Genomic DNA, 58434 nt, shown 5'->3' with positions numbered 1-58434 from the left:
ACCCAAGATTGAGCTGGCGACCAGCAAGGAGGATGTCCCGTGGATGAGGCCTAGGAGATACCAAGCGACAAGAGGACGACCCAGCGACCGCTACCAGCCGGATGGACAGCCCATTTGCCGCCGTTGCAAGGAGCCAGGTCACTTTGCCCGTGAATGTGCTTTAAATGGGGATCCCCTGGGGAGGCGGGCCGCTCCTCAGGAATGAACTCTCAAGGTCCCTCACCCTGGCACGACAAGTATGTGGCGGGACGTCCAGTCATCCCCATCGTGCTGGATGGCATTCCGCTCAATGCCTTGCTGGACACTGGTCCCCAAATAACATCAATTCCGCATGTCCTTTATAAAAGGTACTGGGCTGATTAAGACGTTAGCAGTGGTCCATCTAATGTTGCATTGAATATATGGGCTAGCAATGGTGAATTAGTACCACAGGTTGGTTTCAGAGAAATGACCATTAAGATTGGGAGAGTAGAATTGCAGAATCAGGGTATTGTCATTGTTGATGTTGACCGGCGAGAACGTGAACCAACTATGCTGCTAGGAATGAATGTAATTGAAAATTGTTTTGCAGAGGTAATTACTGTCTTGCAGCAGATCGCCGAGACTGCCAAACCTGGGCAACAGAGACTCCTGCAGAAGGAAATTAAAGCCTTGATGCTGAAGCAGCAGGTGGAAATGTCAGGAGGTGAAATTGGCAGTGCAAGGGTAAGTGACCCAATACCTATTGTAATTCCTCCCAAAACTGAAATGCTGGTCTTGTGTAGAGCTGCAATAGGCATCAGAGGGCGAGACTATCAGGCCCTGGTAGAACCCGTGTACTCAGACAGTAGGCCCACTGTGCTGACGGCCAGAGGAATAGTTGAGGTACACAGGGGAAGAGTGCCAATACGCCTTCTAAATTGTGGGGAAGAGGAGGTCACCCTACCAAAGTATGTTACCATGGCTAAGCTATATACGGTTGATAACAACGCCATCACCACCGTTGAGCCCTTGAAGCCGTCAAGTCAGGCGGAAGACAATGGCTCAGAGGGAAAGCTGGAGGATTGGTGCCAAAAGCTACATGTAGGTGCCGATTCTACACCCTCCCATCAAAAGCATGGACTATACAGGGTAGTGAAAGAATATGAACAAATATTCAGCAAACACCCATTAGACTTTGGGCAGATCAAAGGGGTAGAGCACACTATACCCACAGGTAACCATCCACCCATAAAGGAGAGGTATAGACCAGTACCACCGGCTCACTACCAATGCGCCAAAGACATGCTCAAAGAAATGAAAGAAGCAGGGGTAATAAGAGACAGTTGTAGCCCCTGGGCAGCCCCACTAGTGCTAGTTAAGAAAAAAGATGGGACCATGAGGATGTGCGTAGACTACAGACGGATCAACCGCATTACACACAAGGATGCATACCCATTACCTAGGATAGAAGAGTCATTGGCTGCATTAAAATCCGCTACTTACTTTTCCACCCTAGATCTGACTAGTGGGTATTGGCAAGTTCCTGTGGCAGAGGCTGATAAGGAGAAGACAGCATTCACCACACTGATGGGCCTCTGTGAGTTCAATTGTATGCCGTTTGGACTCTGCAACGCACCTGGAACCTTCCAGCTTTCGAATCACAGATCTTCCAAGAATTCTGCAACATGTATGGCTGTAAAAAGATCCGCACAACAGCATACCATCCCCAAACAAATGGCTTATGTGAGAAGATGAACCATATTGTGATTGACCTGTTGAAGACCTTACCAGAGTCATAAAGAAATCAATGGCCAGAGAAATTGCCAGACTTGGTGGACTTGTACAATCATGTCCCGGTGAGTTCTACAAACTGTACCCCGCTTACCTCATGCGTGCAAGGCCCGGTAAACTGCCAATTGATTTAGATATGGGAATTCTGAAGCCAGATGCGGAAGTTCAAGAATCCTATTGGGATACCCTACGTCAGCAGCAGTATCGCCAAGTACAAGAGTGCGTAGAGAAAAGTCTCCAACAAGCTAGGGGAAGACAGGAGAGAACCTTCAACCAGCATGCTCTAGCAACCCCATTGCAACCTGGTGACCAAGTTCTCAAGAGGAAACGACGCACAAACAAATTGGATAATTAGTGGGAAACCACCCCATATACAGTCTTACCATCCAGTATGGATAATCCCAAAGTGTGTCTCACCAGTAAGGATGAAGGAAGGACATCAGTTGTCGTGTCAAGAGATCAACTCAAACCGTGTCCTGAAACCCTGAAGACACCAGAAGTCACCTTACCCGTACAGGTACAACCTGTCAAAAAGGAAGAAGCTGTATTCCATACAGTCTTAGGAGATTTCCCAAAAACATGGTCAAATTACTATGGAGCAGTAGTAGTCCCAATGATCGCCTTCCCTCAAGTGGTGGAACCACAATCAGAACCCATACCACAAGAAGTCTCAAGACAAGAAGAACTGGAAGTTGAAACCGTAGAGGAAGAACAGATTCCTGGTCCCAGTGAGCTTGCCAGTCCTACAGTCAGTCCACCATCCTCACAAGTACCAGAAACACCAAATAGGTACACTTCCACCCACACCATTATGCTAAGTACACCCAGTACACCAGCAGTACGCAGGTCACAGCGTAGTACTCAGGGTCAGATACCAGCAAGATATAAAGACTAATGTGGAATTGCATATAAAATGTACATATGTTATAATGTTTATATGAAAAACCGTAACAGTTTAGTGTACAGAAAAGGTGAGAGAAGAGTGGTGTAAGGTGGCAGCACGGAGAGTTACAACTTGATCACATTGTTGGTGGCCCGAGGGCCGTGAGGCCTACTGCACTTATGACCAGAGTAGAGACACCTTTAAGAAGCGTTTGGTTATTGAAATAAATTATATAATTGCAACGTTAAGACCAATAAGCCCAGTACCTACAGAGACTATACTGTATGAACACTTATATATTTTTGAACATTTTGGACTCTTTTTGAGCTTTAAGGTTTTTGTATTTTTTCCTTTTGAGCCTCTGTATATATATAATTGTTGTGATAACTTGTTTGTTTGTTTCACAGTCCCGGAGTACTGTTCTTCACTAAGGGGGAATGTGGCACCCCAGGGTTGCCACAGTAACAACACAAAGGGTTAACTCCCCACACACAACACCAAGACCTCCTGGCCAGAAGGGGGAGATCAAGCTGCTTCCCTGTATATTCTGGTGGGAAGGGGAAATGGTCAGTAGTTTTCAGTTTGTTTGTTTGTGCAGAGAGTGCAGTTCAGTGGAGCTGCAGCTCGGTTCAGTGCAGAGAACTGAGGAGAAAGGATCTACAGGTTGGAAGCTGGCTTTAGCTCACCTCAGGATCCACTGACCAATTCCAGGCCTAGCTGAGGGTCTGAGGGAAGGAGACAGAGTACACAGAGGAACATTCCTGGGAGGCAGAGCATTGCAGAGCTCACCCCAGTGAAGCACACAGAACGGATGCTGGATCCGAGACTGCAGGTTACATACTGTACAGTTAACACCAGAGAAGTGAGGATTCCACATTCTCTATCTGTACCACAGACACAGCAACAAGCGCAGAGTTCAAGAACATACTAGGAAGGACTCGAGTTGCCTGTCAGGTCGGTACCTAGGAGCAGAGCAGAGCCGGCTGCCTAGTTCACACAGCAGCAGGGCCACAGACACACAGTGCAGGCAAGGAAGCCAAAACGGCCCGGCTGGGTGGGAGAAACCCTGAACCCTTCACAGACTCCGTGGACAGTACTCTGCTGAATACCATCATCAGTAAAAGACAAAGAAACTGCAAAACCGTGAGTCTGCCTGTTTATTGTGCTCGTGTCCTGCATTCCCCCCATAAACTAACACACTGCCCCGGGGAAAAGGCTCTACCCGTGGGGAGCCGTCCCATTTCAAGCTGCCTTCCATCACCCCCGGAGGTTCTGCAGCAGCGGTGGTCATCTCTGATCACATTCCACGGGTGGCGTCACGAACATAACCCCCCCTTTTTATTGTGGAACCAGGGAGCACAGACCGGGTCACGACACCGTGATCCCCTTTCCAGAAGCGACCCCTTGGCCCGGTTCTGGGTATCCCCTTAACCCCTGGCGACACACTGTCCCACCCAAAGTCCCTCATAGAAGACAACAGCCCACTAATTCGGGATAGGAGGTCACCGCCAAAGCCCATAGATCCCACGGGCCAGCGTCTGCGGGCACGGCTTTTTAGGCCACATCCAATCGGGAGCGGACTCCCACGTTCTACACTGGGAAGTCTTTCTCTAAGTAAACAGTGCAGGAAAAGGATAGAGACCACCAGCTGGGTGGGGGACCCTGAGTGCAGTCGACCGTGGCACCGGCCACCACCACCTTGGTTTACCAGAGACTCGTGTGTTTATTTCCAACAGTGAGTACACCAGTACCCCCGGCGGTCACTATTCCCTGCACCAACTCACCAGGTCCCGGGGCCACCATCCCTGCCAATGGAGGGGTTAACAGCTTGCTACACAACATCTCCCCCGGGTGCCCCGCAACAGCAGCAGTGGTGTCCCACTTTACCACACACCGTGGGTGGCGTCACGAACTTACAACGTACATATACGTTTGTGACGCCCTGGACTAGCCAGGTAGTCACAGGTAGGCCCTTGCACAAACACCCGTCCACTAAAAAGGTGTGATCAGCCACCCTTAAAACTCTAGTCACCTCCCTCAGGGTTTGATGTTCACACCAGGGGGCGGAGCCAGGCGGTTGGACACGCCCAGCGAGGAGTTCACAGGCCCTGAGGCAGGAAACAACAGTTAGATTAGTTTGAGGAGAGGAGGAGAGTAGATCAGTTTGGAGTGCAGAGGAATGAAGTTCAAGTGCAGCGGCAGACCTGTGCCCAGGTCTGCCCCAGTCTAACAACGGTGTCTGGGTTGGAGCCAAGTCACCTCTGGCTAGGAGGCAAACGGTGGCCTCAGCCTGCAGGAGCCGGGAAGATGGCTCGGTGGAACCATAAGGGACCGGGGCAGGATAGTGGCCCGCCGGTACCAAACCGGGTAACCGACTGGAAACCGGAGCACAAAGGGGGGTACTCAGACCCTGAAACGTGGTCCCGAAACTACCGGACCCCGTTAATTAACTGATTGAGGTCTGGACTTTAGGTCCTTTCCCACCCAAGTCCCAACTGAAGGCAACAGCCCACCGAGGGGGATAAAAAGCCACTGCTCAGGCAAAGAGATCCCACGGGCCAGCGTCTGTGGGCAAACGGGCTCTCCCGACACACAACGCCGGGGAGCGGACTCCCGTTGCTGAAGCACGGGCTGTCCACAGCTACACAGAAGGTGCAGGACAAAGGCGGTGACCACCAACCCGAGTGGGGGACCAGACGCAGCCAGCTGCGGGCACCGACCACCATCTTCCTGGTTTACCAGAGACTCTTGTGCATCTGTAATAGTGAGTACAACTGTGCCCTCGGGCTATGCATCGCCCTGTACCACCAAGCACCGACATATCACACCAACCAGGTCCCGGGGCCATCACCCCTGCCCACGGAGGGGTTAACACCTTTGCTGCGCAACACCTCCCCTGAGTGCCTAGTAAACAGCAGCGGTGGTGTCCACATTCACCACAACCCGTGGGTGGCATCACGAACTCTAACAAAAACCACGGCCTCGGCCGTAACCCTAATCCCCCTTCAAAGCGCCAGCCCCTTTCAGAGCGAAGTGACCCCCGGTCCGGAGGCGCTCGAGCCACCGACAAAAGAGCCCGGATCCGAGCGGCTCGGCTGCAGCCGAGCGTGGGGCGGTACACGTCCATTCCCCTTTTCACTCAACGTGTCTGCGAGGCCCCCGGGTCCAGAGTCCCTCGAGCCACGACCCCTGAAGGTCTGGACTCGAGCAGTTTCGGCTGCTGGCACGGGGTGGCACACAGACATACAGAGAGAGACAAACAAAGACAGATATACAGAGAGAGAGAGAGAGAGAGACAGTCATACAGAGGGAGACAGACAGAGACAGACATACAGAGAGAGACAAACAGAGAGAGAGAGAGAGAAACAGAGAGAGGCAGACAGGCAGACTGGGGGAGAGACAGAGATGCAGAGACAGACAAAGAGAGAGACAGAGAAACAGTTACTCTCCTGGGCAATGCCGGGTACTACAGCTAGTAATCACATAAAGTAGAAAATTCGTCAAGAGCGTCGGAGAAAAGGGTGGAAAAAGTATAGGTAAGGTGAGGTAAAGTGGTCACGATCAATAATTGGTTACAAAAAAGTCCCAAAACTATAAATAAATAAAAATAAAGTTTTTAAATGATACCACAATTGATAGATGGCAATATGATGGAGGATACAATCTGCAGCAGCAAAATGGCTTATACCAGAATGTAGAAAACCTTTAAGCGTAAATGCTGCTTGATTAAAATATGATTTTCTCGTTAACATCAGTTGATGCCGTATCCTCTTGCTAACACTAGGTGGTGATATAAAGCAAAAATTGCAAACAATTCATAAAATTACCGTAAAATAATCAACTCTTAAAAGGATCCTGTTACCGGTAGTTGATTCACGGGCAGTATAAATCAGTCTGATTGTAAATGGCACCAAGTTGTTTTTCTGTGAAACACTCCGATGTTTTAGAGGAAAAATAGTTTAAAGCTCTGGCTATTGACCATAGTAATTGACGCAACTAGTTTTAGAGAAAGACATACCTGGCTGTAATTGTAGAGCCAAGCACAGCTTCATGTTGCACGTGATTTCGGCAGCATCAACCGACTGACTAAACCACCTAACGACATATGATGTACTATGTAAAATGGCGACACAAGTTAATTTATTTTTAATTTTTTTTTTTACAAATTTATCAAATTGTTTTTGCCACTGAAATAAAACAGAAACTATGCATGGTATCTCGGTGATTGTGCTCACTTGAAAAATCATATAACCGAGTCATTTTTAGAGTAAAATGAACTCTATAAATACATATTTTAAAAAACATGTCTGAATTGCACTTTTTTTGCTATTTCACCACATTTGGAATTTTTTCACACTTTGCAGTACATCATATGATAACGTGGATGGTGTCATTCAAAGGTATAACTCGTCCTGCAAAAATCAAGCAATCACACGGCTAAATCGGTGAAAAAATAAAAAAAGTTATGAATCTTGGAATGAGGGGGAAAAAAATGAAAAATCATCTAATGCTGAAGGGGTTAAAGCAGCAACCTATGAAGGTAACAACAGAAAATGCAAGGCAAAAATTACCCCCTTGACTAGTCAATGGAGCGTTAGTTCCCCAGACTGGTCAGCCCAACTAGCATGTTACTATACATGACTGTTATGCCCCCCCGGAGTCCGCTCCAGTCACTTCTACTTTGATCACCAGGCGATGCCGTGTTCCTGCCATGGATAGTGCTGGGGATGGAAGAGGAGTTGATGCCAGCGGCGCCGGTGGGCGCAGGCTCCGCTCATCCACTGGGCTGGGTTTCCATGGGATCCGCAGTACCACTGGCTGACTGTAGGTGGCGTGTGTCTTCCAGCTGAAGTTACCATCATTCAGCTAGAACCAATGGGAAGACACCACACCCTTCTTATTTCCCCTACTGTCTGCTGACCACTGTAGGGACTCATCTCAAATCAACATTCACTTCTCAACCTTTTTTCAGGGATAGCTTCATTTTTGGACAAATTTAGGAGAATAACAGATAAATTAATCTATTTTTATTATAAAAAAAATTAACAAGTTATTAAGCCAAAAAAATATGAATGTAAATAAATACAATTATTTAAATTATTAATTAAATATATAATATATAATATAATAAATAGGGAATCAATAAATATTGAGGAATAATGCAACTCCTTAATTTTGAGGTCCTATGTTGAGGCTTTCTTGCAGATGATTGTAGCAGCCTCTTATTTTGACCATCATAGATCGTCCTCATCAGTTCTTGACAATAAGCATCAATCTTGGGAGAATCGGATGGAAATTATCAGTGACTTTCATGGGAGATTTTCCACCACTTGCACCATATCCTCTAGATTTGGAATTTCTATAGACCTTCTTTGTAATTATTTCCCATGAGCCCAACATCCAACGTCTTCTATCATTAACGGGATAAGACTGAGTAACACGGCTTCCTGGAGACATTGTGAAGATTCCTACAAAATAATATGTTATGTGATTATTATGTCTATTGTGGGTCCAGCATTATCTACAAATTCTCCCAGTCCACACGTCATGGTCTTCTTTCTTTCTTTTATATAATGTCATCCTATCTAGTCAACAGTAGACCCTCATGAGCAAAACTTGTCCAGGGTTATTGATCTACTCGACCATGGAGGACAGGATGCTATTAGCGCTTGTTACATCTTTAAGTAAGTATAAAACACATACCACTTTCACAAAGTGCTCGAAATGGTTTAGCCATGGCTTCAGCTCCTCAGAAGGTGGTTTACCATGTCCTGATAATTCTCTTTAAATACAAGATATGCAAGACAATGATAAGTTATGGGTCAATATGTCTGGTATTTGCACCGAAACATTAAAGCTTGAAACATGCAAGTAGTAAACATAAGGACTACGAGTATGGGAACTTACACAAATTAGAAGATCATCTCTGATTTTGAGGAACATCATGAGTGTCTGTGACACCAGGTCAGGAACAGCAGATGTGGAAAGATCTGCCAGAGCTTCTGTAGTTATTGTAACTCTCTCTAAGGTCAGACTCAGACGGTCACTGGCCTGTAGAATGGAAGAAGATTAAAATATTGGATATATGAATATGTGAGGAGGTAACAGGAGCTTTATTTTGGAGAACTATTTTGTAAAATAGTGGACAGCATTAGGAGAAAGTGCCCAATAGGTACTTACCATTAGGTCACATACAGACGGCTTGTGTCTCATCATTCTTCTGTAGCATTTGATTGCACTTATGGACATGGTCTTCTCCTGTGGACAGATGGAACAGGATTGGTTGTAGAAGTACATGCCATATTGCATATTATACATGACTTCTTCCAGAATAGAATTCCATACAGTGAGCTTACTGATGTCTATCATACAGACCAAGTAAATAGTTAGGAAGCAACTAAAGATACATCAACTTGTCATGTACCCAACCAAAAACTAATCGCCAAATGAAATCTACAATTCCACCACTGTGAAGGCCATAAAGTAAAACATAATAGAAAGGGTGAGATTAATGGTCTTTCAGTTGAGATGTGATTCCTCACTTTTGACAAAACATATAAAAATGTGAATCAGGTATTAGATTATCCAGATTTCCCTCAGTATAACACAATCCCCTTCCTTACATGTTCGTTCTGCAGTTGTCTGATCACCCTGATGTCAGTGGAAGATAGTGATTGATATCTGGCTATCAAGCAGCGTCTCCGGTATGGATGTCCGGTCACTGCCACAAGAACAATACTGAAGACTTCCAGTCTGACGACATCCATGGCTGGAATATTGTTGCCTATCTGAAGACTTTCTTCTCTTCCTATGAACCTGTGTATAACATATTAATACATGGAACTTAGTTATTGTACTTAGATCTATCATGTAAATGTCCACAATGCGGATATCCTGGATATACACCAAGTAGAAGATGCTCACCGGTTGCTTTGTATCTCTTTGTTGGTTGTATCATTGCCTCGTGTCTTCCCATGTTTCTCCTTTTATACTTCAGATTTAAGGAGAGAAGCCTCTTCATTTTCAGAATGTGGAGAAAATCTTAATACAATCAGAATTCAAGTGACGAGAGATGAGTGACAGCAGCCGTGGGAAAATTCTTACAACTTTCAGTTTCCTTAGTGTACAGGTAGGAAGGTAATGTCAAGTAACTGGGAGGAGACTCCTCCACTACTACAGGTGACAGGAGGAATCCCAGCTATTTATCTGACGTTATCTTCCTACCTACATACTACGGAAACTGAAAGTTGTAAAGATTTCCTAAGGCTGCTGTACCTACATTCTCATCGTAGAGAAAAGTTTACTCCACATCATGAAAATCAAGAAATTTTTCTTCTGGAGACTAAAATATAAAAGGAGAAACATGGAAAGACAAGAGACAGAGCTGAGAGCAGCAGAGAGACGCAAGACAACCGAGCAGGTGAGCATCTTCTACTGGGTGTATGTACAGAATATCAGAGCTGTGGACATTTATTTGATGGATTTATGTGCAATAAATCATATTCTATGCCTAATTGTTGGACAGATTCAAAAAAAGTCTCCAGATTTTCATCGAAACTCCAACCATGGACATCAGACTGGTGGTCTTCAGTATTGTGCTTGTGGCAGTGACTGGACATCCCCACCGGAGACGCTGCCCGATGTCCCGACATCAATCAGTATCTTCCTCTGACATCAGGGTGATCAGACAACTGCAGAATGGACATGTAAGAGGGGAGATTGTGTTTTATTGAGAATAGTTACATTTATTAGGATAATCATATGTCAGAAACCAATTCAAGTCTTTAAAATATTTGATCTCCTCTTTTCCATTGTGTAAAAATTAGGTAATTTTTAGATCCATTGTCAAGTAGTACATAATAAGATGGAGAATGTATCTGTGGTTCCTGGCTTGATTCACTCTGTGTAATAGACATTAATAGACGCTCTATAAGGTTAGAGATTCTGGAAGTATAATGTAGGTTATGTGATGTAAAGCTTCAACCAAGCCTGCTTTATCCGTCTACAGGAGAAGAACATGTCCACCAGTGCAATCAAATGCTACAAGAGAATGATGAGACACAAGCCGTCCGTATGTGACCTCATGGTTAGTACATACCTGGCACTTTCTTATATTCTTATAAAGCATTTTTCTCACATCAACATCCTTCTCCACATACTCAGGGAATCATATTTAGATATAAATATACGTTGTTGTTTTTTAACTTTTTACCTTCTACAGGCCAGTGATCGTCTGATTCTGACCCTGGAGCGAGTTACAATAACTACAGAAGTTCTGGCAAATCTGTCCACATTTGCTGTTCCTGACCTGGCCTCACAGTCACTTATGAGGTTCCACAAAATCAGAGATGATCTTCTGATCTGTGTAAGTCCATGTGATATTCCTGTTCTTTATTTACATGGTTAATACTTTGGTGCTGATATTGGACATAACTTATTTTTTGTTATATTTCTCATATTCAGAGAGGATCACCGGGACACAGTAAAACACCTTCTGAGGAGCTGAAGCCATGGCTGCACCATCTCAAGCACTTTGTAGAAGAGGCAAGTGTCCAACACTGACTTACAGATATAACAATCAACAATAGCATCCTGTCCTCCATGGTGGAGCAGATAAATTCCCCTGGACCTATTTACGACACGAGGGTCTACTGTTGACTAGATAGGATGACATTGATCTACAGATGTAATATGTTCCATTAGCATCCTGTCTTCATGGTGGAGAAGATAAATGACCCTAGATATTTGTAGTAATTGAGTGTCTTCTGCTGTTGAGCAGAGGGTTCACAAAATAGGATGGCCCGAATGATATAGAAAGGATGGAATAAATAAAGACTGTGAGTGGCAGGTAGAGAAGAAGACAATAGACTCATTTTTACGTAAAGGGGTTTTCCAATGCAAATCCATCTTTTTCCTGTGGCTTCTGTCTAAAAAAACCCCCCCCCAAAAAAAAACGTTTTCTTAGATATCTGTTGATTCAAAGTGCCACCATTTTCATGACTTCTGGGCCACTCACTTGAGGTCCCTGCTAGTATTTTTGAGCCTCCCTGTGCTGTCCCGTGCTCAAAATGTCTGCCTTCCCTTTTAGCCTTTTCAATGTCCAGGGCATATACTCTGAAGCAAAAAAGGCCTGAGAAAGGGATCTGACTTCTTGGTGCATGCGCAGGGTCATTGTTCTACTGCCCTTGTGTGTCACTGTGAACCAGCAAGACCCAAAAACTAATCAAGGAGGTGGAGCTAGCTGGGCTTTGTGGTTTTTATAGGAATGGAGCACACAGTAGTACGTTAAAAAATTGTCCCAAAAAAGGAGCAAAAGCTAAAAATGAAAGTTATTGAAGGTAGATTATTTAAACAACCACTCAGGTAGGGGGTTTCACCATCGGATAGTTATCAGTAATGCATACTCCTTGTGTATAATGAAATACTTCCCGGTGGCTTTCTTCACCTGTTTTCAGTGCCCCCATGATCCCTTTCCGCCATCTTGTACCCGAAGCTCTGACTGGCTAGAAATCACTATATCACTATTAACACTTACCACCTTGTTCTTTGTCTCATACAATTACGTTGAGAAGTGACTTCTATTCCACCCGGCAAACACTGGAGTGATTTGGCTAGTTACGACTACGGTCACAAAGTGCAGAAAAAAAAATGGGGCATTGCTGGGAATAGAAAAAGACGACAATTGAAAAATATTACACTAACCACCCAGGCAACATTTATTACGTTTCCTTTTCCGATAAATAAATGACAATAAAATAAATCATATGGTACTTTAAGCGACATAAAACCAGAGAAACAGATTATAAAAATAGAAAATAAGGTAGGTGAATAATAATAAAAAAATACTAAACACTTTTTCTTTTATTCTGTAGGCATCTCCACAATGTCTCCAGGAAGCCGTGTTACTCAGCCTCATCCCGTTATTGGTGGAAGATGTTGGGTGTTGGGCTCTTGGCAAATAACTACGAAGAAGACTCAACGATAATCCAGGAGGATGTTTTTGTTTATTTCTGACTTAAGAATTCAGAATTTTGGAGACTTCCCTATTAACATCTTCAAGTTTATATTCTTCGTACGTATACCTGCAGATCGCACTGTATTTCCAATCCGATGGGTTGTCTTTCATCAGCCATAGGAGAATCTCATCTAGATCTTAAGGAAAGTTTCCTGGACCCTATTAGAAAATATTTTTTTACTTGAACTTTTCCAAAGAAAGGATTATGTTCTTTAATTTATTTAAAAAAAATAATTTATATTGTCTGTATTTAAATAATATATTAATATATTTATTTTATTATATATTTGCATAATAATTTATATTGTTATATTGTATGCATTCTATTTCTTTTTTATATGAATTGTAGAGAAATAATGAAATAAAACTGTCCACCACTTATACTGATTTTCTTATGTTGATTATTATTGGGATTATTTAATTCCATTTTATATATCTTCACATTCCGGTATATTTCTAATTGGATCCAGCCATCATTATGATGTTCAATATTTTTTTTTTAGTTCCTCAAAATAAAATGTTCTTTTTCATGGTTTTATAAGATCAATTTTTCTTCTTCATTGGACTGTGTTGTTTTCTAAGATCAAACAAGATACATTTATAGGACTGAACCGATCTTTAAAAATTGAATTTCACGAGATTTGCCATAAAAAATTCTCTTAGTGGTAAATCAAACGTACTAAAAATTCTCCAAATGTCCTGACACTTTGATGCCAGCTAGAACCATATCCAACCACTTTAGAGCTTTTTAATTTAAGAACAGACTTAGTAATGGGAATGATGTCCTCAACATATGCTGATTTTGCGAAAGTAACCGGTAGTAGCCGAGAGCCTGTTCCTCACACATTAATCTACATTGTTGTGCTGTTGCACACTATCTGTACAGTTTGTTCAGTGTTTCAATGATTTCTCTTCCTATATCTATGGTTAAGCTGTGAGTTGCGACGTCTTCTCACTATCCAGATTCACCACACAATGGTTGCTCTACTTTTTTACAGCCTATTCTTGTTCCTCTTGATTGTCTGTGCTATATGATGCCGCAACCGAGCTCATGTGAGCCTTCTGTGGTTGAGGAAATCTTCTGCAATAGGTAAAATGATGGCATCCAAATCACAGAAAGCACATACAAAAATTCAGATTCACTGGATTCAGTGAATTCCAAAAGATTTGACCCGAATTTGATTCCCATCAAGTCAATTTCCTCTTTTATGGTAATTTGTCAATGATGCGTTTTCTGACAGTTATCTACAGAAATCGAAGAAGTTTTCTCAGACACAATCTGTGACTATTTCAATCCATTTCTTTGCCTTCTTCTTTAGAGTCTTCAAGAAAAGTGGAATATTTGTTTCTATCATATACTTTTATCTGAAACATTGAAAACCTGTTAATAGCTGATTAATGGAGGTAAAAAAAAAAGACAGAACCAATTAAATAAACACTTTAAACACCATTCCAGCATTCTTTGAGGGGTTTCTTAAAGAACTGGAGTGGCTCTATAAATATAAGTCCCCAATCCCTAGCATTATAGTTACCCATCGGTGTTTTGATGCCATTTCAGCACCACTCCAGTCCCAAAGAGCAATCTTGTGACCGTATCTTCTGACTGGCCGGAAGTCAGAAGTTACGTCACAAGCTCTCAATACAAGTCTATGAGAGCAAGAACGAGACCAGAATAAAGGTTGCTTTACATGCAGCGACTTCACTAGTGATGTCGCTCGTGAAAGCACCCGCCCCCGTTGATTGTGCGTCATGGGCAAATCACTTCCCGTGGTGCACAATATTGCTAGGACCCGTCACACATACTTACCTGCCTAGCGACATCGCTGTGGCCGGCAAACTGCCTCTTTTCTAAGGGGGCGGTTCGTGCGGCATCACACAGCAGGCGTCCAATAGAAGCGGAGGGGCGGAGAGCAGCCAAAGGAAAGTCACGCCCACCTCGTTGCCAGAGGACGCAGGTACGGTGTTGTTCGTCGTTCCTGGGGTGTCACACGTAGCAATGTGTGCTGCCTCAGGAACGACGAACAACCTGCGTCCAGCACCATCAACGATATTTGGGATTTGAACGACGTGTCAGCGATCAACGATTAGGTGAGTATTTTTGATCGTTAGTGGTCGCTCGTACATTTCACACATAAGAGAGCAGCAGAGAGACACAAGACAACGAGGCTGGATGTGCGTCACGAATTCCGTGACCCCAATGACATCTCGTTAGCGATGTCGTTGCGTGTAAAGCCCCCTTAAGTCTTTCATAGACTTGTATTAAGAGTTTTGACATCTGGCTCCAGGAACTAAAAGACTAAAGTGGAAAGATCCACTGGGAAAAGACCATAGTGGCAAGTGATTAGCACATGAGGTTGTCTTTTAGGACCAATAACTGTATTTCAGGCTAAATAAACAAGAAAATCCCTGGCATTCTGGTGAGCCAGTATTACCTTTGCAATAGCAACACTAATCAATTACTAACTTGATCCGGCAGTGAACGCTTGCTCCTTTACCCACATTAACTCCCCATGAGTCTTGTTAGGTATATTTCTGGTTACTTCCTACAACTTTATAGAGTTCATTCCAAATCAACATCCACTTCACAACTTCTTTTCCAGGAGAGTTTCATTTTTGGACAAATTTAGGAGAATAACATGTAAATTCATCTATTTTTATTATAAAAATATTAACAAGATATCAAGTCCCAAAAAAACAGAATGTAAATAAATACAATTAATAAATTATTAATGAAATATATAATAAATATTAAATCAATAAATATTGAGGAATAATGCGACTCCTTAATTTTGAGGTCCTATCTTGAGGCTTTCTTGCAGATGATTGTAGGAGCCTCTTATTGTGACCATTATAGATCGTCCTCATCAGTTCTTCAAAATGAGCGTCGATCTTGGGAGAGTCTGAAGGAATTAGCAGTGACTTTCATGGGAGATTTTCCACCACTTGCACCACATCCTCTAGATTTGTGGAATTTCTATAGACTTTCTATATAATTATTTCTCATGAGCCCAACATGCAACGTCTTCTATCATTAATGGGATAATCAGTATGAGTAACATGGCTTCTTGGAGACATTGTGACGATTCCTACAAAATAATATGATATGTTATTATTATGTCTGTTGTGGATTCAGCATTATTTACAAATTCTTCTAATTCACATGTCATTCCATCACTGGAGGGAAAATGGAAATATAGACGCGGTACCAAGAATGCAGAATAATGTTGATTAATTTTTGTAATTTATTTCAACAGGTTGACGTGTTTCTGGGAACAAGTCCCGTTCCTCAGGACCACATAAATCAACAATAGTAATCCGTATTTCTTTCTTTCTTTCTTTCTTTCTTTCTTTCTTTCTTTCTTTCTTTCTTTCTTTCTTTCTTTCTTTCTTTCTTTCTTTCTTTCTTTCACTGCAGTACAAAACATGTCCAGGGTTATTTATATGCCCCATCATGTTGGACAGGATACTATTGGTGCTTGTTACATCTGTACGTTAGTGTAGGACAATTACCTGCTCTACAAAGTGCTGGAGATGGTGCAGCCATGGCTTCAGCTCCTCAGAAGGTGGTTTACTATGTCCTGATAATTCTCTCTAAATAAAAGATATGCAAGATATGGATAAGTTATGAGTCATTATGTCTAGTATCTGCTCCGAAACATCAAAGCTCGAACCATGCAAATAGTAAACATAAGGACTATGTGCACTTACACAAATTAGAAGATCATCTCTGATTTTGAGGAACATCATGAGTGTCTGTGACACCAGGTCAGGAACAGCAGATGTGGACAGATTTGTCAGAACTTCTGTAGTTGTTGTGATGTAAGGGGTGGACGGACCCCTAGAACGAAGAAGCAGTTTCCCCCCTGAAGATGCCTCACGTTGGGGTAGCCAGAGATGTTAAAGATGTTGATGTGATGTTATTTGTGTTTTACAGCAATAACGGGTTTCCCCACTAGGTGTCAGGGTGGAACAGTGGTCCCCATGGGAGCAGTATAGGAGAAAGGAGGAGCAGGACAGCCTAGGGGGAGGGTTAGAGGGCTCTGTAGCAGAGTGAGAGTTGTAGTGAGAGAGTCTGTTGGTGCAGAGAGAGGAAGCAACGGGGCAGAGTGTGGGAGCGACCGTGGCAGATAGCCAAAGAGAGAAAGAGAAATGTGCCTTGATCAAGAACCAGCAGTGTACGGGTAAGACCCGCAGAAGCATAGACAGAGAAGCAGAAGTTTATGGGCAAAGCCTGTAGTAGCCGGAGTACGAGCATAGTTGAAGAGAAACAAGAGTAGCCGGGTAACGCCCACTGAAGAGAAACAGGAGCAGTCCCCCGGCAAGAATTGTGATTTGGAAGCTGGAAGATTTGTGTACCGAAACTGTATAGAAGTTATGTGCAATAAAATGCCTTTTGGTTCACCAGATGCCTGTCTGCGGTGTTTACCTGAGTCTGGCGAAATGCCCCTGCCATCCACACTCTGCCCCACAAACAACACCCCTGTTCTAACAGTGACGGCCGGGCCGGGGGTCAGTCTGATGCATAAAGCGGCCATTACAGCAACCCCCCAGGCACCCCCGGCACACCGTTACAGTAACGCGCTCCAAGGTCAGAATCAGACGGTCACTGGCCTGTGGAATGGAAGAAGATTAAAAGATTGGATATATGAATATGTGAGGAGGTAAGGTGAGCTTTATTTTAGAGAACTATTTTGTAAAATAGTGGACAGCATTAGGAGAAAGTGCCGATAGGTACTTGCCATTAGGTCACATACAGACGGCTTGTGTCTCATCATTCTTCTGTAGCATTTGATTGCACTTATGGACATGGTCTTCTCCTGTGGACAGATGGAACAGGATTTGTTGTAGAAGTACATGCCATTTTGCATATTATACATAACTTCTTCCAGAATAGAATTCCATACAGTGAGATTATTGATGTCTATCATACAGACCAAGTAAATAGTAAGGAAGCAACTAAAGATACATCAACTTGTCATGTACCCAACCAAAAACTAATCGCCAAATGAAATCTACAATTCCACCACTGGGAAGGCCATAAAGTAAAACATAATAGAAAGGGTGAGATTAATGGTCTTTTAGTTGAGATGTGATTCCTCACTTTTGACAAAACATATAAAAATGTGAATCAGGTATTAGATTATCCAGATTTCCCTCAGTATAACACAATCCCCTTCCTTACATGTTCATTCTGCAGTTGTCTGATCACCCTGATGTCAGTGGAAGATAGTGATTGATATCTGGCCATCGAGCAGCATCTCCGGTATGGATGTCCGGTCACTGCCACAAGAACAATACTGAAGACTACCAGTCTGACGACATCCATGGCTGGAATAATGGTGACAATCAGAAGATTTAACTCTCTTCCTATAAACCTGTGTATAAGATATTAATACATGGAACCTAATTATTTTACATAGATCCATCATGTAGATGTCCACAGTGCGGATATTTAAGATATACACAAGTAGAAGATGCTTACCTGGTCGGTTGCTTTGTGTCTCTTTGTTGGTTGAATCATTGCCTTCTGTCTTCCCATGTTTCTCCTTTTATACTTCAGATTAAATCAGAGAAACTTCTTCATTTTCAGAATGTGGAGAAAATCTCAATACAATCAGGATTCAAGTGACAAGAGACGAGTAACAGCAGCCGTGGGAAAGTTCTTACAACTTTCAGTTTCTATAGTGTACAGGTAGGAAGGAGACATCAAGTAACTGGGAGGAGATTCCTCCACTACAGGTGACAGGAGGAATCCCAGCTACCAGCTACTTATCTGACGTTACCTTCCTACCTACATACTAAGGAAACTGAAAGTTGTAAGGATTTCCTAAGGCTGCTGTACTTACATTCTCATCGTAGAGAAAAGTTTACTCCACATCATGAAAATCAAGAAATTTTTCTTCTGGAGACTAAAATATAAAAGGAAAAACATGGAAAGACAAGAGACAGAGCTGAGAGCAGCAGAGAGACGCAAGACAACCGAGCAGGTGAGCATCTTCTACTGGGTGTATGTACAGAATATCAGAGCTGTGGACATTTATTTGATGGATTTATGTACAATAATCATATTCTATGCCTTATTGTTGGACAGAATAATTGGAAGAGAAGAAAGCCCCCAGATCAACACCAAAACTCCAACCATGGACATCAGACTGGTGGTCTTCAGTATTGTACTTCTGGCAGTAACCGGACATCCTCACCGAAGACGCTGCCCAATGTCCAGATATCAATCAGTATCTTCCGCTGACATCAGGATGATCAGGCAACTACAGAATGAACATGTAAGGAAGGAGAATGTGTTTTATTGAGAATAGTTACAGTATATTTATTAGAATAATCGTATGTCAGAAACAAATTCAAGTCTTTAAAATATTTGATCTCTTTTCCATTGTGTAAAAATTAAGTAATTTGAAGATCTATTAGTCCAGTTGAACATAATAAGATGGAGGTTCCTGGCTTGGCTCGCTTTGACTTGCTTTGTATAATAGACATTAATAGATGCTCTATAAAGGAAGAAATTCTGGAAGTAAAATGTTGATCATGTGATGTAAAGCTTCAACAAAACTTGCTTTATCCTTCTACAGGAGAAGAACATGTCCACCAATGCAATCAAATGCTACAAGAGAATGATGAGACACAAGCCGTCCGTATGTGACCTCATGGTTAGTACCTTCCTTGCACTGTCTTTTTTTCTTATAAAGCCCTTCTCTCACACCAACCTCCTTCTCCACATACTCAGGGAACCATATTTAGATATAAATATTAGTTTTTAAAACCTTTTACCTTCTCCAGGCCAGTGATCGTCTGATTCTGACCCTGGAGCGAGTTACAATAACTACAGAAGTGCTGGTAAATCTGTCCACATCTGCTGTTCCTGACCCGGCCTCACAGTCACTCATGAGGTTCCTCAAAATCAAAGATGATCTTCTGATCTGTGTAAGTTCATGTGATATTCATGTTCTTTGTTTGCATGGTTCATACTTTGGTGCCAATATTGGACATTCCTTATTATTTTATTTCTCACATTCAGAGAGGATCACCAGGACACAGTAAAACACCTTCTGAGGAGCTGAAACCATGCACTTTGTAGAAGAGGTAAGTTTCCTACACTGACTTACAGATATAACAAGTACCAATAGCATCCTGTCTTCCATGGTGGAGCAGATAAATAATCCTGGATATGTTAAGAAGATGAGGGTCTACTGTTGACTAGATAGGATGACACTGATCTACAAATGTAACATGTTCCATTAGCATCCTGTCTTTATGGTGGAGAAAATAAATGAGCCTGGACATTTATAGTAGCTGAGGGTCTTCTACTGTTGAGCAGAGGGATCACAAAACAGAATGACCTTAATGATATAGAAAGGATTAAAGAAAAAAGACTATGAATGGCAGATAGAGAAGAAGACAAGATATTGATTTTTAAGTAAAGGTGTTTTTCCAATGAAAATCCAACCTTTTCCCGACGCTTGTTTCTAAAAATAAAAAATAGCAACACAAAGAGGCATACATATCCTCCAAAAATTAAGGATTTACTTACAACAAATAAAGGCAGCAGTTGTACACCGCCCAGGCCAAAAACTACTACTCTAGTAGGATGCAGCTAAACCCCCACTAAGTGGAGGCATCACAGGTGCAGGAAGAGCAGATCACACACACACTTCCAAGGTGCACAAAAATAATGGGGCATTGGGAATAGAAAAATACGGCAACTGAAAAATATTACACTAACCACCACAGGAAACATATATTACCTTTACTTATCCAGGAATTAACTAAATTATAATAAAAAATAAAATAAAATGGTACTTTTAAGAGATACAGTTTATAAAATAGGGTTGGAAAAAAACAAAAAAGTAATAACAAACACTTCTTTTATTCTGTAGGCATCACCACAATGTCTCCAGGAAGCCGTGTTACTCAGCCTCATCCCATTATTGGTGGAAGATATTGGGTGTTGGGCTTTTGGGAAATAACTACGATGAAGACTCAACGATAATCCAGGAGAATATATTTGTATTTCTGATTAATGAATTCAAACGTTTGGAGCTTTCCCTGTTAACATCTTCAAGTTTATATTCTTTATACTTATACCTGCATATCGCACTGTATTTCCAATCTGTCAGATTATCTTTCGACTGCCATAGAAAAGTCTCTTCTAGATCCAGACCAAAGTTTCCTGGACGTTATTAGAAAATATTTATCTATTTGAACTTTTCCAAAGCAAGGATTATGTGTTTTAATTTATTTAAAAAAACATTAATTGTTATTTTGTGTATTTATATAATATATTAATATATTTATTTTATTATATATTTGAATAATAATTTATATTATTATATTGTATTTATTTTAGTTTTTATTTTTTTTAAACATGAATTTAAGCAAAATAATGAAATAAATCTGTCCACTATTAACTCTAGTTTTCTGATGTTGATTATTATTGGGATTATTTCATTCCTTTTTATTGACATATTTTTCTAATTGTACAAGGCCATCATGATGATGAGCAATATTGTTTTTGAATGCCACAAAAAAAATTTTTCTTCCTCATAGGATTGTGTTGTTTTCTAAGATCAAAGTAGATACATTTGTAGGAATGAGCTGATCTTTAAAACTTAATTTCAGCAGATTTACCAAATTGTTATCAAAATTATCTTAGTGGTAAATCAAATGTGCTACGAAATCTCCAAATATCCTGACTAGAGATGAGCGACCCTCTAGAGGCTCGAGTTCGAGTTCGGTTCGGTGAACCGTTCGAAGAACCTCTCGAACCCCATTGAAAACAATGGAAGGCAATCACAAACACATAAAAACACATAGAAAACACCTTCAAAGGTGTCCAAAAGGTGACAAACAACTCACAAGACAACACAAACACATGGGAAAGTGACAAGGACAAATAGTCATCCGAAAACAAAACAGCTGGATGAGGAAAAAGAGGAGGAGACACAGATATAGGTATGTCATGCCCTTCGAAAATCATGTAAAACACAGCAAGGGGACTCCAAGCAGAGTCTCCCATTTTTCCAAAAATTGGGCCCCACAGACACCACTTCAGTGGCATCACTTGTGCCCTAGTTGCAAACTGGACAGGTGGATTTGCATCAAGCACATTCCAAAATACGCCAGCTTTAACTGTCCCCGGGATGACACTGGGGTAGGTAGCAAAGTCTTTGCTGATCCCAGATCTGTTCATCTTGTATCATTTTTAAAAACACTGCAAGCAAGCGGACTCCATGCAGAGTCTCCCTTTTTTCTAAAAATTGGGCCACACAGACACCCCTTCAGTGGCATCACTTGTGCCCTAGTTGCAAACTTGACAGGTACATTTGCATCAAGCAAATTCCAAATCCACAAGCCTTTACTCTCCCCAGGATGACACAGGGGTAGTAAAGTCCTTGCGTATCCATGACTTGTTCATCTTGATGAACGTTAGTCTGTCCACATTGTCACTGGACAGACGCGTGTGGTTATCTGTCAGCACACACCCAGCAGCACTGAAGACATGTTCAGAGACAACGCTGGCAGCTGGACACGACAAGATCACCAAGGCGTAAGTGGCGAGCTCAGGCCATTTTTCAAGATTTGAAGCCCAAAATGAGCAAGGCTCCAGTTGCAAAGTCATGGCATCGATGTTCATTTGGAGATACTCCTGTATCATCCTCTCCAGCCGTTGACTATGTGTCAGACTTGTTGTCTCTGGTGGCCTTGCAAAGGAGGGTCTAAAAAAATTATGAAACGATTCAATAAAATTGCTGTTACCAGCACCAGATACGGTGCTGCTGTTACGGTTAGACTGTTGATGACGAGACAGTCCCATGTTTGTCAAGTTACAACTGGGAGATTCACTGTGTGCACCACTGTTGTTTGGTGGAAAAGCCGAGCTAACATTGAGTAACAGCTTCTGCTGATACTCCTGCATGTGTGCATCCCTTTCTATGGCTGGAATTATGTCACAAAATTTGGACTTGTACCGGGAATCTAATAGTGTGGTAACCCAGTAGTCATCATCACTTCAAATTTTGACAATCCGTGGGTCATGTTGTAGGTAGTGCAGCAAGAAGGCGCTCATGTGTCTTGCGAATCCAGGAGAACCAAGTCCTCGCTGTGTTTGTGGCGGCGAGGTGCTAACCGTTTCTTCTTCCTCTGACATCTCCACCCAACCTTGTTCAACGGAAATTTGACCCAGGTCTCCCTCATCTGCTGAGTCTTCCATGTCCATCGAGAGTTTGTCCTCCATTTCTTCATGGTCTCCTGCACCTTCCTCAACATTTTGGCTGCTACCATGCGCCCTTGTTAATCCCTCTCCCCCACCGTCCCATGCCTACCACCTTGGTGATGATGAACATCTGGACCTTGTAGATGTTGGTATCCCTTGCGCATATGAACCCTCCTGTACTTCCTCCCCTTCCTCTTGTCCCACCCCCTGACTCCGAATAGTGTTTAGCGTGTGCTCCAGCATGTAAATGACTGGAATTGTCATGCTGATAATGGCATTGTCAGCGCTATACACATTCGTCGCCATGTCGAAACTGTGCAGAAGGGTGCATAGGTCCTTGATCTGAGACCACTCCATCAGCGTGATCTGCCCCACCTCTGCATCTCGTTGGCCCAGGCTATACGTCATAACGTATTGCACCAGGGCTCGGTGGTGCTGCCACAGTCGCTGTAACATGTGGAGAGTCTAATTCCAGCGTGTCGCCACATCGCATTTCAGGCGATGAACCGGCAGGCCGAATGACTTCTGGAGCGATGCAAGTCGGTCAGCTGCGGTGGTTGAACGGCGGAAGTGAGCAGAGAGTGACCGTGCCCTGTGCAGAAGCCCATTTAGGCTGGGATAGTGGGTTAAAAATTGCTGGACAACAAGGTTCAACACGTGAGCCATACAAGGCACATGTGTCACCTTGCCCCGGCGAAGGGCCGCACCCAGGTTTGCAGCATTGTCGCACACAGCCTTCCCTGGCTGCAAGTTGAGTGGAGACAACCATTTACGAAACTCGGACCGCAGAGCTGCCCAAAACTCCTCCGCTGTGTGACTCTTATTTCCAAGACATTTCAAGCTAAAGACTGCCTGATGTTGTTGAGCTCTGCTGCCAGCATAGTAAGGAGGTGTGCAGGATTCCTTGTGTGCAGTTGCAACGTGGGTGGCCTGACCAGGCAGGCTTGGATCGGAGGTGGAGGACCCAGACAAGGTTGAGGAGGGAGAAGCAGTGGAGGAACTTCGACATAGAGAGGATTGACGCACAAGTCGTGGGGACGGCAAGACTTGTTGAGCAGACCCTTCTCCATCTATCACCATAGTTACCCAGTGCCCAGTCAGCGACATCTAACGCCCCTGTCCATACTTACTGGTCCAAGTATTGGTGGTGAAATGCACCCGGTCACACACAGAGTTTCTCAAGGAAGTGGTGATGTTGTGTGCGACATGTTGGTGTAGCGCAGGCACACCTTTCTTGGAGAAGTAGTGGCGACTGGGCATCTGGTACTGGGGCACTGCGACAGACATAAGGTCTCGAAAATCCGCTGTGTCCACCAGGCAGAAAGGCAGCATTTCGGTAGCCAAGAGCTTACAGAGGGATAAAGTCAACCTCTTAGCTTTGTCATGGCTCGGAGGAAATGGCCTTATATTTGTCCACATCTGAGGGACCGAGATCTGGCTGCTGTGTGGAGATGGTGGTGATTAGGGTGTCCCTGAAAAACTGCTGGTTTGGGAGGAAAGTGCAGGCGGAGACATGATGTTGCCTTCATCCAAAGTTGGTGCTCTCGATGTCTGAGAGAGCTGTACACCAGCACTTGTTTCCCCATCCAAACCAACTGACGACCTACCAAGCAAACTGCCTGTTGAGGTTACAGTGGTGAAAGGTCTGCGTGGAAAAACAGGTCTGACAGCTGTCCCCACAGACATAGAAGATGAAGAGCGCGCAGATGCACTGGAAGGGGCAGGCGGTGGATGGCCCGCTCCACTAGGACGCATTGCAGCACGGTGAGCTTCCCACTGGGACTTGTGCTTGTTATTCATGTCACGATTCATGGAAGAAGTTGTCAAACTGGTGAAGTTTTGGCCTCTTCTTATAGATTACCGACAAATTTTACATGGTACTCAGCCCAGTGCGAGCTGCTTGAAGTGTTTGAATGGGGGTAACAACAGCGTGATCACATGTAGTGTGCACCAAAAAAAAAATAGAAAAAGCCCACCCACCCTCCCTCAGAAATTATCTACTTAAGGTTATATCTATTAGTTACATTTGGTAAGTGTCCAGAGGTCATTTTGTAGTTATGGGTAGTTTAAGGTTGGAAGAACTCATACTACCATTTAGCAATGAACTGAACCTCAGAGTTACACTCATTCACATACACACATCTTCTCCTTTAATTAAAATCCCTTAGGTCATCCCAAGTCAACATCCACTTCTCAACCATTTCTGAAACAGAGCTACACTTTTTAAAACAATTTGTAAGAACAGTAGCTGAATTAATTTACTTTTATTATATAAAAAATATAATTTTATGCAACAGAAAGCTAGAATGCAAATAAATACAACGCAAAATAATAATTAAATATGTTATAAAATAAATTAATAATTATAATTTATAAAAGAAAAAACATAAAAAAGTGACAATAATGACTATTTTAAAATTCATGTAGAGAATGTATCTCCCTCTTGATTTGAGGTTCTTTCTTGAGGCTTTATGATGGGTCACTGAAGATCATTTTATAGAGAACATGACGTATTGTCCTTATCAATTCCTCAGAATGAGAATCAACCATGGAAGAAAGGAGAAAGAGCTATCAGTGATGTTCTTGGAAGATGTTCCACCTCTAGACTTCGGATGAACAATATAGACTTGGTGATGTCCATGGGGAATGCTCCAAATGTTTCAATTCTTAAATCGGAAATTGAAAAACATCCTTGTGAGTCTTCCTTAAAACTTCTTTGTAGTTACTTTCCATGAGCCCAACAGCCGATATCTTCCACCACTAACGGAATGAGACTGAGTAACACGGCTTCTTGGAGACATTGAGAAGATTCCTAAAAAATAATATGAAGTGTGATTATCATGCCTGTTCAGCATTACCTACAAATTCTAGTTTTTCTGTTCTTTTTTATATATAATCAACATCATTGTATAATATCATCCTTTCTAGTCAACAGTAGACCCTCATTTCTTGATATGACATTTATCTGCTCCACATCAGAGGACATAATGCATTTGTCGCATGTTACACATCTATAGATCAATGTAGGACACATACCTTTTCCACAAAGTGCTGGAGATGGTGAAGCCATGGCTTCAGTTTATCACTTGGTGTTTTACTGTGTCCTGGGAACTCTCTCTAAAATTGAGACACACAAGATAAGTTAAATTTTGGGTCAATGTGTCCATTAACAGCACTGAGACATTAAGGTATAAACCAAGCAATCAATGAACATGAGGACCACATTCACTTACACATATCAGAAGATCATCTTTGATTTTGAGGAACATCATGAGTGACTGTGATGCCGGATCTGGAACTGCAGATGTGGACAGATTTGCCAGAACTTCTGTAGTTATTGTAACTCGCTCCAAGGTCAAAATCAGGCGATCGCTGTCCTGGAGAAGAGAAGATATTGGAGAGATCAGAGGAGCTTGAATTTAGGTTCCAGTGCTTGTTAGGAGTTAAGGTGGGCTTTATTTTATTGGACTATTTTGTAAAAAATGATCAGTGCCAGACACATACTAACCATTAGGTCACATACAGATGGCTTGTGTCTTATCATTCTTTTGTAGCATTTGATTGCACTGGTGGACATGTTCTTCTCCTGTGGACAGATATAGAGCAGAATTTGTAGGTTTATCTCACATAATATATATATATACATCTCTGTATAACACAATTTCCTTCCTTACATGTTCATTCTGCAGTTGCCTGATCACCTTGATGTCAGTGGAAGATACTGATTGATATCTGGCCATCGGGCAGCGTCTCCGGTGTGGATTTCCAGTCACTGCCACAAGTACAATACTGAAGAGCACCAGTCTGAGGTCCATGATTGGAGTATTGGTGGAGATCTGGAGACTTTCTTCTCTTCGTAACAACCTATTTATCAGATATTAATACATAGAGCATGAGTATCGTGCATAAAGTCATTATATAAATGCCAAGAATGCTGAGATTCTGTGTCTTAATCCAGTAGAAGATGCTCACCTTGATGGATGTCTTGTGTCTCTCTGCTTCTCTTAGTTCTGTCTCTTGTCTTCCCATGTTTCGTCTTTTATATTTCAGAGTCCAGAAGGGAAATTTCTTTATTTTCATGATGTAGATTAAACTTTTCTCTATGATTAGAATTTAAGTGACAGCAGCCGTAGGAAATTCTTACAGCTTTCAGTTTCCTTAGTGTACAGGTAAGACAGCAGCGTCGGGTAATTGGGAGGAGATTCCTCCACGTCTACAGGTGACTGGAGGAATGCCTACTATATAATGAGATATGACAATTAAAAGTTTGGATATAGTTACTGAGTGGTAGGAGGATAGTTGATATATACAGTCATTTAATCTGTATTTCATTGTAAAATGTAATATCGCTGCATATAGAAGAGATTCCTCCTGTCTTCTGTAGTAGTGGAGGAGTTTCCTCCCTGTTACCTGACGTTAGCTTCATACCTGTACACTAAGGAAACTGAAAGCTGTAAGAATTTTCCCACGGCTTCTATCACTTGTCTCCTGTCTACTCAATTCTGATCAAGGAGAGAAGTTTTCTCCACATCCTGAAAATGAAGAAGTCTTTAGATCAGCATTAATGCTCCAGCCATGGACATCAGACTAGTGGTCTTCAGTATTCAACTTGAGGCAGTGACCGGACATCCCCACCGGAGACGCTGCCCAATGTCCAGACATCAATCAGTATCTTCCGCTAATATCAGGGGGATCAGACAACTGCAGAATGACCATGTAAGGAGGGAGATATTATTATGCAAATAGTCAGCCAGGAAGTAATTCACATTGTACTTGAGTTGATCTCCTCTTTTGCATTATGTATGTGCATTTTACAATGGATTTCAAGACCATGGAATGATAAGTTAAATTAAAGCACTACTCCAGAGTGGCTGGCTGCCCCCAATGTTTAGTGACTGCCTTAAAAACCTGACCCTAGCCGGGTTCCCATTGGGGAGGGCAACCTGATTGTGTGTATAAGTTTCTGTGTAGTAAAACCGATACCAACCTCCTCTGGATCCAGGATAAGTACCGCACCTTAAGTGAGCTGCAGTACCCTGTGGCGACTGAAGCCTCAGGGGCGCCACAGATGCAGAGATGCTGAGCTGTATTTGTTGCTACTTTTACATATAGAATTCAAAAATACTGTATATAAGAGCCCAAGTCGAACTGTAGAACGTAAAAAACACCTTTATTATACTCACCTAGGGGGTGGTCTGATCCGATGGGTGTCACTGCTCTCATCCTGAATTCAGCAGCTGGGCTCATATTTCGGTCCTGCTGCTACACTGATGCCTTTACTTTGTGCCAGTCATTGCACTGGTTGCCCATCTGCAACAAAGTGGAATATAAACTTATCACACCGCACTGCCCTAAAGTGGGAAAAAAAGTATTTAGTCAGCCACCAATTGTGCAAGTTCTCCCACTTAAAAAGATGAGATTTGCCTGTAATTGACATCATAGGTGACCACAACTGTGAGAGACAAAATGAGAAAAATCCAGAAAATCACTGCGTCTGATTTGGCAAGATTTATTTAGCAAATTATGGTGGAAAATAAGTATTTGGTCAATAACAAAAGTTCATCTCAATATTTTGTTGGCAATGACAGAGGTCAAATGTTTTCTGTAAGTCTTCACAAGGTTGGCACACACTGTTGGTGGTATGTGGCCCATTCCTCCATGCAGTGGGGGGTTTGGATTATAGAGGATGTTACACTTAGATTGCTAGGGGAATAGAGTGCACATGTAAGTTGGTAGACAGTGATGATGAAGCAGAAGATATACAGTGGGGGAAAAATAATTTAGTCAGCCACCAATTGTGCAAGTTCTCCCACTTAAAAAGATGATGCTGCCCTGTAATCGACATCATAGGTAGACCACAACTATGAGAGACAAAATGAGAAAACAAATCCAGAAAATCACCGTGTCTGATTTGGCAAGAATTTTTTTGCAAATTATGGTGGAAATAAGTATTTAGTCACCTAAAAACATGCAAGATTTCTGGCTCTTTCAAACCTGTATTAATACAGCCACTGGTATGGTATATAATTTGAAGAATCTGAATTACAGCAAAAATACCTAAAATATAACTTTTAATATTTCCTCTAAAAATAGGGAAGGATCACCTTGCCTATGCATAAAATTAAATAGGTAGAAAGATCCTCCATACACATCGGGGGACTGGCATACCCTGTAAAGCGCAATGACACCTATATATAATTGGTGCTGGCAAAATATACAAATTTAACCGAATTGGCCAAGATTATTTACACAAACGCTCACTTAGAACCCATTCACAAATTAGCAGTGGCGTTAATCACTATAGTGACCATGACACCCACAGGTGTGTGACCAATATACTACACATTCGGTTAAATAATTCAGCATTAACCAGGGATTCAAAAAGCCAAGTTGTTAACCTGGTTGTGTCTGATAGGGAACAATCTCACCCAATTGCTGGTGTCTTGTCTCCCAAAAACGATCAGTTCGTCCTCATATTCGGCGTTTCCAGAAAAGACCCTCACCACACAGGTCCTGGACCCCTTATGAACGGACTAACTGTCCTCTCCCAGAATCTCCTTCTCCCTTCTCCCGACGCGTTTCCTATACATCATTCATCAGGGGAGCAAATGAGGAGACAATCTCTACTGGGTTAATCTAGAAAAAATGAGAACATGGGGAGAATAAAGGGGGGTTCTTTTTATATATATACAATGGCCCCCAAAAGATCTCACCCTATATAGAAGAAACAAAGAGACACCAACGACTTACCAGACGGTGACAGCACAAGTCCTATTAGCTGTACACTGGGTGGCGCTCAAGCTCAAAAAACCACACCAGTCAGTCCGTGCATACAGAAGAAGATCTACCTCGAAACGTACGTCGGGCGAGGGAAGGGACCCGGTGACTGAGCATCACAACATTTAATATGGGTGAGTCTGGAGCACTGTGCGGTTAGAACTTTTTCTGTATGCACGGACTGACTGGTGTGGTTTTTGAGCTTGAGCGCCACCCAGTGTCTGTTCTGTCAAACAGCCTTGATTTTGCTTCACTGTTTTATATCTACACTTGAATCAGTGCTCCAGATACGTTTATAACACGTATCTATTTCTTACCCTTGTATTGGTTTGGGTCAGTGTTTGCTCTGCTGTCCGGTCCCCTTCCCATTTTGGGCTTTTTAAGTGTCCATACTCTTTCTTGTCAATTTTTTGGATATGCATTTAATTATGGTTTTTGATTATGCATTCAGTATGTTTGATACAATGAACTGTTTTTAGAAATTTTGTGATGAATAAAATTTACTAAATTATTAACAGCTTGAGTATGTGTTTTACCTATACTGTTGCAATTATTTAAGGGTCATAAACTCCCAATTTTTGCTCCTTTTTGATGCCAGTTCTGAACCATTGCTCAAGCAGAGCTTAAATTCTTTACATAATCACAAAAACAATAGGTATATTATTTTTTTATTATAGAAAAATTATATTTTTATCCAACAGAAAAATAGAGTGCAAATAAATACAGTATAAATTAATACAATAATAATTAAATATATATATAAAATATATATATTAATAAAAATATCTTTGAAAATAAAAATACAATTATGAAATAAATAATATAATGAAATAAAATAGTAATAAAAAGATTGTTTGGAGATGTCAAAAACATGACCAAATTATGTGTATTTCGAAAAATTCATGGTAAGTGCATCTCCTTCTTAATTTTGAGGTCCAATGTTGAGGCTTTGTCACAGGTGAATGTACTTCAGCTTCTTATTAGGGCTATTGTATATTGTTCTCATCAGTTCTTCACAAAGAGCATCAATGATAGGAAAAAGGGAACAATATAGTGGAGATTTTAATGGGAAATGTTCCTCTTTGAAGAGAGTCCTCTATTGGGAACTTTTATAAAGCATCTTTGTAGTTACTTCCCATGAGCCCAACATCCAATATCTTCCACCAATAGTGGGATAAGACTGAGTAACACGGCTTCCTGGAGACATTGGGAAGATTCCTACAAAATGATATTTAAAATGTTTAATATGCGTGTAATGGTTTCAGCATTAGCTACAAATTCTTTTAGTTTTTCTTCTTTCTGACTTTTCTATGTTCTGCAGTTCAGATTGTTGTATCCACCTTGGCCCCTTCGCTCCTCACTGTTACCTGTCTGGTCCTCACCGCATCTTCTGATCAAGGCCTCTCTCACTGAAATCTCTTCGCCGGAACTTCCAACTCATGGTTTCATGAGTGACCTCGCACGAACAGAACCATCCTGGGCCTCATTAGAGGTGGAAGTCCTGACCTAATGTGAAAGCCAAAGGGATTTCAATTCAACAGGCAGGAGGAGCTGATGGGTGACAGTGAGGAACGTAGGGGACTGAGAGGTGAGAAATAAGGTGAGAAAGAATTTTTTCCATTTTTTTACATTTTCATGACCCTTTATGGTTCAGAAAATGGCAGCCAGTGGGCACTATACTATGCTGAATCCATGTGGAATTACAAAAAATCAGCATTTTGTAAACTATGAGCAGAATTCAATTCCATTCAAATATATATATGCTCATCACTAGTAAAGGACACTTACCTCTACGACAAAGTGCTGGAGATGGTCCAGCCATGGCTTCAGCTTCTCAGATGGGGTTTTACTGTGTCCTGTTGATTCTCTCTGAACGTGACAAATACAATGTACAATAAGTTATGGGTCTGAATTTCTAATATCAGTCCCGAAACATCAAAGCAAAACCCATGGAATCAATCACCGTAAGAACCACATGGACTTACAAAGATCAGAAGATCATCTCTGATTCTGAAGAACATCATGAGTGATTGTGATGCTGGGTCAGGGACAGCAGATGTGGACAGATTTTCTAGAACTTTGGTGGTTAGAGTAACTCGCTTAAAGATGAGAGTCAGACTGTCACTGACCTAAAAAAGGGTGGACAATGATGTATCTAAATATACGAGCATCTAAGGAGGTAAGGTGGGCTTTACTTTACAGAACTATTTTCTAAAGAAACTAGCCAGTAACAGAAGACAGCGTCAGATGTGTGCTAACTATTAGGTAACATACAGATGGCTTATGTCTCATCATTCTTCTGTAGCATGTGATTGCACTGGTGGACATCTTCTACTGTGGAGAGATAGAGCAGGATTTGTTGTAGATGTACATGACATTGGTATTATAATTTTCCTCATCTAGAATATACTTCCGCAGTGTGATAATTGATGTGTATTATACAGAGTGAGTAAAAAAACAAAAATCAGCCATAGATGGATCATCTCATGATGTGCTAGACCAATAGTAGAACTAATTACTAAATGTAACCTCCAATTCCGCCACATAAAAAACATCAAATGCAATGTAATGAAAATCGATTGTCTTTTAAACTTGGTGTGGATTTTCACTTTTGACAAAATAGGTAAAAATATGAACCCAGTATGAGAACTCCAGACTCCTCTCGGTGTAACACAATCTCTCTCCTTACATGTTCATTCTGATCAACCTGATGTCAGTGGACATTGGGCAGCGTCTTCGGTGTTGATGTCCGGTCATGGCCAGAAGAACAATACTGAAGACCACCAGTCTGATGTCCATGGTTGGAGTATCGGTGCTGACCTGGAGATTTTATTCTCTTCCAAGTAATCTGTATGTGACATATTAATGCATAGAATAGTATTATTGTACACAAATCCATTAAGTAAGTGCCAATTGTGCTGATATTCTCTATATACATCCAATGAATGATGCTCACCTTCCCAGTTGTCTTGCGTCTGTCTTCTGTTTTGAGCTCTGCATCAACGTTTCCCATGTTTCTCCTTTGATTCTTCAATCTGCAGGAGAAAAAGTTCTTCATTTTCACAATGTGGAGAAATTTTCTGTCTGCGATCAGAATTCAAGTGACGGGAGACAAGTGACAGCAGCCGTGGGAAATCCTTACAACTTTCAGTTTCCTTAGTGTACAGGTACGAAGGTAACATCAAGAAACTGGGAGGAGACTCCTCCACGACTAGAGGCGGCAGGAGAAACCCCTGCTATATGCAGAGAAATAACATTAACAATAGAATATAGCTAAAAGGACTGTATACATCAACTCTCCTTCTATCACTCAGTAACTGCCTCCATGATGTTACATGTAATAAGTCAGGATACAGCTGGGATTCCTTCTGTCACCTGTAGTAGTGGAGGAGTCTCCTCCCAGTTACCTGACGTTGCCTTCATACCTGTACTCTAAGGAAACTGAAAGTTGTAAGGATTTCCCACGACTAATATAAATTTTCTCTTGTCGTTTGAATTCTGAATGTAGAAAGAAGTTCCCTCCTGAGAAATATAAAAGGAGAAACATGGAGAGACAAAAGGTAGAGCTGAGAGCAGTGGAGAGACACAAGACAACCGAGAAGGTGAGCATCTTCTACTGGGTATATGTACAGAATATTAGAACCATTGACATTCACATGTGCAGTAATAATGTTCTATGTATTAAAATATTTTACACAGGTTCAGAAAAAGGAAACATTCTCCAGATCTCCACAAATACTCCAACCATGTACTACAGACTGGTGGTCTTCACTATTGTACTAGTGGCAGTGACCGGACATCCTCACCGGAGACGCTGTCCAATGTCCAGACATCAATCAATATCTTCCTCTGACATCAGGGTGATCAGACAACTGCAGAATGAACATGTAAGGAGGAAGATTTTGAGAATAATTTTGTATATATTTACAACTATTCAGACTCAAAAGTCAGAAACCAATACAAATCTGGAATTCAAGTGATTTCGTAGGAGTTTTTATTTTTTGGTGGCTTTCATGATGGTGGTATATTAGGTGAGATTAGCTAATTGGTACCTCCATTGGTTAAGTCTGCGATGAGGTAAAACATCTTCGACTGGTTCCGGACTTTTGTTTCTGTATAATTACCATGAATAGTCACGCTATGTAGGAAGAGATCTGAATGAATTTATTATACAGCTCAGTAAGTGATGTAAGGCTTCTCAAAATCTTATCTGTCCACAGGAGAAGAACATGTCTACCAGTGCGCTGAAATGCTACAGAAGAATGATCAAACACAAGCCGTCTGTATGTGACCTAATGGTTAGTACCGGAGTCGCCAACCGTCCAGGATAGTCCATAAAATTCGGCACCTTTTTTGCCCTATAAACATTTTTTTCAACTGTTTGTGATTTTTTTGAAGTTGAACAAACTTGTACAGATTATTTTTAGATCAGAATTATGGGCGGTAGATATGGATCCACTGATAGTCTTAATGATTTATCATGGTTTTCAAATGTGTCCGTAAAAAATATTGTCTGTCTGTGATTTTTGTGATAAGGTGTCCAGAAAAAATAAAAGGTCAAGTTGGCAACTTTTGCTAGTACATATCTGGCTTTCTCTTCTATTCTACTGTACACTACTTTCTTCCATAAAATGTCTCTGAAATGATGAAATGAAACCCTTCTTCCTTTCTAATGGACTTGAGGGTCCATTTTTTGACACGTATTTTGAACATTTCTCATCTACAGGCTAGTGATCGTCTGATTCTGACCCTGGAGCGAGTTAAAATAACTACAGAAGTTCTGACAAATCTGTCCACACCTGCTGTTCCTGATCCGGCATCACAGTCACTCATGATGTTCCTCAGAGTCAAAGATGATCTTCTGATCTGTGTAAGTCCATGTGGTCAACTCCTCATCTTTATCATTACTTGTATGGTTCATGTTTTGAAGTTTTTCGATGATACTGGATATATTGACCCATAACTTATCATCTTGTATATCTCGTATGCAGAGGGAATTACCAGGACACAGTAAAACACCTTCTGAGAAGCTGAAGCCATGGCTTCACCATCTCCAGCACTTTATGGAAGAGGTAAGTGTCCTACACTGATCTGCAGATGAAACAAGAAGAGGCATGATACTGTTCCCCATGGTGTAGCAGATAATTAACCCTGGACATGTACAGTAGATGAGAACCTACTGACGACTACAGGGGATCATGTTATACAATGATTTGCTCTTCATAGACAAAAGAAAAGGAAGACGAATGCCAAAGATGACAGACAGAGGAAATAACACGAAGACATAGAAATGTTTTAATTAATGGAAAATTCGTAACATACATATTATTTTGTAGGCATCTCCACAATGTCTCCAGGAAGCCGTGTTACTCAGCCTAATCCCGTTAGTGGTGGAGGACATCGGTTGTTGGGCATTTGGGAAGTAACTACAAAGAAGCTTCAAAGAAGAATCACAAATCTAGTCAATGCCTTTCAAGCTATGAAACATCTCCCATGCGAATCATCAATAATTGACTTCCCTGTCGCTTATGATTGATGCTCAGTTTGAAGAAATGATAAAGAGAAGATACAATGAACCCAATATGTTCATACTATAAATGGATGTTCAGTCACCTGTCGAGGAGCTCTAAAATGCATCCTCAAGATCAAGAAGAATATAACCCTCTATGAACTTTTATAAGCAAGAATAATATAGTGAAAAAAATTAACATATTTTTTAAAAATATATTTATTTATTTTTAACTTTGTATTAGTTAATTATTAAATTATATTATTATATTTATTTCCATTCTGGTTTTCTGCTGAATAAAATTATTTTTTATATAATAAAAGTATGAATTTACGTATTATTCTTACGCATTTTTCAAAACGTTAAACTTTGTTTAGAACTTATTAAAAAGTCCATGTTGATTTGGGATGCTGCCATTAAACGTCAGAGAAAGAGGCCCCATTAATCACCCCTGGTCAGTGTCAAGTGCTGAATTTCTCACACACGGTGACATCAGTATCTCAGTGACCTCAGTGTCCATAGGTTGGGGTATTGATTCAGGGAACGTTGTGGGACCAGTACATCATGGATTATGTCGAAGCTTCATGGATGATTTTAAAATAATAAATTGGATAAATTGGTGAACAAGGGTTAGTGTAGGGTTGTCTTTATTCTTTTTCTTGTGTGTATGGTGTTTTTTTTCACTTTACACTTGCTAGGTTAGTAATTGGTGTGTCTGATAGATGCCTCTCCATTACTAACCCATAGCCTTGATGTCAGCTGACAATTCATAGCTGACATCAACTCCAAAAAATATTACCCAATTGCTATTGCATCAAGGCAATCAGGAAGAGCCGGGCAAAATGTCAGAATTGGTGCATATCATGGATGGGCCAATTCTGGAGCGACTGCAAACTGGTATATTTAGGCTGTGAAGGACCAAGTAACCATGGACCTTCCCAGCCTGATAATATCTTGGCTGGTTATCAAATATAGGGGGAATCCCACATGTTTTTTTTACATTATTTTTTTACTTTCCAGTTTGGAGTCAGAGATGCGTCCAGGCCACTTCCTGGTGCTGTTCAGCATTTCAGTGATTTTCCTGCAATAGCCCCCCAAGCTTTCTTAAGAGGGTCTGCTGGAAAAAAGCTCTAGTATCCCATTGAGTTCCATTATACTGGCAGGAGGATGGAGCCCGCACATGATAGAGAAGAAGCCGGACCGAGAGCAGCGACATCCATCGAACCGGACTGCCTCCAGGTGAGTATAATAAAAAAGGTTTTTTATGTTCTACAGAGTGGCCTGGGCTCTTAGATATAGCAATCTGGAATGCATGCGCTAGAGTTTGTCTCTTTCCTCCCTGGAGAGACAATTTGAATATTTCCCAGAAGGGCATTACAGCTGTAAGTCCCCTCACTGGCAGCCAGACTGGTTAGTCAAGTGTCCGCAAGGAGAATGGTCTTCCCTAAAGGTCCCCACTATAGCTTCTGATAAGCCAGATCAGATACTCATACTTTGCACTGACGAGGGGCAATCACCCCGAAACACCATGTCTGCAAATTAGGGTTCTGATCTGGCATAAATCCTAAGTTATATGAAAAGGCTTGTTACTTTTGACTTTTAAGATTGCTATTTCCAATAGGTGGCACTAGAGTTTGTCTCCTTCCTCCCTGGAGAGACAATTTGCATAGGCAATATAGGCACCACACATTTACATAGGGACCATAGGCACATAGGCAACCATAGGCAGCACACACTCACATTTTGAGAGGGCAATGGGTTACATAGGATATCAAAGTAAATCACCAAAATTCCGCATCATCTAGATAGTTAAACAATGTGACTATTGCAGAAAAGTGTCAGATATAATACACAGCTGATATAAGTTGCATCTGGACAGTTTAATCGTTTACATAAGAAATTTTACTAATAGAAGTTTATAGGCTATTTGTGGATCACGCAAAGGAAACAGACCCTAGCGGACAATAATTGGCCAAAAGTCACATCTAAAAAGGGTTGCGTTTTTATGATTTTTTTAGGGAAGTTATTGCATTAGACCCTAGACCCTTATGACGTATCCTATATTACTCTAATTGGTTAGTCCTACCTCTTAGAACCAGTATTCAGTTGCCAACTTAAAATCATCATACATCATAGATTTGCACTTATTCACACACACACACATAGCTGCAAAAAATCTTGGATCATACCAAGTCAACATACACTTATGAACCATTGCTCAGAGCTTCACTTTTTTACATAATCACAAAAACAATAGGTAAATTTCTTTTATTATAGAAAAATTATATTTTTATCCAACAGAAAACTAAAGTGGAAATACATACAATATAAAGAAATACAATAATAATTAACTAAGCATAAATATATATTAATATAGCCAAATAAAATCATAATTAAATATATAATAAAATAAGTATATATTAATATAGTCAAATAAAATAAAAAGGAAATGCATAATAAAATAAAATAAAATGAATAAATATATAGTTGAAAATATAAAAATAAAATAATGAAATAAATAATATAATTAAATAAAATAGTAATAACAAGATTGTTTGTAAATATCAAAAACATAACCAAATTATATGAGTATTTAAGAAAATTCATGGAGAGATAGTGGATCTCTTTAAGTTTGAGGTCCAATGTTGAGGCTTTATGACTGGTGACTGTACATCAATTTCTTATTAGGGCTATTGTGTATTGTTCTCATCAGTTCTTCATAAAGAACATCAATCATAAGAAAAAGGGAACAATATAACAGTGATTTTAATGGGAAATGTTCCCCCTTTGAAGAGAGTCCTCTAGACATGGCGACTTTAATAAAGTGTCTTTGTAGCTACTTCCCATGAGGCCAACATCCAATATCTTCCACCAATAACGAGATAAGACTGAGTAACACGGCTTCCTGGAGACATTGAGAAGATTCCTGCAAAATAATATTTAAAATGTTTATTATGCGTTTAATGGATTTAGCATTACCTTCAAATTCTCTTAGTTTTTCTTCTTTCTGACCTTTCTATGTTCTGAAGTTCACTTTGTTGTATCTACCTTGGCCCCTTCGCTCCTCACTGTTACCAGTCTGGTCCTCACCCCATTTTCAAATCATGGCCTCTTTCACCCAGCTTGTGGTTTCATGATCATACACGTGTAAAACCATCCTGGGCCTCATCAGAAGAGGAAGTCCCAACCTAGCGTGAAAGGCCAAGGGATTTCTGCTCAAGAGGCAGTGAGAAGCTGATGGGTAACAGTAAGGAGCGTAGGGGACTGAGAGGTGAGCATAAAGGTGAGATAAGACTTTTTTTTCATTTTTTTACATTTTCATGACCCATTACGGTTCAGAAAAATGGCGGCACTATTTTGCTGAATCTACGTGGAATTACAAAAAAAAAAATCAGCATTTTGTAAACTATGAACATAACTAAATTCCACTCAAATATATTTGCTCATCACTAGTGTCACGCTCCCCGGGTCCCGACGTCGTTTCTCACCGCTCCTGTCCCCGGGTCCCCTGCCCCCAGCCACACGTCCTCCTCGGCACCGCTCCCTGCTCTGGCCTCCGGCACCCGGGCGTCACGCATGTGCATTAGGGCGCGCGCGCGGTCACTGACTTCCTCTTAAAGGCCCTGCACTCCCTAAACAGGATATTGCATCAGTCAGGGTCAGGTATATTAGGAGCTCCCTGCCTGGAGGGCGTCGCCTGTTCGTCAAGTTCTGCAAGCTAGGAGTCCAGGTCCCCATGTGCCTTGCCTGTGCTAACTCTGTCTCTTTCGTAGAGTCTGCTCTGCCTCCGTAACCGGCTCCTGAATCCGGGTTTGCCTAGAGGTCCTCCGGTGTCCGTCAGCGGGGAATCCCACCACCGTTACATCTGCCTGTGCCTGTCTGTGATCCCCGGCTTCACCCGGCTGCCTCCCCGTCACATCCAGCTAACCCGGATCCCGTCTGAGCTTCCTAACCAGCACCCGTACCGGACTCCCTTAATTGTCTCCAAGAACTCTGTGGTTCTAAAGACTCCGTTCTACCCGTTCCCTGAGGGACGCTATCCCGGTCCCGCTAGTTCTCCGGCTACCCTGTACCTAGGCCCTCTGGTGGGGTGACCGGACAGTCCCTGTATAGGGGTTAGCTCCAGGTTGCCTCACTGGGGGAATGTGGTGCACGGCCCAGAGGATCCACCATCCCCCGGACCTAACAACTAGCAAAGGACACTTACCTCTTCGACAAAGTGCTGCAGATGGTGCAGCCATGGCTTTAGCTTCTCAGAAGGTGTTTTACTGTGTCCTGGTGATTCTCTCTGACCATGACAATTACAACATACAATATGTTATGGGTCTATATTTCCAATATTTGTCCCGAAATATCAAAGCAAAATCCTAGGAATCAATGAACATGATTACCACATGGACTTACACAGATCAGAAGATCATCTTTGATTTTGAGGAACATCATTAGTGACTGTGATGCTGGGTCACTGACAGCAGATGTGGACAGACTTGCCAGAACTTCAGAAGTTATTGTAACTCGCTCCAAGATCAGATACAGACGGTCACTGGCCTGTAAAAGGGAGGACAATAATTTATCTAAATATAGGCGCATGTAAGGAGGTAAGGTGGGCTTTATTTTAGAGAATTATTTTGTAAAGAAACTGGGCAGTAACAGAAGACAGCGTCAGATGTGTGCCAACTATTAGGTCACATACAGATGGCTTATGTCTCATCATTTTTCTGCAGCCTTTGATTGTGTCACGGGCAGAGGAGGGGACGCTGCGCTCTCCCACTGCCCGGGTCAGGCCGCTGCTGCGGCTGCTGCTGCTCAGTGGTGGCTCAAGCGGTTGGCCGGATCCCGGGGACTCGAGCGGCGCTCCTCGCCCATGAGTAAAAAGGGTGGGGATTGGATGGTGGGGTTTTGGTTATTGTCCGTGACGCCACCCACGGTTGTGGTGATATTGGTGACACCACCGCTGCTCTGGACGGGGGATCCCGGGAGCGATGACAGGGAGCAGCCTGGATGTTAGGTCTCCCCTCCGTGGGTAGGGGGTTGGTTGTCCCGGGGCCCGGTGATGGGGTAGGGATGGATGGCAGGCGGGTTATGGGGCCTGGTGAGGTGCAGGGTCGCGGGGGCAGCGCTGTGCCGCACAGCACGGTGGTACTCACTCAGCTAATGATGAGAACACAGTTCTCGGTAAAACACACGGCTGGATGGACGGGTCCCACAGACGGCTGCGGTGTTGTTTCTCCCGGCAGGTTGATGGTGACTGCCTTTCCCTGCACCTGTGTACTGTAAACGGTTCCAATGGGTTTCCTAAGCAAACAGGCAGCACCCCTTGACCCCAGTCCAGCACAAGTTGCCCGAGCGGGTTCTGTCCTTTTCAGGGGACCCACGTCCATGGGGAACCCCTGAAACCCCCAGAGGATCGCCACCGGTTCCGGTGGTGGCTGGGCCCCAGCCTGCTCCACTGCGGGCCCTTCCTCCAATCTGCCTCTCCGGAGGCGGTAACGGTGAAAGCCATAAAACAACATTTTTATTTACAAGCCACAAGTTCGTGGTTGCCTTGCTAGTTCTCAGGCTTGTCCATAAGGAGTTCCTTATGCAACTTGTAAACAGTCCCCATGGGGACAACGGTGGCGGCAACGACCGGTTTCAATCACTCTGCAAATCAGATAAACTTTCTTCTGTTAATTGGCTTATCATTCATAGAATTTTAAACAGCACTCTGGTGGTCCCAATGGGGACAACTGCAACGGGACTCCGCTGCCCTTATTCGGATTCCTCGGTATCGGTCGGGGGAGAGGGCGCGGTACACACACGGGCCTCTTGGCTGCCCCTCAACTTTGCATCTAGCGCATATCACCCTCTCTCCCCGCAGTGACGGGTGTACTGTACCAGGTCTCCGGGCATTAGATTGCGGCCTGGATGTTCCTCTGGCAGGTGGGCATTAACATCCCGCCGGGCTATAAAGACCTTGGCCTCCAGGCCCGGTTCGTAGATGAAACCATAGCCCCGGCGGACATCAAACCGCCTCACCTGCCCTTCATACAGGGGGCCCCGGACACGGAAGGTTGCTTGCCTCAGACTCTCCTTTTCCCGGATCGTACGGGCCACCATCTCCGCCTTCTTCCTCTCTCTCTCGGCAATCTCTGGGCCCAGTGGTGTCGGGTCCCTGTCCCAATACGGAGCTGCTGCGAGCTCCGGCGCACGGGTCGGGCCCCGCGAGACCTTTTGGACACTACCCACAACTGGTGATCTGGGTGGAAGGTCCCGTGGTGACTTGGCCTGGGGTGCTGCCTTGCAGCGGCAACCCGATGCAACCTCAGCCGAGGTGTGGGGGATGGGCACAGGGGTCCTCTTTTGCCGGGCCTCCTGCATGGAGCGGCCTGTCGGCTCCGGCTCGGGAGGTTTTTTGGGGAATGCCTCCGGCTCAGGCTTCTGCACCTTCCAAGGTGGCACTTCCGGTCGGTCACGGGCTCCGGCTACAGGTCAATCCGCCTGGGCGGACATGCAGGGTACCGCTACCGGTTGCAGGGGTAGCGGGCCTAGTGGCGGGGTCACGGCAGCCAATACGGGTAGCGAGGGAGGTAGCAGGGCGAGCGGGTTTAGACTGGGTCCCGCAGCCGCGATGACCGACCCACTAGGGGTACCGGGGCGTGGGTCACTCACCCTCCCATCTGAAACTCCCTCCTCCTCGCGTCTCCGCACGGTCGCTATGACCTCCGCCATGTCGGCCTCTCACTCCTCCAAGAGGAGCTGCATCTTGACCTGCAGCCGTTGTTGGAGCTGCGCGGTCCGGATCTCCACCCACGCCGCGGTTCCAGGCGCGGGGGCTACGGTGCTACGGGACGGCATGAACATCTTCTGGCGGCCTCTTCCAGGAACCAGCAACAAGATGGCCGCAGGGTCCTGGCGTACCTGCTTTTATAGCCGCGAGCTACATGCGGCCAGACGCCATCAGTCCCCCTTAGTCTCTTTCCGGCTCCTCCTCTATTGGGGCGGGGTTTGGGCCTTCGCGCCTCCACTGCTCGAGGAGACGCTCGAGCGGGAACTTTTCGCGCCCAAGATGGCGGCTTCTGCAAATTTTCAGCCGGACACCTCCGGCAGTAACAAGGCGCACCTCTACCAGACGGCAGAGCGGTAAGATCCTGTTCGTGACGCCAAGTTGTCGCGGGCGGAGGAGGGGACGCTGCGCTCTCCCACTGCTCGGGTCTGGCTGCTGCTGCTGCGGCTGCTGCTGCTCGGTGGTGGCTCAAGCGGTGGGCCGGATCCCGGGGACTCAAGCGGCGCTCCTCGCCCGTGAGTGAAAAGGGTGGGGATTGGATGGTGGGGATTTAATTATTGTCCGTGACGCCACCCACGGTTGTGGTGATATTGGTGACACCACCGCTGCTCTGGACGGGGGATCCCGGGAGCGATGACAGAGAGCAGCCTGGATGTTAGTTCTCCCCTCCATGGGTAGGGGGTTGGTTGTCCCGGGGCCCGGTGATGGGGTAGGGTTGGATGGCAGGCGGGTTACGGGGCCTGGTGAGGTGCAGGGTCGCGGGGCACGGTGGTACTCACTCAGCCAATGATGAGGACACAGTTCTCGGTAAAACACACGGCTGGATGGACGGGTCCCACAGACGGCTGCGGTGTTGTTTCTCCCGGCAGGTTGATGGTGACTGCCTTTCCCTGCACCTGTGTACTGTAAACGGTTCCAATGAGTTCCCACCGGTAACCCGCTCCCCAGCTTGAAGGTTACTGAAGGAGCCCCTTTTGCCTGCAGGCTCTGGCCCTGGGAACTTTAGCCTTGGCGGTGACTGTGTTTCCCTCTCTCGGTTGGACGGTTGCCTTCTGTCGGGACTTGGCTGCTGGGAAACCCAGGAGGTTCCCTTCGCTAACGGATTTGGCAAATTCACGGTGACTCCTAGCCTTGCCGGGGTCCGCAAGCCCCTGCCAGATGGTGCTGACTTCTCTTTGTGTACCGGTCCTGTACCGCTGGGCCACCGCCCGTCCACGGTCCTTACGGTAAACTCTGATAGGCCACTCCTGCAGCCGGTCACCACCGTCTGCCAACCTTGCTGATCCTTCCGGGCCACACATCCGGACCAACTTCAGTCTGCTCAGTTGCCACTTCACTCCTCTCACTTTCGCTTCCTAAACTGAACTGTCTGCTTTTCCCGCCTCCAGGACTGTGAACTCCTCGGTGGGCGGGACCAACAGCCTGGCCAACCCCCTGGTGTGAACATCAGCCCCTGGAGGAAGGCAACAAGGGTTTTCGTCTGACTTTGGTGTGCCTGACCGGGAGTGTGGGGTGTGTTGGTGTTGTTCTCTGTGGCCCCTGGCTTGTCCAGGGCGCTACAATTGCACTGGTGGACAAGTTCTTTTTCTGTGGCGAGATAGAGCAGGATTTTCATGACATTGGTATTGAAATTGTCCTCATTTAGAATATACTTCCGCACTGTGATAATTGATGATTATACAGAGTAAAAAATCAAGAATCAGCCATAGATGGATCATCTCATGATGTACTAGACCAATAGTAGAACTAATTACTAGTGATGAGCGAGTACTAAAAAGCTCGGGTGCTCGAAGCTCGGGCCGAGCCTCCCAAGATACTCGTGTACTCGGCCCGAGCAACGAGACCAATGTTATCCTATGGGAGACCCGAGTATTTTTGTGAAATGACCACCGGCAGCATGTAGAAACCCTAAAAATGGCACAAAAGTCTCAGAAGAGTGCTCAAATGACATGGCAACAGCATGGGGAAGACCCCTTGAAGCATTTATCACTCAAAAGTCACAGCTGTGAACAATTTTGTCCGCGTTTTACGCCATTTTTACGGACTCACCAGAAAACCTTCCAAAATGACACCAAAATGATTTTTCATGGCGGAAATGTTAAGGGCACATACCCAATAGTGAGATAGAGCTGGTGTATGTTACTTTTTGAGATCAATACATGAAAGATTTTACGTAAAACATTGTGTGGCACTCCGATGTCCCTGAGAAGAGACGTACATAAAGGCCTCTGAGTCTAATGTGCCCATTTTGAGGAACTGAGTCTTTGTAGTATTTTCCTTTGCCAGGGCAGTCCAAAATTGTGAGGTTCACCAATGCCCCTGCATACAGACGTGCATGATGGCCTGTAAACCTGAAGTGCCCATTGTAAGGAAGTGGGTCTATTGTAGTATAGCCCTTAGGCAGGGCAGCCAAAAATTGGGAGGCTCCACGTTGTCCCTGAATAGAGACGTGTATGAGGGCCTGTAAACCTGAAGTGCCCATTGTAAGGAAGTGGGTCTATTGTAGTATAGCCCTTAGGCAGGGCAGCCAAAAATTGGGAGGCTCCACGTTGTCCCTGGATAGAGACGTGCATGAGGGCCTCAAAACATTAAGTGTCCATTGTCAGGAAGTGGGTGTATTATAGTATAGCCCTTTGGCAGGGCAGCCAAAAATTGGGAGGCTCCACGTTGTCCCTGGATAGAGACGTGCATGAGGGCCTCAAAACATTAAGTGTCCATTGTCAGGAAGTGGGTGTATTATAGTATAGCCCTTAGGCAGGGCAGCCAAAAATTGGGAGTCTCCACGTTGTCCCTGGATAGAGACGTGCATGAGGGCCTCAAAACATTAAGTGTCCATTGTCAGGAAGTGGGTGTATTATAGTATAGCCCTTTGGCAGGGCAGCCAAAAATTGGGAGGCTCCACGTTGTCCCTGGATAGAGACGTGCATGAGGGCCTCAAAACATTAAGTGTCCATTGTCAGGAAGTGGGTGTATTATAGTATAGCCCTTAGGCAGGGCAGCCAAAAATTGGGAGGCTCCACGTTGTCCCTGGATAGAGACGTGCATGAGGGCCTCAAAACATTAAGTGTCCATTGTCAGGAAGTGGGTGTATTATAGTATAGCCCTTTGGCAGGGCAGCCAAAAATTGGGAGGCTCCACGTTGTCCCTGCATAGAGACGTGCATGAGGGCCTCAAAACATTGTTCCCATTGCAAAGGAGCGGGTCTCCTGTCGTTGTAATGTCCATTCTGCAAAGAATGGGCGAAAAAATTTACCACTGGGGGTATACCTGAAACAAAGGCCTAACTCTTGTAACGGTCATCATGGTGGCGCATGAGGAGAAGGAGGAGCAGTCCAGCGATTATCCAAAGTCCAGAAGTGTGTACCCATGGGTGACTGGAGGTACATGGCAAATTCCCGTTACAAACTTTAAATTCCGCTCTCATTTGCTGGTGGTGTGGTGAAGTCTGGCCCAATCCAACCCTTGTTCATCTTGATCAGAGTCAGCCTATCAGCATTTTCAGTTGACAGGCGGGTGCGTTTATCTGTAATGATTCCACCTGCGGCACTAAAAACACGCTCTGACAAAACGCTAGCGGCAGGGCAGGCCAGGACTTCCAAGGCGTAGAGAGCCAATTCATGCCATGTGTCCACCTTGGATACCCAATAATTGTAAGGCACAGAGGAATGTCGGAGTACAGTTCTTCGATCTGCAAGGTACTCCTTGAGCATCTGGGCAAACTTAGGATTTCTTGTGGCACTACCCCGCACCTCAGGGGCTGTGGTACGTGAGGGGCTGAGAAAACTGTCCCACATCTTAAAGACTGTTCCCCTACCTCTGGCGGATTGGACTTGTGCCTCTCTCGGCTGTACGCCTTGGTTGTCCACTGATTCCTGACCTATGCCGCTAGCGTTTTGTGAGGGGAATGCTTTGCCTACTTCCGTGACTATGGCCTTCCGGAACTGCTGCAATTTGGTTGACCTCTCCGCCTCGGGAATAAGAGACATAAAGTTCTCCTTGTAGCGTGGGTCTAACAGTGTTACCAACCAGTAATGATTGTCGGCCAAGATGTTCTTAACGCGAGGGTCACGAGACAGGCAGCTTACCATAAAGTCAGCCATGTGCGCCAGACTCTTAACAGCCAGGACTTCAGTAGCCTGACCAACACGTTGACTGAACATGCTGTCCTCCTCCTCCTCCTCCTCCTCCTCATCTACCCTGTCCTCTGGCCAGCCACGCTGAACCGAGGATATGACTGGTGTGCATGTCATATCCTCAATTTGGCCGGAGATTTGCTCCATGTCTTCATCCTCCTCCTCGTCATAGTCCTCCACTGCACGTTGTGATGAGACGAGGCTGGGCTGTGTGTTATCACCCACACCCACTACTGTTTCTTGCTGCAACTCATCGCGCTCCGCCTGCAATGCATCATGTTTGGTTTTGAGCAGAGACCGTTTTAGAAGGCAGAGTAGCGGTATGGTGACGCTAATAATGGCGTCATCACCACTCACCATCTTGGTGGAGTCCTCAAAGTTTTGGAGGATGGTACATAGGTCGGACATCCATCTCCACTCCTCAGGTGTTATGTGTGGAGTTTGACCCATTTCCCGACGGCTTAGGTGATGCAGGTACTCAACAACTGCCCTCTTCTGCTCACATATCCTGACCAACATGTGCAGAGTTGAATTCCAACGCGTGGGGACATCACACACCAGTCTGTGAGCCGGAAGATGCAAACTGCGCTGAAAGCCGGCAAGGCCGGCTGAAGCAGTAGGTGACTTTCGAAAATGTGCAGACAGGCGGCGAACTTTTACCAGCAGATCAGACAGCTCTGGGTATGACTTTAGAAACCGCTGAACCACGAGGTTGAGCACATGGGCCACGCATGGAACATGTGTCAGCTGGCCTCGCCTCAAAGCCGCCACCAGGTTCCGGCCATTGTCACACACGACCTTTCCTGGCTTTAGGTTCAGAGGTGTGAGCCAGTGATCTGCCTGCTGTTTCAGAGCTGTCCACAGCTCTTCTGCATTGTGGGGTTTGTCACCTATGCAGATTAGCTTCAGCACAGCCTGTTGCCGCTTCGCCGAGGCAGTGCTGCAGTGCTTCCAGCTTGGGACTGGTGTGGAGGGTACAGTGGATGAGGATGCGCAGGAGGAGGAGGAGGCTGAAGAGCATGACATTCCGGAGCTGTAGAGTGTGGGTGAAACACTGACTGAGGTAGGGCCTGCAAACCTTGGTGTGGGAAGGACGTGTTCCGTCCCTCGCTCAGACTGGGTCCCAGCTTCCACAATATTAACCCAGTGTGCCGTCAACGAGATGTAGCAGCCTTGCCCACAAGCACTTGTCCACGTGTCTGTGGTTAGGTGGACTTTGGGTGAAACAGCGTTGTTCAGGGCACGTGTGATGTTTTGTGACACGTGGTTATGCAACGCGGGGACGGCACACCGGGAGAAATAGTGGCGGCTGGGGACCGAGTAACGTGGGACAGCTGCCGCAATCAGGTCGCGGAATGCTTCTGTCTCCACCAGCCTAAAAGGCAACATTTCCAGCGCAAGCAGTCGCGAAATGTTAGCATTTAGAACTGTGGCATGTGGGGTGTTGGCAGTGTATTTGCGCCTGCGTTCAAAGGTTTGCTGAATGGATAACTGAACGCTGCGCTGGGACAAGGACGTGCTTGATGATGGTGTTATTTCTGCGTAGGCAACTGCAGGTGCAGGACCGGAGGAGGCTTGTTCGCAGGCAGCATGGACAGGGGATTGGCTCGCATGCACAACCAGCGAAGACGTAGCAGTGACATTAGCAAGCACTGCTCCTCAACTCTGTTGTACTTCCCACAAAGTCGGGTGCTTGGCTGACATGTGCCTGATCATGCTGGTGGTGGTCAGGCTGCTAGTTTTGGTACCCCTGCTGATGCTGGCACGGCAGGTGTTGCAAATGGCCTTTTTAGAATCATCTGGAGCCAACTTAAAAAACTGCCAGACTCGGGAAGACCTAACATTTGTACAGGCACCTTGTGTCGTGTTGTTGTTCCGGGGAACGGTTGCCTGACTTCTGCCTGGAGCCACTACCCTGCTTCTTACTGCCTGTTGTGATGCTACGCCTCCCTCCCCCTGTGCACTGCTGTCCTCGCTCTGCATATCCTCCTGCCAGGTTGGGTCAGTTACTGGATCATCCACCACGTCGTCTTCCTCTTCCGCACCCTGCTCCTCCTCCTGACTTCCTGACAATTGTGTCTCATCATCGTCCACCCCTTGTTGAGACACGTTGCCAACTTCGTGAGAACGTGGCTGCTCAAATATTTGGCCATCTGTACATACGATCTCCTCATGACCCACTTCAACATGAGCTGGCGAGAGGCCAGAATGTGCGAATGGAAACGTGAACAGCTCTTCCGAGTGTCCAAGTGTGGGATCATTAATGTCCGAGGACGTGTACTCAGCCTTGTGGTAGGAAGGAGGATCAGGTTCTGAAATGTGCGGTACAGTATCACGGCTACTGACACTTGACCGTGTGGAAGACAGAGTGTTTGTGGTGGTGCCAATCTGACTGGAAGCATTATCTGCTATCCAACTAACAACCTGTTGACACTGGTCTTGGTTCAAGAGCGGTGTACTGCTGCGGTCCCCAAGAATTTGGGACAGGACGTGCGAGCGACTAGATGTGGCCCTTTGTTGTGGCAAAATTAGAGCTTGCCCACGACCTCGGCCTCTGACTGCACCACCATCACGTCCACTTCCTTGTTCCTTGCCAACGCCCTTGCGCATTTTGCAATGCTGTGCTGACGTGTATTCACTAGACTTGGGCGTTATATCAAAGTTTGTGCAAATCGTGCACCTGTACGCTGCCACCGACAGGCACACACGTGCGGTTTTTAAATGCAAGCACGGACGCACTAAGAACCTAACAGGTTTTAGGAGCAAAAATTAATGACGAGAACTCTGACACTATCAGCCACTGCTGACTGACGTGTATTATACACTACACTTGTGCGTTATATAATAGTTTGGTAAAAACGCACACAAGTGCACCTGTACGCTGCCACCGACAGGCACACACGTGCGGTTTTTAAATGCAAGCACGGACGCACTAAGAACCTAACAGGTTTTAGGAGCAAAAATTAATGACGAGAACTCTGACACTATCAGCCACTGCTGACTGACGTGTATTATACACTACACTTGTGCGTTATATAATAGTTTGGTAAAAACGCACACAAGTGCACCTGTACGCTGCCACCGACAGGCACACACGTGCGGTTTTTAAATGCAAGCACGGACGCACTAAGAACCTAACAGGTTTTAGGAGCAAAAATTAATGACGAGAACTCTGACACTATGTGGACTGTTTTAGACTGTGTACACCAGCCCCAGATATGATGAAGGCTGGTATACGGTCACCACTAGGAATGGCTATATACCCTGCCTGCCTGCCTGTATACTGCTACAATAGTCCTGACAAGGACTCTTTTGGTCACTAGCCTGTATTCCGACCTGGCTATACCCTGCCTGTATACAGCAACAATAGTCCTGAGAAGGACTCTGCTACTGTACTCCGACCTGGCTATACCCTGCCTGCCTGTATACAACTAGAATAGTCCTGAGAAGGACTTTTGGTCACACTGTTTGCAGCCCTGCTACGGAAATAGCTATAAAGGGCCGCAAACCTTTCCCTGAAGCAGCGACACTCTCCCTGCACTGACTGTCTGGATAGCTGTGAGCAGAGCACAGCGCGCCCGCCGGTATAAAGGCTCGGTCACGCTGTGCAGGCCGGCCAATCACTGCAATTCCACAACTAACAGGGCTGTGGCATTGCAGTGGTCTGCCAGCCAATCCCTGCATGAGGGCTGGCTCTCAAAAGAGCGCCAACATGCAGAAATGAAGACCACGAGTACAGCACGAGTATCGCGAGATTACTCGGTCCCCGCCGAGTAGACCGAGTACAGTGATACTCGTGCGAGTACCGAGTAGTAACAAGCATGCTCGCTCATCACTACTAATTACTCAATTTAACTTCCAATTCCACCACTTAGAAAACTATCAAATACAACATAATGAAAAAGATGATATCGGTCATCTTTTAGACTTAGTGATGGATCTTCACTTTTGACAAAATAAGTAAAAATATGAACCCGGTATGAGAACTCCAGACTCCTCTCGGTGTAACACAATCTCTCTCCATACATGTTCATTCTGATCACCCTGATGTCAGTGGACATTGGGCAGCGTCTCTGGTGTGGATGTCCGGTCACGGCCACAAGAACAATACTGAAGACCACCAGTCTGATGTCCATGGTTGGAGTATCGGGGCCGATCTGGAGATTTTATTCTCTTCCAAGTAATCTGTATGTGACATATTAATGCATAGAACATTATTATTGTACACAAATCTATTAAGTAAGTGCCAATTGCGCTGATATTCTCTATATACATCCAATGACTGATGCTCACCTGCCCAGTTGTCTTGCGTCTGTCTTCTGCTTTGAGCTCTGCCTCAATGTTTCTCCTTTGATTCTTCAATCTGCAGGAGAAAAGGTTCTTCATTTTTACAATGTGGAGAAATTTTCTCTCTACGATCAGAATTCAAGTGACGAGAGAAAAGTGACAGCAGCCGTGGGAAATCCTTACAACTTTCAGTTTCCTTAGTGTACAGGTACGAAGGTAACGTCAAGGAACTGGGAGGAGACTCCTCCACGACTAGAGGTGGCAGGAGAAATCTCTGCTATATGCAGAGAAATAACATCAATAATAGAATACAGGTAAAAGGACTGTATATATCAACTCTCCTATCACTGAGTAACTGCCTCCATGATGTTACATGTAATAAGTCAGGATATAGCTGGGATTCCTCCTGTCACCTGTAGTAGTGGAGGAGTCTCCTCCCAGTTACCTGACGTTGTCTTCATACCTGTACTCTAAGGAAACTGAAAGTTGTAAGGATTTCCCACGACTAATATAAATTTTCTCTTGTCGTTTGAATTCTGAATGTAGAAAGAAGTTCCCTCCTGAGAAGTATAAAAGGAGAAACATGGAGAGACAAGAGGCAGAGCTGAGAGCAGCGGAGAGACACAAGACAACCGAGAAGGTGAGCATCTTCTACTGGGTATATGTACAGAATATTGGAGCCATAGACATTTACATGTGCAGTAATAATGTTCTATGTATTAATATCATTTACACAGGTTCATAGCAAAAGGATACATTCTCCAGGTCTCCACAAATACTCCAAACATGTACTTCAGACTCGTGATCTTCACTATTGTACTTGTGGCAGTGACCGGACATCCTCACCGGAGATGCTGCCCAATGTCCAGACATCAATCAATATCTTCCTCTGACATCAGGGTGATCAGACAACTGCAGAATGAACATCTAAGGAGGAAGATTTTGAGAATAATTTAGTATATATTTACAGCTAATCAGAATCAAAAGTCATAAACCAATACAAATCTGGAATACAAGTGATCTCTTTTCCCTTAGGAGTTTTTATTTTATGGTGGCTTTCAAGATGGTGGTGTATTAGGTTATTGGTACTGCCATTGGTCTTGTTCATGATGAGATAAAACATCTCCGAATGGTTCCGGACTTTTGTTTCTATATAATTACCATCAATGTCACACTAGGTAGGAAAATACTGTATCAGTAAGTGATGTAAAGCTTCTGAAAATCCTCCTCTATATCTGTCCACCGGAGAAGAACATGTCCACCAGTGCCATGAAATGCTACAGAAGAATGATCAAACACAAGCCGTCTGTATGTGACCTAATGGTAAGTCACCTCATTGCCAACCGTCCACAAATTCCAGGACTGTCCGTAAAATTCGGCACTTTTTTGCCCTGTAATGTTTTTTCTAGCTGTCCATGACTTTTTTTGAAGGTGAAGAAACTTGTACAGGTTATTTTGAATGTAATTCTCATTATTTTATAATTTTGATTGAATGTGGTGAATGTGTTTAGATCAGAATTATGGATGGCAGACATGGATCCACTGATAATCTTAATGATTTATCATGGTTTTTGAATGTGTCCGTAAAAAATATTGTCTGTCTGTGATTTTTAATAAGCAGTCCAGAAAAAAAAAATCAAGTTGACAACCTTTGTTAGTACAAATCTGGTCACTTTCTTCCATAAAAATTTCTCTGAAACTAAACCCTTCTTCCTTTCTAATGGACTTGAGGGACCACTTCTTGACACATATTTTCAACATTTCCCATCTACAGGCAAGTGATCGTCTAATTCTGACCCTGGAGCGAGTTAATATAACTACAGAAGTTCTGGCGAATCTGTCCACATCTGCTGTTCCTAACCCGGCATCACAGTCACTCATGATGTTCCTCAGAGTCAAAGATGATCTTCTGATCTGTGTACGTCCATGTGGTCAACTCGTCATCTTTATTATTACTTGTATGGTTTATGTTTTGATGTTTTTTGATGTTGACCCATAACTTATCATTATCTTCTATGTCTCATATTCAGAGGGAATCACCAGGACACAGTAAAACACCTTCGGAGAAGCTGAAGCCATGGCTGCACCATCTCCAGCACTTTATGAAAGAGGTAAGTTTCCTACAGATCTAGAGATGAGACAAGAAGAGGTATGATCCTGTCCCCCATGGTGGAGCAGATAATTGACCCTGGACATGTACAGTAGATGAAAACCCTCTCATTACTATAGGGGATCATTTTTACCTGTGTTTCTCAACTCTAGTCCTCAAGACCCACCAACAGATCATGTTTTCAGGTTTTCCTCAATCAGGTTTTCAGGATTTCCTTAATGTTGGACAGGTGATGGAATAATTTCCTGTCTGATATTGAGGAAAATCTGAAAACATGATCTGTTGTTGTGTCTTGAGGACTGGAGTTGAGAAACACTGATTTATACAATGATTTGCTCTACATAGACAAGAGAAAAGGAGAACTCCATAGATGACAGAGGAGATAACATGAAGACATAGAGATGTTTTAATTAATGGAGAATTCCTTTAATAGATAATAATTACACTACATATTATTCTGTAGGCATCTCCACAATGTCTCCAGGAAGCCGTGATACTCAGCCTAATCCCGTTAGTGGTGGAAGACATCGGTTGTTGGGCTCTTGGAAAGTAACTACAAGGAAGCTTCAAAGAAAATTCACAAATCTACAAAATGCGTTTCAAGCTGTGGAACATCTCCAATGTGAATCATCAATATTTCCATCCCTTCTGCCTATGATTTATGCTCAGTTTGAAGAACTGATAAAGAAAAGATATGTTTACACTATAAGTGGATGTTCAGTCACCTGTCGAGGAGCTCTAAAATGCATCCTCAAGGGAAAGAAGAACATAGCCATCTATGAACGTTTATACATAAGAATAATATAGAGATGTTTTTTATATATATATATATATATATATATATTTTTTTTTTTTTAAATATATATTTATTTACTTTTATTTTAATTATCTAATTATTAAATTATGTTATATTTATTTCCATTATGGTTTTCTGCTGAATAAAATTATATTTTTTATATAGTAAAAGTATGAAATTACGTATTATCTTTACGCAGTTTTCAGAACGTTAATCTTGGTTTTGCAACTTATTAAAAAGTGCAGGTTGATTTGGGATGCTGCCATTAAACTTCAGAGAAAGAGTCCCCATTGATCACCCCCAGTCAGTGCGGAATTTATCACACGTGGGGACATCAGTATCTCAGTGACCTATGGAGCCTCATTCTCTGAATGAGCCTCCATAGGTTGGTGTATCAATTCGGCAAACGTCGTGGGTCCAGTACATCATGGATTATGTTAGAGCTTCATAGATTTAATCAAAATATTTAATTGGTGAACAAGGGATAGTGTGGGGTAGTCTTTATTCAAATATTTTTTTTTCCTGTATGTGTTTTTTTCATTTTACACTTAGTAGGTTAGTAATGACCCAGACTTCTCAACCCCAGGGGGTGACAGCAGCAGACTATAAAGTCAAATCAAATGTTTTTTGTTTTTTTTTCCTGTTGTATTCCAATTCATCCCATTCCACTGCAAGAATGATATACAGTTCATGTTTTTGTTTTGGTCCTCCTCCTCCACCATATCAGCTGGGTTAACATGCAGCTGTTGCTCCAAATATTTTGAGGGCCAGTAACCAGCCCTGGCTCACTTTTTAGAGGGCCAGCAGGCGCCCTCACTCAATTTTTAGAGGACCAGCAACCGGCCCTCACTCAATTTTTAGAGGGCCAGCAGCTGGCACTCTCTCACTTCTTAGAGGGCCAGCAGCCGGTCCTAACTCAATTTTTTGAGGGCCAGCAGGTGGCCCTCATTCAATTTTTAGAGGAACAGCAGCCGTCCCTAACTCATAATTCTTGAAGGGTCAGCAGGCAGCCCTCAATCAATTTTTAGAGGGCTAGCCGGCTCTCGAATCATAATTTTTATAGGGACAGAAGGTAGCCCTCACTCAACTGACAAACAATTGAGGAATAAACCAAGATGGTGAGTGGCTAGGACATCATAATCAGAGTAACCATCCCACTTCTGTGTGTACTCAAATGCTCACTGATCACAATTAAAGAAGAAGCTTTGCATGTGGACCTTGTGGAGATGAAGAATGTACACAGGGTGCTATGTGCTTGCATGTCCTGGCTGCTTGTTCTGGAAATGTTGCTGTTTAGGCTTGTGAACTCTGAGACTTTCCGCAACCTGATGGCAGAGGCTGTCCTGTTGTACTCGGTTGTCAGGCATCAACATAATTCCTGGTGTGCCATCTCTGCCTTATACCTGTATGTGTCCCATAACATCATCTGTGCATTGACCAACACAGTTAAGTTGCAGCAGAAGTATACCTATAGAAGGACTGTAAAGCAATATACCCTTTTTATATGTCACTAATCCAAACTATCCCTCCTCCAGCAGCTATCCATTCCCTACACTGAATGCAGGTCATAGCGGAAATTATTAATGGGGAGAGGAGATGTACGTCTGAAAAGGTCTTTTGGTTTTAGGTTGCAGCAGAAAAGTCTGTAAAGGTAGAATCCCTGCCTATACTGTAGGTCTCTAACACACTTTTAGGGGTACTTTGCACACTACGACATCGCAGGTGCGATGTCGGTGGGGTCAAATCGAAAGTGACGCACATCCGGCGTCACTGTCGATATCGCAGTATGTGAATCCTTTTACATAGATTAACAAGCGCAAAAGCGTCGTTATCATATGATCAGTGTAGGGTCCGACATTTCCATAATTTCGCAGCAGCGACGGTACGATATTTTTCCTCGTTCCTGCAGGCAGCACACATCGCTGTGTATGAAGCCGCAGGAGCGAGGAACATCACCTTACCTTCGTCCCGGCTGCAATGAGGAAGGAAGAAGATGGGCGGGATGTTTACGTCCCATTCATCTCCGCCCCTCCGCTCCTATTGGCCGCCTGCCGTGTGACGTCGCTGTGACGCCGCACGACCCGCCACCTTAGGAAGGAGGCGGTTCGCCGGCCAGAGCGACGTCGCAGGGCAGGTAAGTGCATGTGAAGCTGCTGTAGCAATAATGTTCGCTATGGCAGCTATCACAAGATATCGTTGCTGTGACGGGGGCGGGTACTATCGCGCTTGGCATCGCAGCATCGGCTTGCGATGTCGTAGTGTGCAAAGTACCCCTTATTTCTCAATCAGCATGCCCTACACTAAATGTAGCTAAGAGGGTTATTATTAGAGAATAGAATAGATTTTTTTTTTACATAGCAGCAGCAAGGTCTGTAAGGCTAATATCCCTTCCTACAGGCCTCTAATACACTATCCCTTCTCCAGCAGCTTGCCCTACACTAAATACAGACTAGAAAAATATTAGGGAATGGAATTGATTTTATTTTAGGTAAAAGCAGCAAGATATATAAGGCTTGAATCCCTGCCTAAATGGCTCTAATACACTATCCCTGCTCCAGCAGCTTGCATTACACTAAATGCAGGTAAGAGCAGTGTTATTACAGAATTAGACCTGAAAAGAACTGTTGGTTTAGTTTTGCACCAGCAAGTACTGTCGCGCTATATAGTACACTGTCTCTTATCCAACAGAACCTCTCCCTATACTATTTCCGTGTACAGTGAGCGCAGCATGGCGTCACTGGGTTTTAAATTGACCCTGTGATGAGATACTGCTGACCAATCATAGTAATGCCAATAGACCACATGCCTATGGCATTATCCTGATTGGCAGGCAATTACTGCATGTGGTTGAAAAAAATCTGGGAAACATGCAGGGTGGGGACTCGAGCATTGCACCCAGGTATCAGTATACTCAATTGAACACCCTGATGCTCAATGGCGTACCGTAAAGTGCCAAGCACGCTCGCTCATTACTAATTATGCGTTGCACACTCCATAGCAAATTTAATTTACCAGAGGTTCATTTCATGGAATACAACTCCACCCTCGATTGCTTTTCATTCTCCATGAAGAGCAACTTTCAACCTTAGATGCCCAGTCAGAGGCTTCTCACGCAGCCAAATCTGACATCCTGCTTTGCACTGAGGAGGGGAAACCACTTCGAAACATGTGTTTGCAAATTGATTGTCTAATTTGGTATTTTATCTTAAGTCATATGGCAAGGCTCGATAATGAGTTAATAGTGAATTCTAGGATTACTACTTCCAATAGATGGCACTAGAGTTCATGTTCTCTTCCACTATGAACAGGCAATTTGCAAACTCAATATTACACACGCTCCATGAGAACCACAAACTTACTGTATGTTACACACAATCTATGGTTATGTAGCACCCAGGGGGCAGGGGGAATCAGGCACGGGGTCTCATACCTGAGTTACTCATCACCGGGCCGGTGTGGTGGTCTAGGATGTCGCGGTGGCCTTCCCGGCTACGTGCCCTGAGATGTACACCAATAAGGAGGGAGGATGATGGAGGTAGTAGTAGGAAGATTGTTGAGATGCCACCTTTGGTACGCGGCAAGGGATTAGCCGCCGCTGCTGTCGCTGTCCTCCGAGGCAGATGGTAATAGCAGCAGAGATGGTGTCGCTCCCCACAGGTGGAGCGGGCCCCGGGGAGGATGATGAGGGGAGTATTGAGGGCGGTGTCCTTTGGCGCTGAGGTGCAGGGCGGCAGCGCAGGTAATAAGAGTCCGGGTCAGTTGCTGCGGTTCCAGGTGTCTTTACTCACTCTTTGTGCCGCTCGCCTAGGTAGTACCGGTCACCCGCTGTGATGGGCACTGTCGACCTCGGATAAGTTAGAAGAAGTCAACGGTGTTTGAAAGAAGAAAGTCCTTTGTCAGAGTTGCCTTTCCAGTCGTGAGGAACCTGGGCTGAGCGCTCCGCTCCAAGCCACAGGCCCTGTGAAGAGAAGAAAGTGATGGGGGAGTCGTGTCCCAGAACTGGTGTCCTGGGTCAACTAACTAGTGTTCGTGTGAGTTTGCTCCTATTTCTACCCCAAGTGGAATCCTCCCCGCAGGAGGCTGTCCTAGTGACCGGGACAGTCCCAAGCTTCGTGTTGGCAACCCCCCTGCCTACCCTAGTCCAGTACCCCAGTGAGAAGGCTCCTAAGCTTTATGTAAGGTGTTAATGTGGAACACCGGTGATTAACCCCCTCCTTACCCGGGGCAAATATCGCACCTAAAAAAAGGTCCAATACTCTGTGGCGACTGCAGCCTAAGGGGCGCCTCACTTACACAAACTAAATGGTACACGCAGAAACATTATGTTACACCCACACAAACACATACTATATGACACACATACACATCATGCTACAGCCTGTATGTGTCACATACTGTGTTACAACCACCTACAAATACACATACCGTATGTTACCACTGTATATAGGTCACACACAGACTAATTTGCTAAGTCACTGGGAGTGTTGGCCAGATTGCACCTGTAGGAGTGGCTAATGGAGGCTGCAGTAGTCGTCTTCACAGGGGTTACTAGGCTGCAGCACAGCGAGACATTAACCCCTCGAGCACCAGTCACCACTCCAGTGTATAACAGTACATTCAAAAGTCCATTTATCCGCAGTCAATAACTTGGACACATGAGGTTTTTTTCCCAAATTTTGCAACTTTACTTGGTAAGTTCTGTACAGTGTCATCGTCATTATCCCACACCCTGAGGGCGCCGCTTCTGACCCCAGTAGAGTTTCCTTTAGTCTTCACTAATTTTAGTAATTTTACAGCCGACCGCTCCCCTGACACCTGGGACTCCGTAAGCTCCCCTAGGCCCCTCATCCCCTGCTGTGCATTCACCATTTGTGGCATGCTCACTCTCTGCTCACACCTTGGCTTCCACCCTATTATAGGGACGCACTGACCATAAACTTGAAGCAGGGGAATTGTGAAATTCTTGCCAAGGTCCAGCCACCAGTCTCACCATCCGGATTACTACCCCCAGCGGGGAACGAGAGTATCTTCGGACCTACTGTGAGTTTGACCTTGAGGGTCATAACGAATCGATATTTTTTGGCTACTTCTCACTTGCTCCTTCCTGGAGACTCTCCTACCCTCTTCCTCCTGTCTGGCCCTTTTATAACCTGCCAACCCTCCTAAAATTAACCCCTTTCT

At 44.0% G+C, this 58434-nt stretch overlaps 5 protein-coding genes across 5 annotated transcripts; 2 read left to right on the top strand and 3 right to left on the bottom strand.

The window, feature by feature from the left end:
* Positions 1-15643: 15643 nt before the first annotated feature.
* On the bottom strand, positions 15644-17976 carry LOC142250411 (interferon lambda-2-like). Its single transcript, XM_075322574.1, has 6 exons — positions 17833-17976; positions 17390-17467; positions 17221-17261; positions 16359-16461; positions 16161-16241; positions 15644-15736 (listed from the first exon to the last, which is right to left on the bottom strand). Exons 1-6 carry the CDS (start codon positions 17974-17976, stop codon positions 15644-15646), a joined length of 540 nt encoding a protein of 179 aa, XP_075178689.1.
* A 265-nt stretch (positions 17977-18241) lies between these two features.
* Positions 18242-35078, top strand: LOC142251802 (uncharacterized). The gene is made up of 10 exons (XM_075324850.1): positions 18242-18342; positions 18742-18931; positions 19235-19312; positions 19443-19586; positions 25410-25569; positions 33352-33539; positions 33873-33950; positions 34379-34522; positions 34644-34724; positions 34989-35078. The coding sequence occupies exons 1-10, from the start codon at positions 18242-18244 to the stop codon at positions 35076-35078; spliced, it is 1254 nt and encodes a 417-aa protein (XP_075180965.1).
* On the bottom strand, positions 25598-26690 carry LOC142250410 (interferon lambda-3-like). The gene is made up of 5 exons (XM_075322573.1): positions 26550-26690; positions 26384-26461; positions 26109-26252; positions 25912-25992; positions 25598-25687 (listed from the first exon to the last, which is right to left on the bottom strand). Exons 1-5 carry the CDS (start codon positions 26688-26690, stop codon positions 25598-25600), a joined length of 534 nt encoding a protein of 177 aa, XP_075178688.1.
* A 2919-nt stretch (positions 35079-37997) lies between the features above and the next one.
* Positions 37998-50196, bottom strand: LOC142251801 (uncharacterized). The gene is made up of 5 exons (XM_075324849.1): positions 49917-50196; positions 39840-39886; positions 39566-39709; positions 39369-39449; positions 37998-38087 (listed from the first exon to the last, which is right to left on the bottom strand). Exons 1-5 carry the CDS (start codon positions 50194-50196, stop codon positions 37998-38000), a joined length of 642 nt encoding a protein of 213 aa, XP_075180964.1.
* A 937-nt stretch (positions 50197-51133) lies between these two features.
* LOC142250409 (interferon lambda-3-like) lies at positions 51134-53010 on the top strand. The gene is made up of 5 exons (XM_075322572.1): positions 51134-51274; positions 51593-51670; positions 52122-52265; positions 52378-52458; positions 52921-53010. The coding sequence occupies exons 1-5, from the start codon at positions 51134-51136 to the stop codon at positions 53008-53010; spliced, it is 534 nt and encodes a 177-aa protein (XP_075178687.1).
* Positions 53011-58434: the final 5424 nt, after the last annotated feature.

This window comes from Anomaloglossus baeobatrachus, chromosome 9 (genome assembly GCF_048569485.1).
Source record: "Anomaloglossus baeobatrachus isolate aAnoBae1 chromosome 9, aAnoBae1.hap1, whole genome shotgun sequence".
Classification (NCBI taxonomy): Eukaryota; Metazoa; Chordata; class Amphibia; order Anura; family Aromobatidae; genus Anomaloglossus; species Anomaloglossus baeobatrachus.
This window is presented reverse-complemented; position numbering and strand designations above follow the sequence as displayed.

Bases quoted from the DNA above. Each gene is read 5' to 3' on its own strand.
- LOC142250411 (XM_075322574.1), bottom strand. From the start codon at position 17,976: ATGGATGTCGTCAGACTGGTAGTCTTCAGTATTGTTCTTGTGGCAGTG. The intron at 16,242-16,358 runs GTAAGTGCACAT...TCTTTTATTTAG, and splicing joins GAGATGATCTTCTAATTTGT to AGAGAATTATCAGGACATAG. The intron at 15,737-16,160 runs GTAATTGTCCTA...ATTATTTTGTAG, and splicing joins TCCAGCACTTTGTAGAGCAG to GAATCGTCACAATGTCTCCA.
- LOC142251802 (XM_075324850.1), top strand. From the start codon at position 18,242: ATGTGGAGAAAATCTCAATACAATCAGGATTCAAGTGACAAGAGACGA. The intron at 19,587-25,409 runs GTAAGTTCATGT...TCAATTCCTCAG, and splicing joins AAGATGATCTTCTGATCTGT to AATGAGAATCAACCATGGAA. The intron at 34,725-34,988 runs GTAAGTGTCCTA...ATTATTTTGTAG, and splicing joins TCCAGCACTTTATGGAAGAG to GCATCTCCACAATGTCTCCA.
- LOC142250410 (XM_075322573.1), bottom strand. From the start codon at position 26,690: ATGGACCTCAGACTGGTGCTCTTCAGTATTGTACTTGTGGCAGTGACT. The intron at 25,993-26,108 runs GTAAGTGAATGT...TCTCAATTTTAG, and splicing joins AAGATGATCTTCTGATATGT to AGAGAGTTCCCAGGACACAG. The intron at 25,688-25,911 runs GTATGTGTCCTA...ATTATTTTTTAG, and splicing joins TCCAGCACTTTGTGGAAAAG to GAATCTTCTCAATGTCTCCA.
- LOC142251801 (XM_075324849.1), bottom strand. From the start codon at position 50,196: ATGGACATCAGACTGGTGGTCTTCAGTATTGTTCTTGTGGCCGTGACC. The intron at 39,887-49,916 runs GTTAAATTGAGT...ACACAATCAAAG, and splicing joins TCTAAGTGGTGGAATTGGAA to GCTGCAGAAAAATGATGAGA. The intron at 39,710-39,839 runs GTTGGCACACAT...TCCCTTTTACAG, and splicing joins CATCTGTATGTGACCTAATA to GCCAGTGACCGTCTGTATCT.
- LOC142250409 (XM_075322572.1), top strand. From the start codon at position 51,134: ATGTACTTCAGACTCGTGATCTTCACTATTGTACTTGTGGCAGTGACC. The intron at 51,275-51,592 runs CTAAGGAGGAAG...ATCTGTCCACCG, and splicing joins GACAACTGCAGAATGAACAT to GAGAAGAACATGTCCACCAG. The intron at 51,671-52,121 runs GTAAGTCACCTC...TCCCATCTACAG, and splicing joins CGTCTGTATGTGACCTAATG to GCAAGTGATCGTCTAATTCT.